The sequence below is a fragment of the Globicephala melas genome, chromosome 5 (genome assembly GCF_963455315.2).
Source record: "Globicephala melas chromosome 5, mGloMel1.2, whole genome shotgun sequence".
Classification (NCBI taxonomy): Eukaryota; Metazoa; Chordata; class Mammalia; order Artiodactyla; family Delphinidae; genus Globicephala; species Globicephala melas.
In genome coordinates this window covers 99,689,758-99,742,417 of record NC_083318.1, presented here as the reverse complement: position 1 = coordinate 99,742,417, position 52,660 = coordinate 99,689,758, and the positions used below count along the sequence as shown (strand labels likewise).

General features: G+C 39.8%; 1 protein-coding gene across 1 annotated transcript; it reads left to right on the top strand.

The window, feature by feature from the left end:
- The first annotated feature begins 12,189 nt into the window (after nt 1-12,189).
- On the top strand, nt 12,190-48,480 carry PLAC8 (placenta associated 8). Its single transcript, XM_030878045.3, has 5 exons — nt 12,190-12,361; nt 24,623-24,764; nt 26,958-27,082; nt 32,208-32,322; nt 48,156-48,480. The coding sequence occupies exons 2-4, from the start codon at nt 24,653-24,655 to the stop codon at nt 32,310-32,312; spliced, it is 342 nt and encodes a 113-aa protein (XP_030733905.1). The 5' UTR covers nt 12,190-12,361; nt 24,623-24,652; the 3' UTR covers nt 32,313-32,322; nt 48,156-48,480.
- Nucleotides 48,481-52,660: the final 4,180 nt, after the last annotated feature.

Sequence of the window (52,660 nt, the reverse complement as noted above, 5' to 3'; positions counted from 1 at the left end):
TTTTAAAAAAAGAAATAAGCTTGCAAAATTCCACCTGCAACTCTTTTTCTGCTGTGGACTCTTCACCGTGGTGCGGTTACCTCCACACCTGTCCATCCCCACAGGTGAGATCCTGTGGAGGGGATGCCGTTCTCGATACTGCTCCATCCCTTTATTCTCTTCTACCATCACAGACCCAGCGTTATGTGTCTATTATGCTTTTCTAAAACATCGGTAGCTACTACAAGGAATTACAATGGACAAGAAGAAAAAAAGAAATGATTAAAATGTGTATATAAAACCTATAAAACAAAGCATATAAAATACTTTGAAAGAAGACATATAGGTTGTGCATATTTAGGTTTACTTTGTATGTTAGATTTTGTTGGAAACAAAAGTCTTCAAGATAAATTGATAAATTAAAACCAAAAACAAGGCCAAGAGGAGTGTACAGTTATTGTATACAATAAAAAAACAATATCTAGATGGACATCCTTGTAGTACATCTACTATCCCTGTAGGATACAAAAGAAACTGGTGAGTGAACATCTTCATACAAGGGGACAGTGTAACTGGGGGACCAGAGAGGAAAGGAGACTTACTTTTCACGATGCACTCTTTTATAGTTTTGAATTTTGTACCATTTACCTATATTATCCTTTCCAAGTAAATGACACGATATTTAGAAAGAAAAATAATGAAAGCAGTCAGTAAATAATAGTAGAAGAGAAACAATTCACTTAATCAGTAGAACCAAACAAACAAGGCTTTGTCAGTGAGAAAACAGTGCCTGGGTCAACAAGACGCAGAGGAAATACTGGACAGTTTCACTTTCTTGAGATGAGAGGCAAGATGGAAGGCCTGGGGTTGGGGGCAGGGAATTTAGGAGGAATCTGCAGAGGTCATACAATGAAACTACATGAGGGAGGTGGTCTAGTGAGGGGATGTATTAACAGAAAGGAATACACAGTATGGAGAACTGACTGGCATGATCAAGGTCTGGGAAAGCTTCTCAAGGAAACTGACAATTGAGATCTAGAAGATGATCAGGAATCAACTAGCCAAGAGGGACAGGAAAGGCAGTGCAGGTAGTGAGTGAAAAGAGCAGGTGCAAAGGCACTGTGCGGGGAGAGCACAGACTCAATTCACCCCAAGTGCCCACACACATGGCTACCCACTGCCACCAGTTTTTCCTGATTTAGCAGTCAAGATGTTCAACCCTCCCTCTCTCCAAGAGAAACCCTCCTCCATAGAGCTAAACCGTGGTGGGGAGGTTTAGTGCCCGTCTGTGTATCAGGGGGAAGACATTTGATATAAATTGCATAGAGCCTGGGATTTCCTCTGTTTGTTCACTGGTATATCTAGTATTATTACCTCCATTAGAAACTAAAGCACAGATAAGGGAATCCCCTTGTCTGTCCAAGATTACACAGTTAGTGAGTACAGGGTATTTTTGGGTGTTCATTCAGGTATGCAGGTATGGTTTCATCCAGGCTCTGGCTCCAATTCCCTTGGCTCTACTCAATCCTCCCCCATTGGTATTCTCTCTGCACCTCAGAAAAATTGATGGAGAAGCTTTGTGCTAAACAGCCAACAAACGAGCATTTAAATAATATCCCTGGAGACTTATAGTTAAAACCAAGAGACTGGGGACTTCCCCAGTGAAGCAGGGGATAAGACTCCACGTTCCCAATGCAGGGAGACCAGTTTCAATCCCTGGTCAGGGAACTACATCCCACATGCTGCAACTAAGAGTTCACATGCCACAACTAAGGAGCCCACGTGCCGCAACTAAGGAGCCCACCTGCCACAACTAAGACCTGGGGCAACCAAATAAATAAATATTAAAAAAAAGGAAAAAGAAACATTAGTTAATTAATTTTAAAAAAACAAAACCAAGAGACTGGGAAGAGGGTCATCAGCAGAAAGGAGAGAGTTCAGTGAATTTCTAGATGTAAACTAGGTGGAGAAATGGTAGTTGAAGAAAAACTAGAGGAAGTTATATTCTAGAATACTTATAGAGGAGGCCAAAAAGTAGTGGGGGAAAAAAAAGTAGTGGGAGATGCTCTTTGCTATAAAGTCCTGGAGACTGTTTCAGAAATACTGAAAACAATGGAAGGTCCAATAAGACATGCACTGGCATCAGAAGCAAGAGCTGAATGAAATAACATGAGATTTTCCTAGCACTGAAGGATAAGAGTTTTTGCAGTGAAAGGACCCACAAAGGAGCCAGCACAATGAAAAGGGGACAATCTACAACTAGATATCTTATTGTAAAAGTTCAGAAACACAAGCATAAAAAAGAAAATTCTAAAAGCTTCCAAAAACATATTGCTTACAAAGGAATAAGAATTAGATTGACTTCTCCTCAGTCACATCAGATAGTAGAAGACCATGGAGCAATGCTTTCAAAATTCCAAAGGAAATTTGTAGACAAGAGTGCACATAACATACAAAAACGGCTTCAAAATAATAATAAATGAACATCCATGAACCCTCCACTCCACTGAAGATACTTAATATCACCAGTACCTGTTATATACTTGAGGTCCACACCCTGATCCTGCTCTTTCCCCACCTTGACTTCCATTATAGTTTCACCACATATGCATGTCTTGATGACCAATATAATTTTGGTTTGGAAATATGTATTGTAAAACATATATTCATTATGTGAAATTCTATAAATATCTTCCTACCCTGTGTATTCTTCTGACTTGCTTTTTTCCATGCGTTTTTGAGCTCACCCATGTGGGGAGAGACCACAGAGGTTCATGCACTTTCACTGCATTATAATATTACTTGTCTCATAGTAATACAGTGACACTAGCTTGCTTTTGGCTAGTTGCCTGGTAGACTTTTATCTATCCCTTGACTTTTAAAGTTTCTGTATATTATGTTCCTGCAAATCTTGATTAGAATGTGTGGCTAGATCTATTTCTTTATTTTAAAAATCTGATCTGAGAACTTTGTGTTTTAACTGAGGTATTTAAAGTGAGTACTACATCTGGGGGGGAAAATCTGCCATCTTATTTTCTGCTTTCTATTTCTCTTTTTCTAGCTCTCTCTTTTCCCTCTTCTTTCTTGCCTTCTTTTGGCTTGAGTCTCCCCTTCCACCTCATTCCTCCTTCCCATAGGGGAATTTATTTTAAACATAGAATTATAAGTCTAGTTGAACTATAAAGTGTGAGGGAAGAGTAAAAAATTTTTTCAGACGTGGAAAGACTCAAAAAATGCACTTTCCATACTTCCTGTCTTAGGAAGTCACATTCAATGCAAGTGAGCTAAATGAGAGAGTGAACCATGAAAAAGGATGACTTAGAATCTGAAAAATCCTGGGGACAAATAAAGAAAAGATTCAGGTGGATAGAAACCCAGCAGGTTTAGAGAACAACTAGCCCAAACTGGGCAAGTAGATAGAGGTTTTTAGGAAGGAGCAATCCAGGGAAAACAGAATTCCCAAGATTTGAAACTGGCATCGAGAAGATGATTAAAGCATGTAATAAGTGAATAGAAACTTCAGAGAAAAAAAAAAAAAAAACCTGACTCTTCAGTTAACTAACTCTGTGACCTTCTGCTTGTTGCTTTTCTGCCTGGCAGTTTCATCACTCATAAAATAAGGTTAATAAGAGTCCTTCCTCATAGGGCTGTCATGAGGACAAGTTAATAACTGCAGAGTGATTAGAAAAGTGCCCAGCAACTAGTAAGGGTGTATCAAATGGATAAAGAAAAATGAAGTTTGGCTCTGCCTTTAAAAATAGTCACAGAACCACAACGCCATGAGACTAGATATCAATTACAGGAAAAGATCTGTAAAAAATACAAACACATGGAGGCTAAACAATACACTACTTAATAATGAAGTGATCACTGAAGAAATCAAAGAGGAAATCAAAAAATACCTAGAAACAAATGACAATGGAGACACAACGACCCAAAACTTGTGGGATGCAGCAAAAGCAGTTCTAAGGGGAAGTTTATAGCAATACAAGCCCACCTTAAGAAGCATAGAATAAACAACCTAACCTTGCACCTCAAGCAATCAGAGAAAGAAGAACAAAAAAACCCCAAAGCTAGCAGAAGGAAAGAAATCATAAAAATCAGATCAGAAATAAATGAAAAAGAAATGAAGGAAACAATAGCAAAGATCAATAAAACTAAAAGCTGGTTCTTTGAGAAGATAAACAAAATAGATAAACCATTAGCCAGACTCATCAAGAAAAAAAGGGAGAAGACTCAAATCAATAGAATTAGAAATGAAAAAGGAGAGGTAACAACTGACACTGCAGAAATAAAAGAGATCATGAGAGATTACTACAAGCAACTCTATGCCAATAAAATGGACAACCTGGAAGAAATGGACAAATTCTTAGAAATGCACAACCTGCCAAGACTGAATCAGGAAGAAATAGAAAATATGAACAGACCAATCACAAGCACTGAAATTGAAACTGTGATTAAAAATCTTCCAACAAACAAAAGCCCAGGACCAGATGGCTTCACAGGCGAATTCTATCAAACATTTAGAGAAGAGCTAACACCTATCCTTCTCAAACTCTTCCAAAATATAGCAGAGGGAGGAACACTCCCAAACTCCTTCTACGAGGCCACCATCACCCTGATACCAAAACCAGACAAGGATGTCACAAAGAAAGAAAACTACAGGCCAATATCACTGATGAACATAGATGCAAAAATCCTCAATAAAATACTAGCAAGCAGAATCCAACAGCACATTAAACGGATCATACACCATGATCAAGTGGGGTTTATTCCAGGAATGCAAGGATTCTTCAATATATGCAAATCTATCAATGTGATAAACCATATTAACAAATTGAAGGAGAAAAACCATATGATAATCTCAATAGATGCAGAGAAAGCTTTTGACAAAATTCAACACCCATTTATGATAAAAACCCTGCAGAAAGTAGGCATAGAGGGAACTTTCCTCAACATAATAAAGGCCATATATGACAAGCCCACAGCAAACATCATCCTCAATGGTGAAAAACTGAAAGCATTTCCATTAAGATCAGGAACAAGACAAGGTTGCCCACTCTCACCACTCTTATTCAACATAGTTTTGGAAGTTTTAGCCACAGCAATCAGAGAAGAAAAGGAAATAAAAGGAATCCAAATCGGAAAAGAAGAAGTAAAGCTGTCACTGTTTGCAGATGACATGATATTATACATAGAAAATCCTAAAGATGCTACCAGAAAACTACTAGAGCTAATCAATGAATTTGGTAAAGTGGCAGGATACAAAATTAATGCACAGAAATCTCTGGCATTCCTATATACTAATGATGAAAAATATGAAAGTGAAATCAAGAAAACACTCCCATTTACCACTGCAACAAAAAGAATAAAATATCTAGGAATAAACCTACCTAAGGAGACAAAAGACCTGTATGCAGAAAATTATAAGACACTGATGAAAGAAATTAAAGATGATACAAATAGATGGAGAGATATACCATGTTCTTGGATTGGAAGAATCAACATTGTGAAAATGACTCTACTACCCAAAGCAATCTATAGATTCAATGCAATCCCTATCAAACTACCACTGGCATTTTTCACAGAACTAGAACAAAAAATTTCACAATTTGTATGGAAACACAAAAGACCCCGAATAGCCAAAGCGATCTTGAGAACAAAAAAAGGAACTGGAGGAATCAGGCTCCCTGACTTCAGACTATACTACAAAGCTACAGTAATCAAGACGGTATGGTACTGGTACAAAAACAGAAAGATAGATCAATGGAACAGGATAGAAAGCCCAGAGATAAACCCACGCACATATGGTCACCTTATCTTTGATAAAGGTGGCAGAAATGTACAGTGGAGAAAGGACAGCCTCTTCAAGAAGTGGTGCTGGGAAAACTGGACAAGTACATGTAAAAGTATGAGATTAGATCACTCCCTAACACCATACACAAAAATAAGCTCAAAATGGATTAAAGACCTAAATATAAGGCCAGAAACTATCAAACTCTTAGAGGAAAACATAGGCAGAACACTCTATGACATAAATCACAGCAAGATCCTTTCTGACCCACCCCCTAGAGTAATGGAAATAAAAACAAGAACAAACAAATGGGACCTAACGAAACTTCAAAGCTTTTGCACAGCAAAGGAAACCATAAACAAGACCAAAAGACAACCCTCAGAATGGGAGAAAATATTTGCAAATGAAGCAACCGACAAAGGATTAATCTCCAAAATTTACAAGCAGCTCATGCAGCTCAATAACAAAAAAACAAACAACCCAATCCAAAAATGGGCAGAAGACCTAAATAGACATTTCTCCAAAGAAGATATACAGACTGCCAACAAACACATGAAAGAATGCTCAACATCACTAATCATTAGAGAAATGCAAATCAAAACTACAATGAGATATCATCTCACACCAGTCAGAATGGCCATCATCAAAAAATCTAGAAACAATAAATGCTGGAGAGGGTGTGGAGAAAAGGGAACACTCTTGCACTGCTGGTGGGAATGTGAATTGGTTCAGCCACTATGGAGAACAGTATGGAGGTTCCTTAAAAAGCTACAAATAGAACTACCATATGACCCAGCAATCCCACTACTGGGCATATACCCTGAGAAAACCAAAATTCAAAAAGAGTCATGTACCAAAATGTTCATTGCAGCTCTATTTACAATAGCCCGGAGATGGAAACAACCTAAGTGCCCATCATCGGATGAATGGATAAAGAAGATGTGGCACGTATATACAATGGAATATTACTCAGCCATAAAAAGAAACGAAATTGAGCTATTTGTAATGAGGTGGATAGACCTAGAGTCTGTCATACAGAGTGAAGTAAGTCAGAAAGAAAAAGACAAATACCGTATGCTAACACATATATATGGAATTTAAGAAAAAAAAAATGTCATGAAGAACCTAGGGATAAGGCAGGAATAAAGAGACGCAGACCTCCTAGAGAACGGACTTGAGGTTATGGGGAGGGGGAAGGGTGAGCTGTGACAGGGCGAGAGAGAGTCATGGACATATACACACTAACAAATGTAGTAAGGTAGATAGCTAGTGGGAAGCAGCCGCATGGCACAGGGATATTGGCTCGGTGCTTTGTGACAGCCTGGAGGGGTGGGATAGGGAGGGTGGGAGGGAGGGAGACGCAAGAGGGAAGAGATATGGGAACATATGTATATGTATAACTGATTCACTTTGTTATAAAGCAGAAACTAACACACCATTGTAAAGCAATTATACCCCAATAAAGATGTTAAAAAAAAAAATAGTCACAGAGCCACAATAATATTCATATTGATTTTTTAAACAACTAATTAGATTCAACGATTGGGCAATGTACACGTTTCTTAATTATGGGTACAGAACAGGATGTGAGTTTTATCAATTTCAAAAACACAAAAGTAAAAACAGAGAGGTCATCTGAGTGCAGTGGGATGCCAGTGAAACCAGAGACACACAACTCAGTTCCTGGGTTCCTACTGAGTCATCACACAGGGACCAAAGGACACACTGGGTCAATTGTGCCCTCCTCTTCAGCATGCTTCTCCCAAGTGCCAGGCAAGCCTGTGATAAAAGAAATTTTCACATATTGAGATATACGGAAGTCATTCTGGCTTATGCATGAGTTAACTTGAATTTTATGCTAACTAAAATAGCCTGTTTATGGCCTATCAAACATACATTGTACATCTGCTTTAATTAGTATAGAAAAGGGCACACTGACCAGTAGTAAAGAATGTCCAAGTGAAAAATAAAGATTAAATGCCTCTCTTCCTGGAACACTAACCGTGGTACTCCTTTGATGATAAGACTCCCTTTCCAGGGGCCAAGGCCATGCTGACTTGTGCTGATCTATGTGTTTTGTTTTGTTGTTTTTATATGTGCTGATCTATGTGTGTTTTTTTTGTTTGCTTGTTTTTGAAACCTTGAAGATATGTATCCCTAACTTGTTTAATGTTCTTTGTTCTGACAAGATATAAAACTGTGCTGGAAACCATGCTTCTCCGGAGCAGCTTCTCAGAGTAATCCGGGAAGCTGGCTTCCAGGCTAATCCTTAGTTTGGCTCAAATAAAACTCTTTTGTTATCAGAGATTATTTATTAATTATTTTCATTAACACTGTGCTACCACAGGTTGAATCTTTGCAGTTTCCACTCCAGCCTGTCAAGATGAGTCCCATCATTTTATATGATTTTGTCTATCCTGAGGCACACACCCACTCCCTATTTCAGACAAGGACAGTCTGCAATAAAGAAGAACAAAGATGAGACAGAAAGAGATAGCAACCCTATTCAAGTCCCTGGTTCCAGTCATTTTGAAGAGCTCTTTATATCCCTGCCCTCAGGCTCTTGCTTTCTTATTTTTATGTTTCGTTTGGGAAAAAGGGGCAGGTAAGTGGGTTCTGTTACTTGTAGCCTATACACAGCCTCTCCCTAATGGAAGTTACTACATTTCATGAAGAAAGCTGGGCCTGTCTACAAGTCTGTAGCCACTGAGTATGCAGACAGGGTCACTCCAAGAAATGGAGAATCTTCCATCTAGCTGCAGGAGGACAGGAATTTAATCTGCAGTTAGGATTCCCACAATAATATATAGGGAAACAAATGTCATAACTTCTTCCATAGCACCTCCTCATTATCATAAAACTGTGTTCTCAGTTGCAACCTTCTGGAAAGGTATTTCCACCAGATATAAACTGACGAGTTGCTGGCATGAGCTGGGGCTGAATGCGCATCTAAGCACAGAAATAGATTTCCATATATACTGGTTTTGTAATATTGATCTTCTCCTTTACCAAGCGTGTTGTAAATCATCTGGTCTTTATTGGTTCATTATCCTTCCCCAGGAGACAATGTTTGGTTAGAGAAATAACTACGTGAGCTGGACCCCTTCTCTGTGCTGCACTTACTGCATGAGCCAGCTCCTCCCCATTTAGAGGTAACAGACTCTTAGTCTTCTCTCCACAGGAAGGTTAAAGACTTGTATACTTTAACTAAAAAACAAGAGCTCATAAACCAAAATGATCTTTGGCATCCGTCCTGTTTCGTACAGGATATGACTTCTTCTGCAGAGCTGCCAAGATTTCTAACAACTTTTATAACAATGGGCCCAGAGGACAAGCAAAGGAAATCAAGATTCATTTACACGTGACCTGATAAAAGCCTGAGACATAGAAATGTTTTGCCCTCATGTGCATCTGGAAATGCTCAATTTTCTATGAAAATTTTTATATCATGGCCAGTTTTCTGGCTAGAAGAATATTAATTATAATTTCACAAGAAACTGGCCCTCTATTCGATATGATAGCTCCAGTTATTCCAGATGCTGATTAGAGAATGGCATTGAACACAGAGCTTAGCTCCAGCTGTTTCCTTTTTAAGAATAAAAAGGATTTCTAACTCACGGCTTTTTAAAATTTGACATATGATTCACATACCATAAAATTCACCCTTTTAAAGCACAATTCAGTGGGTTTTGGTATATTCACAAAGGTGTGCAAAGCTGGGGCTGTGGGTTGGGTCTCAGTTCCTCTCCACATAAGTACAAAATAGATAAAGGAAGATAAACCAGAAACTAAAAAGACAGGGGATGGATAGGAAAGGGGGGTGAGGGGATGGTAACAGGACAGCAGAGATGAAGAGGGAGTGACCTTTTTCTGAATAGATCTTACATTACCACACCAAAGGGGACAGGAAAGAAAAGAAGTAACCTAAGTAACTTTGGAAAACAGTGTTTTGACTTGATCCTGTAAAGCTAAAAAAGCAAAAAGAACTGTACACAACACTGTAATCTAGTTGGTAAATTGGTTTCTTACAGAGGTGTCGGTTAGCAATTCTGAAAGCACCATGTGTACATAAAAGGGTTGGATTGAACAAATAAGTAAATATATTGTAGATAATGAAAGCTAAGTTTTTTACTGTCTGAAAAAGAACTTAAAATAAGGCAAGGAGGAAAGCTAGAATTAAACCTCATGGAATTGGATTAGAATTAGAGGTATCAGTGTGAAGTCACAGTTTTGATTGATAATGATGGGCATATGTATGCATATCCATATATGTACATGTACACACATTCATTCATGTGTATGAGTAAATATACATATATCCCCTCTCTTTACTGAAGGAGCCTAAAAGCAATGAGAACCCAACAGCAATGAGCCCGCCTAGCACCCAGATCTTTTCTAAATGCTGTTCTCCAATGAAAAGACCCAGGGCTCCTTGGAGAAGAGGTTAATTCCACATAGGTACTCTTCAAACATGTCAAAGTCATGAAAAGCAAGAAAAACCTGGGGCACTTCTCCAGTTAGGAGGAGACTAAAGAGAGAGATGACAACTAAATGCAGGGTGGAATCCTGGATTGGATCCTTGAACAGAGAATGGAAAAACTATTAAGATTCAAATAGTTTTGTCTGTGGTTGAGTTAATGCTCTTGTACCAATGTTAATTTTCAATTTTTGATCATCTTACTATATGAGATGTTAATTTTAAAGGAAGCTAGGTGAAGGGCATATGAGAACTCTTCTATTTTTGCAACTTTTCTGTTAAGTCAAAAATTGTTTCAAAATTTTAAAAAAGGTTTACTTCACATAGAATTCACTGTCGTTGAGTGTTCTTCTCCCACTGCCCCCAGTGTAGCTCAAAGGGGTAGACTATGTAGTTAAGCTCTTTTATCCCTTACTCTGGGTAGCATAGCAGGCTAAACACAGACTTGACATGATTTGACCCTTTCTTTCCTGTATTCTTTCAGGCCTGGGACCAGGGTGAGGTAAACAAAATGCCTATGAGCACAGAATTTAAGAAGACACTCACTCTTAGTGAAATTGCTGGGCCAAAGGATAAATCTATTTTTTGATTCTGCTATGTATGTATAGCCAATACTGACTGCCAAAAAGAGAGTACCATTTTATAATGCCACCAAAAATCAATGAGTCTATCATCCATTTTGCAAAACCTTGTCAATACTGGATGTCACCTGGGTGGGAGGTGTGCGGGGGGATCATTGTTTCAGATTATAGTTGGTATCTCAACAGTCTTTCAGTGATATCAGCTAACATACATTGAACATTAAAATGGACTAAGCCTGACTTCCCTGGCGGTCCAGTGGCTAAGGCTCCACGCTTCCACTGCAGGGGGCTCGGGTTCGATCTCTGGTCAGGGAATAAGATCCCACATGCAGTGCGGCGTGACTAAAAAAAAATTTTTTTTAATTTAAAAATAATAATAAAATAAAACAGACTAAGCCTTATCAATGACACCCAATGACTTTGGTAGGTAAACCTTATTTTTCTAATTTTAGAGGTAAGGAAACCGAAGTTTAGACTTTTTAGTTGACTTTCCAAGTCCACACAGATAAGAGGTTGAACAACGAGGATTTTATCCCCTGTCAGCTCAGCTACAAACAATGGCACTTTTTACTACATCACGCCCAATCTCTTTATACCGTTTCTTTTACATTTGAATTTCTTCCTTTTGAAATACCTGTTCAAAACATTTTGATTTCTGATTCCGTAATTTGAGCCTTTCAGGCATGAAAGTGGCCAGCCTTCTCACTCCCTCTGAGGTTGTGAGGAACAGCGGATGTTTCCCACTAGAGCGAGGCTAGCGTCAGACTATAGAGTGAGAACATGAGGCAGGATGTGGTGCAGACCTCAACAGACACAGATTACAGTCCTTTTTCAGCCAGTTCCTAGCTGCCAACTTCTAGCCACTTAGCATTGCTGTGACTCAGTTTCCTTGCCAGTTAAATGGGGATGATAATACCCCACAGACTTGTGAGGAGAATTCAATAAATTAATACATGAAAAGCATTTAGTACAGTGCCTAACACTTAGTAGGCATTTATTTAACCAATGTCAGGGAGAACAAAGGAGTCCAAAGAGGCAGAAGAAAAAAAGAAAAGTTTCTGATTAGGTATGGAATTCCAGATAGCCTGTTTTCTCCTTAACCCTACCTACAAGCTCCCCAATTTAAAAATGGCAATAAATACACACTAAATCTTATTTATTGTATTAAAGGGAAAAAGTAAAATTTAAAAATTGGTAAGCTCTGCCAGACATGTAAAACCAGTCAAATTATATAATGAATCAAATCTTCCCCCCGCCCAAAAAAAAAGATACATGAGTGTACTTAACACAATGTAGGAGAAGGAACGCAATTCTGCAGGCAAGAAATGCTTTCACTTTCAAAGTAACAGAAACATACCTTGAACACTCCTCTGGAGTGTTCTGCACTGGCCAATGAAAAATCACTGATTATGTACTTTGTACTGCATACTGCGATGGAAACATACTTCTCTCTTTTCTGTATCTTTCACTTCTAGTGAGATTCTCTCTCAAGCCACAAGATACAGCCTGCCCAGAACCTATTTCTTAACTGTAAGTACTTTGAAATGAAGCACTTCTTTAAAAGCTTATCTAGCCCTGGGGGGGAAAAAAAAAGTTTTCTTTAATAGTATTTGATTTTCTTGTTATTATTTCTAACATGCAATATTTCGAGGTCCAGCCGAAAGACCAATGTTCTCTTATCTAATTGCTTTAAATTTAGTTAAGTTAGTCAAATTCAACATGTACCAGGCATGTGTGAGATGCCATGCTTTTCATAAGGTAGTCTTGAATCCTCATCAACTATTGCTTTCAGCAGGATACATATATTAGGCATTGTGTTTATAACTTTATCATTAATTTCACTCTTTATTTCATACATAGGCATGTTTACTCGTGCTAGTCTAATTTCTTTTGAAACTATTTTGCTTGATTTTTTTTCCATTAGAAAAAGAAGACGGAATTTTATAGATTTAGCTAATGAATCATGAGAATCCTTGAATTTTTGGTATGACAGTAAGAAAAACACACTAGAAGCCTTCAAACTTAAATTCTGGTGCTTTATTTATATGTATAAAGAAAGAGACCCTTCTCATCTCACATTTGTTAACTTCTGAGATGAGAAATTAGGAAATAGAAATGTTTCAATCAAAGCAAAAAAAATTAAAATTTAACATTGATAAACACTAGAAAGAAAAGGAAAATCTAAGTGATATATTGATTAATATTAACGTAATTAATGTAGTAGATTAATACTAATTAATATTAATAAGATAGGGGCTGTCCTTCTCAAGAGTGAGGTTTTCCAGGGCAGGGAGACAGGTATAAGATTAGTTGTAACTAAAACTAATGGATGAAATTAGGGTGTTTAAAATGTGGGCCAAATCCTGCAAGGTTTCTGGGCATTGAGGTCATTCCATGAAAGGGGTCTTCTAAAGAAAGGGGTCTCAGTCTCTCTTCAAATCTTGTCCACCAAGATTCCCATTTCAATTCCTCCTGCCTCCATTTTTCCTTTTTCCGGAGTGGCCCCCACCAACTTTTTTTGTCACCTGTCTGCTCTGTGGCATCAAAGACAACATGAAACGAAACAGCTGTGTGGTCCCTCAGTGATGGGCAGAGCTACCGGCTGTGGAGAGGAAACTACAGACTCTCCTGAACCCCTACCATATCTAACACAAGCGCTACACACGTTGGGTGTCCAGTAATGTTTGCTAATGTGGGCTGGATCTGCAGTTATTCTTAACAGAAGAGAAATAAAAATGCCCAGGGCCGTGGGTTACCAAGTGTCCTCTGTAAGGGCACTGATGCTGGAATCTCCTGAGACGCCAGGCCTCTGCATGGGCAGGCAGCCCAGGGGTGAGTGGGGCTAGTTCAGCCTGTGCTTCTCGGGAAAGCTGGAAGCCCTGGCATGGCTACATCTGCCTGGAGAAAGGGATGGTATTTTTCTAATTCTCACCAAGCTGTGTCTATGCAGAGGGGCCACATTTCTCTACATGACAGCACCCTATGCCATAGGGGCAGCAGCCCTGAGGGTGCTCGGTACAGATTCCTGGACCCCAGCCCATCCCACCTAAATCACAGTCTCGAAGGATAGTGCCCAGGAATCTATATCGTAAACAAACTCTCCAAGTGGTTTTTACGCACAGTAAGCATTGAAAAGACGACTGAACGGAGGAGACAAGCTTGTAGACAAGGTCCCAGAAATTCTTGGAAACATTACTGTGCACTAAAATGATTTCAGGGAAGTTGTCTTTTGTTATCTTCCCCTTAACTCCTGCTGTCGATCTTTTACCTTGAATGGTTAAGGTTAAAGACTATTGGGTATTTAATGGCTGAAGCAAAGAGATTTGCAACCGTTTAGGATACTTTGAGTTCGTTTTTATTTTATATTTTATTGTAACCTAAAGGATGCCTAGAATTGTGAAATGATATTTAAACCACAGAGCTGCACAGGAGTAAGTGTGCTTGTTTTCTCTTCCGTTTGATAGCTACGAGGGAGCTCTTTCTGGAGTAAGAAATCTCATGTGAGAAGTTACAAAACCTCTTTCAGAATAAGCCACATTGGTCAAAAAGAAGTCTGGGGCGCTGGTTCCTAGTGCTGTTGTTCTGGGCTGGGCCGGATAGAGTAGCCTTCCCCCCTGCTGTAGGTAACCTTCACTAGAGGTGAACCTTGAAACCTCCTGGGGCCCCCAATCTCTGCTCAGTTCTAGGTGCTAAAGTCCACAGAAACACCTGGGGTGCCCCAGTTTTCCGTATTCAAAAGAGGAAGTCAAAAGTAGTGAAAGAAACAGAAACAGAGAGCTTTTAACTTTGGGGCTAAAGACTGTTGAGGCCACTACACTGAGAAAGTAAACTGTGGTACAAACTAACCGGCAGTCAGCACATGGATATTTCCCACGAAGCTGCTGGCTACAAAATGTGCAGATTATCATTGACTGAACTTCAAAGGCACTCAGAGAATGCTCCAGTCTCTGCTTTAAGGGCTAACAGCAGCCAATCTGAATACACAGATATATAAAGTATGTACAGAGTGAGGAGAGTTAGGAAAAGGAAAGGATGGTTAGATAATTGCAGGCAAGTTTTTATTTTGAAACCTTCAGATCATTCTATTCAAAATCACAGCATAGACTTCTTTAAAAAATAAGCAAGTTAAATGAACATGTTTTTCCTGAGAGAGATCATGGGAAGGGTATAAATTCATTAATTCAGCAATTGGTTACTGAATGCCAACTTGTGCCAGGCACTGGCCAGGGGCTAAGGAGAAAAAAATTCAGACAGCTATAGGATAATCAGCACAACCCTTTACTTTCTTTTTTTTTGTTGTTTTTTGTCACTGCATTTGCTTTTTGTTTCCAAAATGGGTATTTCTTGTGTTGATTATAAAAGGAATAAATGCTAATTGTAAAAAATTTTTTCAGACAATGCTCAAAATTATAAAGATAAAAATATCTACCAGCCAATCACCTAGTGATAACCACCAAACATTTTGTATAGCCTTTCCTGTTTTTTTCTGATATTTGATTATTAAAAAGAAATACAAAAGAAAGTTTGAATTTCCTTTTTTTTTTTTTTTTTTTTTTTGAGGTACCCGGGCCTCTCACTGTTGTGGCCTCTCCCGTTGCGGAGCATAGGCTCCGGACGCGCAGGCTCAGCGGCCATGGCTCACGGGCCCAGCCGCTCCGCGGCATGTGGGATCTTCCCGGACCGGGGCACAAACCAGTGTCGCCTGCATTAGCAGGCGGACTCTCAACCACTGCCCCACCAGGGAAGCCCTGAATTTCCTTTTTTTAAAGCATTTCCTGCAACACCTCTTCTTCCCAGGCCCCAAATATGGGAAGCTATCACCCAAAACTATGGTTTCTGTCATGTGAGTACTGGGGTTTGGGATATAGGATGTCTGGCAGTCTAAAGGAGTTCTAGGGAGAACTGCCACTGCGTTTTCAGGGCTGAGCACTAGCCTGTGTCTGATGTGCACCGGCTCCAGCGGGCATCACGCACTAAGACCGCGGTAGCGGGCGTGTTAATGGGCACCTACTGTGTGCCAGGGCCTGAGCTAAGCTTTTGCGTTACATCAGAGAACACAGTCCCCAAAAATTCCCTGCCCTTGTAGAGTTTACGTTCAGGACTGGAAGCTTTCCCCCAAACCAAGGTGATTATTGTAAAAAGGGTGAGCAACAGAAATGACACAATTGCAATTTCTTTATCTCCTTTTTCATGAATCCACAGAACGAGTTTGTTTAGAAAGCTGTGGATGCTTCTTACTAAAATGAAAAACAGGCATGCGCACTAGAAGTAGAATCTGGGGACCACCTAAGAGGTGTTAAAATCATTGGGGCCAGGGGCAGGGGGTTGCTGATGATAGTTTCCTTCTGTATTACTTCCTGATCAGAAGTGAGCTGATCAGCCCATTCACCTGATGAAAACTTTAAAAAATGTATTACAAATGCCTGGTGAGACTGAGCGGCCGCGGCTGGCGGAGCGGCAGGGTGCCGGGCAGCGGCACCCCGACCCTGTCCCAGACCCCGGGCTCCCTCGCGCCTGCCCGGCCAATCTCGGCTCCCACCAAGTCCGGCAGGTCCAGCCGCGTACGGCGACAGGTCCAGCCGCGTACTGCGTCCGCGAGACGCAGCCGCCTGGAGCTGGCCTCGCCCCGACTGCGGCCGACCCTGCCCTCGGGCTCCGCGCTGCCTGCCCAGAGGGATTCGGGGGCAAAAAGTCGGGTCCCAGCAGAGGAGACGGCCGGGTACACAACTCACGTACTGGGAGGCGGAACGTGGGTGCCTGGCGGAGAACACCTTCTGCGCCGCAGCGCTGCGCGCAGTCACCATCCTGAGGGGCTTTTGAAATTTCAAAATTGAAAAATTTTGAAATTTTTTCAAAATTAGATTATGGTGGTGGTTATGCAAGTATGAATATACTAAAATCACTGAACTGTATCCATTTTAAACAATTGAATTTTATAGTATGTAAAATATTTCTCAATAAGATATTTTTTTAAATAACAGGGACTTTCCTGGCAGTCCAGCAGTTAGGACTGCACGTTTCCATTGCAGAGGGTGCGGGTTCAATCCCTGGTCAGGGAACTAAGGTCCCACATGCATACGGCACAGACTAAAAAATACAAAAATAAAAAAGTAATACGCAGAGTCCCCATATACCCCTCATTGGCTTTCCTTGTTAATGTTTTACATAACAATCGTACAAATACAGAAACCAGGAAATTAATATTGGCAAACTGCTATCACCTAATTAATCTACAGATCTTATCCAAATGTTACCAATTGTCCCACTATTGCCCTAAGGAAGAGAAAAGCAGCTCTTGCCATTGTGGAGCTGGCCCAGTGCTGTGAGCTAGGCTTTGGTGTTGCAGCAAGCTGGCCTGGCACTTACACCAGGTCTTTTTTTATTTTTGAGATATAATTGACATATAACATTATATTAGTTTCAGGTGTACAACATAATGATTTGATATTTGTATATACTGTGAAATGATCACCACAGTAAATCTAGTTAACATGCATCACCACACAGTTACAAAATTTTTTCCTGAGATGAGAACTTTTAAGATTTATTCTTTTAGCAACTTTTAAATATACAATACATTGTTATTAACTATAGTCACCATGCTGTACATTACAGCCCCAGGACTTATTTATTTTACAACTGCAAGTTTGTACCTTTAGACCACCTTCACCCATTTCTCCCACGCCCTATCCCTCACCTCTAACAACCACAAATCTGTTCTCTGTATCCATGAGTTTGGTTTGTTTGCTTGTTTTAGATTCCACGTATAAGTGAGATCATCTTGTATTTGTCTTTCTGTGTCTGACTTATTTCACTTAGCGTAATGCCTTTAAGGTCCATCCATATTGTCCTTCCCACTGGGTCTTGATGTTCCCCTCTAGCACATGAACAATTTCACAGAGCATCAACATCAGATAAGACCATGATGGATCAAATAAAAACACTAACACTCTGTAATCATATTTGAACACAGATGAATTTTAAACATTATCAAGCCACAAAATACCAGACATTTCCCTTTCCTGACTAATATGAGTGATTGCTATTTCTTTACCTGTTGCAGGGTTAGGCTTGCTCTAGTCACCTTCATTCCCATAGATAAGATTTATTAATATACCCAGTCATAGCATTGTCTCCACTTTCTGGAGCACATCAGTATGTCCCATTACTGATAATATCAACTTTGGTCACTTGACTAAGATAGTGTCTGTCAGATATAACCACTAGAGAGTTGCTGTTTTACTCTTTGTAATTAATAAGTAGCCTGTGGGGAGATACTTTGAGATGTGTAAATATGTTGTTTCTCATCATACTTTCAAAGTCTAATTTTAGCATCCATCTGTGAGTCTTTCCTATAACAATTATTACTGTAGTGTTTGCCAAATGGTGATCTTGTATTTCCATCACTCCCTCTATATTCATTAATGGGAATTCTCCCTCATTTTATTTATTATTATTATTATTATTCTGGCCGTGCCGTGTAGCCTGCAGGATCTTAGTTCCCTGAGCAGGGATCAAACCTTGCCTCCTGCAGTGGAAACTTGGAGTCTTAACCTCTGGGGACCACCAGGGAATTCCCCCCTTCTCCCTCAGAGTAAATAAAATTTACTCTTTTATTTATATCAGTAGAGAGTTACGGATAGTTTAGTCTATGAATTATAATCAGATATTAACATTATTTCGTTACACAAATTGTCCCAGATTTAGCCATTGGAAGAGCCATCAAGTTGGCTCTGAGGTCCTATCTCTAATCCATATTTGCACTCTTTTTTACTTTTTGGTACACAAGGTGTTCCAGGCTTATCTTGTACTTCCCTTTCCCAGCCCTGGAATCATCCATTTCTCTAATGAACTCAGGCTCTTTTTAAAATTGGAAAATGGTATTTAGAAACCAAGATTTGGGCACAAGGTGTGTTCATTGATAGTGGGTTGTTGTTCCTTCTAGGTCCTCTCAATGGAGAGGGCTAGGAAATATTTATGTATTCATACACATTTCTATATCTCTCTGTGTGTATGGGTGTGTGTGTGTGTACTGTAAAGTTGTTGTTTGTTGCCTCAGTGGCTTTCTAAGTGCCTGTTTTGAACTTTTACCAAGTTATTGCCCACTTCTAAGTACCCATCCCCAGTACATGCGTTCATAAGCCTTATAATGACTTCCCCATCTTACCCTTTTCCTACTTTCCACATTGACCAAGTTACATTTAAATTACCCAGTGAGAATGCTTCCTGCATGCCACAAGCTACCCCACTCATGACCCTCAATAAAGGCATTCGCCCATGAGTCCTGGCTCTGCTCTCTCGACGCCTGCTGTTACCAAACTTCAGGCTTTTAAGGGACTTTGCATGGCCCTTTGGGCATGTCATGCCTCCCCCTTTAGGACCTGTGAGTAGAATAAATTCTTTAATTTCATATGCTTGTCTGAATGGGATTTCCGTAGCTGTGTTGGAGTGACCCTTAAAGACCCCACAAAGGAGTCTTACCCCCTCATTTACAACTGTGTGTGTGTGTAAATAACCATGAGTTCATACCAATGATTCCAACTCAATAGGACTCATACTAGCTGTCCTCCTTTCCTTATTTGTAATTTCTTTCTCTGACAGGGAAAAATCTCAATCTCATTATCCACAGTATATTATTCAAGCCATAGATAGATAGATAGATAGATAGATAGATAGATAGATAGATAGATAGATAGATTTCGGAATTGCTAATTCATACCTCTGTGAAAAACAAGTTTAGTAACTAGAGTATAATATTTGTCAGGTTTTTTTTATAGCTTTATGTTATATAGTCAAAATACTTTCCAAGTTTATTTAGGTTACCTTTTTCTTCCTCAGTGTGGTTATAATATTAATTGTAATACAGTCAGGTCTATTTGTTACTGTTTATATTGCATTTTGGGATCCTGCCACATTCTCTTTGATTTTGACTATCCATTTATGCGTTGACTTGATATGTGAAATATTAGCATGGTTGGAAGAGTCAGAGCCATATGAAAAGGTACACTTAGAGAAGTGTTGCCCCCAGCCCTGCTACTCCATTTCCATTCTCTCATTCTTTCCACCTCATTTACCCTGAACATAACAAGTTTCATTTGTGTCTGGTTTATTCTTCCTGTATTATTTATTGCACAATTGAACAGATACATGTGTGTTTTCTTATTTCCCTTTATCTCTTACATGAAGGATATCATACCGAAAACATTCTTTTGTGCATTTTTTTCCCACTTATATATATCTTGGAAGTTACTTCATGTCAGTTTATAGAGCTCGTCCTCCTTCTTTTTTTGATAGCTGCATAACACTCCACTGTGTGGGTGTACCATAGTTTATTCAACCTGTCTCCCATATAGTGCTTACAATTATTTTGCAAAAACAAACAATGCTGCTAGGAATAACCTCATGCATATGTGTTTTTGCATTTTTGGAGGTATATCTTCAGGATGAATTTCTAGATATGGGATTACTTGGGCAAATGGTAAGCGTAAGTGTAGTTTTGTTAAGTATTGCTAAAGTTCCTTCCAGAATGGTTGCACCAGTTTGCATTCTCACCAGAAATATATGAGTACCTGTTCCTCCACAGCCTTACCAAAAGAATGTGTTGCATACTCTTTAATTTTTGCCACCTGACAAGTGTTTAATTTGCATTTCTTTAATATTGAGTGAGTTTGAACATCTTTTTTAATATACTTAAGGTCATTTTCATGTCTTCTTTTGTGAATTATCTGTTCCTGCCTTGTCATTTTATCAACCTTGGGGCTTTTAAATTTCTCTCATTTTAAAGATTTTTTTTTAATACTTAATGTCAGATTTTGTCCTCTCTTTGTGTACCTATAATCATTTTATTAAAACTTAGAAAAATATATGTTTGCAGACCACACTCACTAATGGGAAGGGAAATACCTAGAGCTGTTTTCTGATGGTGATAAAGTTCAACAGACAGAAACCTTTAAAAAAACGTTTTAAAGCTTCTTCCTTCTTTCTAAAAAAATAAAAATAAACTCGTTTAATAGTCATCCAAAAACACTGTGTCCTTCACATGAGGCTGTTTGCTAGGACTCAGGGGACCATTTATAATGATTGACCTGGTTAATTTACAATTAGCTATGATGAAGCCTGGGCAGATTTAGACATGTTTGAACCATTGTTGATACGCTTTCAATTGTGTGGAAAAACATCCAAGATGTTGCCTTGTTTCATATACTGCTCTCCCTTTTTGTCCATGGGAACTACCAAACGAGCCAGGCATTACTGGGCAATGCAATCTAGAAAGAAACCCAGTTAATTCAAGAAATAGAAAAAGTGTAAAGTAATATGGAACAATGGAGGTAATTTGCTTGTTTTTGACACTGCCCTATGAGGGAAATAATACAAGAAAGCATTAGTATAATCACATTGCCTGAGTATCTCAAAGCACTGTATTTTCAATTTTAGTGTTTTTCTTCTGTCCTGAATTCTGAAGTGGAAATGTATTACATCTCAGTGTCTAGCACACTGTGAGTAAATCAAACATATAATAAGTACTTAATTCAAGAAGACAAGGAAAAGTACCTTCTATTAGACTACATTGAAGTTGGTGCTAAAGGAATAAATATGAAAAGAGAGTTCCAGTTCTCAAGGAGATCACAACAAACCAATGAAAATGCTACCCTGTAATAAGTGCTGTGATGGAGCAGGGCTCTAAAGCTAAGGGGCAAAGGGAGGGACAGGGACTGTGGAGTGAGCCAGAGAAGGATTTGAATTTCATAATTTACTTAAACTCTCTGAGCCTCCATTTCCTCATCAACTCAATAAATATAATAATTCCTACTTGGCAGGGCTGTTGCAACATTAAGTGGACAGTGTGAGTCTAGCACAGTGCCTGATATAGGGTAGAATTTCAATGAATATTAGCTGATATTATTGCCAACAGATATTTGTGGAAATCATCAAAAGAAATTTCCTTGCTGCATTTTTGTACATTTTAGCCGTACTCCCTGATACTAGTCTGATTTTTTTTTATTGTTCATTAAATTCATCCCTAGACTTTATCTCATAGAAGGTACTCATAGAAGGTAATTTTCATTGTCTTCTTGAATTAAGTACTTATTATATGCTTGATTCACTCACAGTGTGCTAGACACTGAGATGTAATACAGTTCCACTTCAGAATACAGGACAAAAGAAAATACTCTCAATAAGCACAGAAGGTGGATAGGTCAGAAACCATTTCCATTTTTAAAGATTAGTAAGAGGAAATTTAAATGATTAGTTAAATAACTAGGCTGATCAATGACTAGTCCAAGATCACACAGTTTAGGAAACCAGAATTTGAGCAAAGATATTCTCACTTCAAATCAAATCAATGTTGCATGACCCCACACTGCCTCTCATGATGGAGAGAAATTAGGACTAACCTAACAAAATGTACTTCATAATAAACGTTGCTGGGGCACACCATCAGGGCTTGCCCTAACACGTACCAAGGGTCTGTCAGCACTGACAGTCTGCACTGTCAGAGGGATACAGGCTCCAGGTAAATTTGAAGTGAAGGACCAACTTGGATGAAGGAAGATTAGAGAGGACTACTGTGATGTTGTGGTTTTTAATAAGAAATACATATTTGGTCTTCATTCCCGTTCATGGCACAGAGCTCCTAAAATCTTTGGAATTTCTTACATGGTAAGAGCAATAAAGGTGTCTTGTTATTCATAACAAGCCCCTCTCAACTACAGAGGAATTTATGCTAATGAAGTGACTTTTTTGAAAGCCCTTGAGGGTGCTGGTTGCCAGAGAAACCAATCTTTGTTTAGAGGGTTGGAATTTTTTGCGAAGCTCTCAGACTTCCAGGGGAGGGGAGAGGGGTTTGGAGACTGAATTCAATCACCAATGGCCAATGATTTAATGAATCATGCCTGTGTAATCAAGGCTCCATAAGAACCCAAAAGGACAGGTTCAGAGAGCTTTGGGGTTGGTGTACTGGGAAGGTGGCCCACCCCAAACTCCACAGGCTCTGAACCTCACCCTCTGTATCTTTTCATCTGGTTGTTCATTCTTATCCTTTAATAGCCTTTGTAATATATCAATAATCTAGTAAGTAATCTATTTTCCTGAGTTCTGTGAGCCAATCCAGCAAATTTATCAAACCTGAGGAAGGGGTCATGGGAACCTCTGATCTAGTTGGTCAGAAGCACAGGTGACAACCTGGTCTTACAATTGGCATCTGAAGTAGGGGAGGGAGGGCAGTCTTGTGGGACTGAGCCCTTAACACGTGGAATCTGACACTGTCTCCTATAGACAGTGTCAGAATTGAGCCAAATTGTAGGACACTGTATGGGCAGGCTCCTCAAGATGTCTGTTCTCTTGTTCTCTGTACATTCTCTGCTTACCAGTCCCTGCTTAACCTACATTCTATTCAGATGACTGACCTTCCCTAATCAGCAAATACCTACGTACTTGCCCCCTGCCCCAGCTAGTGATTGTTCTAAGCTTTAGATCAGAATATCTCCCCTGTGATAGCTTATCAAAGGGGTGGTGAGAGGCTGTGCTCCTCTGCTTGTTTCCCTGGTAACCAGTGAGCCAACCTGATGTCAATCCTCCCTAAAACTGGTAACCTCCCTCTCCCCCCCTTCCCTTCCCTGGGAGCGAAGACTGGTGGGCTGTCACTCCAGGACCTTGCTTCAGAAATGTAAGATCCCCCTATCCATTAAACCATTGATGTTTCTGTCACTGACTCTGGGCTCTTTCTTCGGTCTCCGGACAAGTACAGGGCTCGCAGGCCTGCAGGGTGCAATCCAATGGACCCCCATCTGGTGTTGCAGAATTGCTTGGTGTGGAAAAAAGCTACCACACATTTGGTGATCACAGGTGACAGTGTTCTGTGAGTAGACAGAAAACAGGGGAGTTTTTCCTTTACAACTGCTCATCAGAAACAAGTCCACAGCAAAAGGGAACATAAAAGAGGGGCAAGAGGAGAAAGGTTGCAAGTACACAAAAGCTTAGGATGGTGCAATTTTACAGAAGTCCGTTTCCGTAATTCACTACTCCTTCTGTCAACTGAAAAAAAATGCACAACGTGAGTGTTGTGAGTTAAGTTTTATTTGGAGCCAAATGAGGACTATAGCCTAGGAGAACAGCCTCACAGATAGCTCTGAGGACCTGCTGCAAAGAGGTCGGAGGGGAGGTGAGTATGCACGCGATTTTGGTGAAGGGGGCACGTGCGTCAAGCACACATTTTGGCAGAAGGTTGCTGCTGGTCACGGGGAGCAGACGCCTCCGTTAATGATTTTAGTGCTTTTCTAGATATGAGAAGATGTAAGAAATGGGGCTCATAAAATCTTCTCCTAAAAAATATCTAACTCTCTGAAGGCCTGTTCTGCCAGTGTTTCCCAGAACACACAGTGCCTCATTCCTGATCACCGTGCTGAACTCCTTTCAGGGTGTGTTGAAGGTCAGCGACTGCAGTGGCGGGTGACTTCGTTCTTGTAGAACCAAACAGCGTGCAACAATTTTTAGTTGGCATGGTCATTATCACGGGTTTTCTAATTTGTCTCCCTGTCTTGTGTGGAGACCAGGCACCTGTTTAAAACAGTTCTTACAACCCTGTTACGTTCCCTAACACCAAGAGAAGAATCTGTACGTTTTACCAGTTCAGTGAATCCTTTCCCCCAGGGGCCTCTGCAGAAATTCTGGTCTTCAAAGATCAACAAGTCACTTGGTCTAAATTGCCTCACTTGCCCGTGAAGCAGAGTACCTCAAAACAGGCTTCCAAGAGCAACCTCCAGGCTACTTACACCAAGTTTTTCCTTTCAGACCACTGCCACGTAAGACCCTGCATCGAAAATGCAAGCTCCATCTCCAGTGGTCATTGTAACTCAGCCTGGAGCTGGTCCGGTTCCTCAAACCTCTAACTGGCAGACGGGCATGTGTGACTGCTTCAGCGATTGCGGCGTCTGTAAGTGCTGGGGAAAGTGCGCCCGTATCTGATGCGGAGGTGAATTACCAAAGACCAAATCCTTCCCTCACTCCTCCCTTATTGTGTAGTAAACGTTCCCCACTGATGCCAAAGTACCCTGTGTGTCAGGCAATGCTTTGTTAACAGAAAAAACCTGTACGGACTGTAAATTAATTGTTCTCCACCCTTCGAAGAATAGTCTTACTCCTAAAATAAGTTCTGGAGTTAAGATAATAGGCAAAAAGCTGATAACTCTAACAGTGAACAGACTTGGCCTAATGACTATAAATAGACCATACATCATATTAAAAGAGACATTTCAAGTTTTACTTGATTAAAAAAAAGACTGCTCTTGTTACACATAAATTAAACTCATTATTTTATAGTTACACTGTGCCCAGTAAACAAGGGATAATTTTCATCCATGGTTTCAGCATGAGCTCAGAGAAAAATTATTTTATTTGTACATTTAGCTTTGTTATACACCTAAGAATAAAGAATTCTAAAGGCAATTAACTTCTCATTGGGTAAAATATCTCTGACCCTCCTTGTTTTTTGTTTTGTTTCTTTTATGAGAGCTCTCTAAGTAAACTTGGGAGAGAGGAAGTTTGAGAGAAGATGGGGGTGTCAGAAAGGTCAAATGCTTAGTTCTCAACACCAAGCAGGAAACAAACAAACCTGCCTATATAACAAATTTTGCTCTGAGGTTTTTGGTTTTGTTTTCCTGCCTCCTTGAAGTCTACACAGTGTTCTGAGACAGGAAAGGAAAATTTGTTAACCTCTAACTTATCACTGGAATTGAAATTTGAAATCGAGTTAATAATTACATTGAAAAGCCTAAAGGGGGGCTTCCCTGGTGACGCAGTGGTTAAGGACCCGCCTGCTAATGCAAGGGACACGGGTTCAAACCCTGGTCCGGGAAGATCCCGCATGTTGCAGAGCAACTAAGCCCATGCGCCACAACTACTGAGGCTGTACTCTAGAGACTGCAAGCCACAACTGCTGAAGCCTGTGCGCCTAGAGCCTGTGCTCCGCAACAAGAGAAGCCACCGCAATGAGAAGCCCGCGCACCGTAATGAACAGTAACCACTGCCTTCTGCAAGTAGAGAAAGCCCGAGCGCAGCAACGCAGACCAAACGCAGCCAAAAATAAAGATAAATAAAATTTTTTTAAAGTAGATTGTAAAATAATATTTAAAGTAATATTAGATATTAAAAATAATATTTTTTAAAAAAGCACAGAGGGAAAGAATTACCTAGGAAATGGAACAGTTGGGTTTATTGATTTGCTGTCATTGTCCTACTGGATGACCTGGGGTGATGACTTACACTTCTCGGGACATTAGTTCAACATCTGCATATCATAGTGATAATGAAACCACAATAATAAAACCTTCTAAAGATGAACATTCTAATCCCCTAACCCCTAGTATTGTTACTCAAATAAGTGAATTACAAGTCCTAATATGAGCTTAATATCTTCATACAGAATTTCTTAATTGTAGATCTGACCAAATCATTCTCCCTTCTTAAAATATTTCAGAGGTTCCTCATGACTACCATGACCCATTCTGAGCACTCGTACTTCCTCTTTATCCAGTCTCCAACTCGCCATGGGTCCAGCTTCATCCCCGTCCCATCCCTGGCTCCAGCCATGTTGAATGAAAACCAGCCATTGCCTAGACATACCATGTTATCTAAAGAGGGTCTTTTCCCTTTCCTCTACCTACAAAATTCCTAATCATCCTTCAATATTCAGATCAAGCAACATTTCCTTCCCAGAGCACTGGAGGCCCCATTTGTGTGAGTGACTCCTTGGCATCCTGAGTAGGTTTCTGTTGGAGAATTTTTCATATGATCTAACTTCCCTTCTAGACTTCAGACAGAGGCATTGTCAGTACTGAGGATAATCTCTGGAACATGGCTAGGTTTCAGTGAATCATTCAATACATGGATGAAGGCAGTACTACAAAAAGAATACAGACTTTCCAAGGTGTGGTTATTCCAGAAATGATTGGGTGGAGAGAAGGGAGAAGCTGATGCGTTGCTGAGCAAAAGCAGTGAAGATGGACTTGGCAGCAGGATGTGTGACAAAGGCCCCAGGATTTGGACCGCCATTCATGAAAGCACACTAATTTTCAGCTGTGGTGGGGGCAGAGTGGAGTAATTTGTACCTCTGATTTCATGTGTCCAGGTCTCTGTGGCATATTTTGCTTCACGTGTCTTGCATGTCAAGTTGCATCTGATATGAATGAATGCTGTCTGTGTGGAACAAGTGTTGCAATGAGGACCCTCTACAGGACTCGATACGGCATCCCGGTGAGTCTCTTATGACACTGTATCATTCAAGTATGCGCCCATGTTCAAAATAATTGTCATAAACATGGAGACAATTTGATGGTACCCATCATCATACGAATTTGATTAGTAGGAGTTTCCTAGCATCTGCAACCTTGTATTCCATTACTGTAGCAATAGATCCTCTGGTTATGGGACCTCCTTCTATGTTTCTGTGAAAACCTTAGAAAATAAACAACTCTTGTATTTGCAATGTATGTCATACAGTGGAAGAGGAATGTTCAGAGCCTACTATGTCCCAGGTATATTACATATGTTACATCATTTAATCCTTACACCAACCCCGTAAAGTAAGTAGGCTCACCAGGCAGAATTCCTTCTTACTCAGGGGAAGTTGTTCTTTCTCTATTAAGGCCTTCAACTAATTAGATGAGACCCACCCACATTATGGAGGGTTACTCTAAGTCTACTGATTTAAATGTTAATCTCATCTGAAATATTATCTTCACAGAAACATCTAGAATAGTGTTTGATCTAATATCTGGGTACTATGACCTGGCCAAGTTGACACATAAAATTAACCATCACAGGAAACAAATATCAATAAATAGACAGAGGGCTTCCCTGGTGGCGCAGTGGTTGAGAGTCCACCTGCCGATGCAGGGGACACGGGTTCATGTCCCGGTCTGGGAAGATCCCACATGCCACAGAGCAGGCTGGGCCCAGTGGGCCATGGCCGCTGGGCCTGTGCGTCTGGAGCCTGTCCTCCGCAATGGGAGAGGCCACAACAGTGGGAGGCCCGTGTACAGCAAAAATAAATAAATAAATAGGCAAAATATTTTAGGAACTTATCTTATTCCATTGAAATTATTTTATTTTTTATTTGAAAATATTTCTTACTTTTTTAATTATACAAGATAATACATATATAGGTAATTTTATGACAAATCCAAACACAGAGGTATATAAAATAAAAAGTGAAAATCTCTACTCAGTGATAAATTCTATTAGTAACTTGGTGGTCTCCTTCCTCAGGTTTCTTTTTCCTATGCCTATAAGGCATATACATATAGATTAGATGTAGCTATAGCTATAGATCTAGACATATGGGGTTTGGGATATGCAGGGCTAATTTATTGCTTTTTTTTTTTAATGAGTTCATACTATATTGTAACCTGTTTTTTCCACTTAATATATGGTAGACACCTTTTATGTCTGTAATACAGATTCTTTTTAATATCTGCATAGTATTCCATCATAGAGATAACATACTTAATCACTTCCTTATTGATGAAAGGTTAAGTGATATTGCAGTTTAAATAGTTGTACGTATATGATTTTGTACATGCACTGGTATTTTTGTAGGATAGTGTACTAGATTAGATTGACAGATCACAGGATATGCACATTCAAAATTTGAAAAATACTGTTAAGTATCCCTTCAAAAAGATTATATCAATTTATAATTTATTAATATTATACGTGTGCCAATATAATATTTTTTCATGTTGCCTGTCAGAGAGGAAATGATATTTCCTTGTCGTTTTAAATTTTTATTAGATAGATCAAGCAACTTTTTGAAAATTTATTGTCCTTTTTCATTTCTTCTATAAATTATCTGTACATATACTTTGTTCATTGTTTTATTGAGTTGTTTTTCTTTTCTAATTGATTTGTAGGAGCTCTTTATTTATTACGCTATGACTATTTAACATGAAAGTTATCAACTTTTTTAAAGGCTTAGTACATAATCAATTTTTTTAAATGCTCATTAGGAGTTTGAAAAATTAACAACAGTCTAAAACTAAAACTTTAGTTGGTTTTGACAAAATTTGGAAGATTGGAAGGAAGAGGAAGAAACTAAGATATTCTAAAGGCTTTGTCTGGCATTGATAGATAAATACACATTTTTTTATAAAAAGAACATTACTGAGGTATAACTGACTTACAATAAACTGCATATATTTAAAATGAACAATTTGATAAGTTTAGACATATGTATATACCTGTGAAACCTCACAGTCAAAATAGTGAACATATTCATCACCCCCAAAACTTACTCACATCCCTTTGTAATCTTTCCTTCTTTCCCCTCCCCTCTTCCCCAAGTAACCACCAATATGCTTTCTGTCACTATAGATTAGTTTTCATTTTCTACCATTTTATATAATAGAACTATACAGTGTGTAGCTTCTTTCACTCAGTATAATTATTCTGGGATTCTTCAAATCGTTGTGTTGTGTAAACTTAAATGTGTTAAGAGGGTAGATCTCATGTTAAGTATATATTTTTAACCCAAACAATAAAATTAGAAAAAAAAAGAAAACATTTGAATGGCAAATAAGAACATAAGAAGATGTTCAATATCATCAGTCATTAGAGAAATGCACATTAAAACCACAATGAGATACCACTACACACCTATTGGGATAGCTAAAATTAATCAGCCTAAACCACACCAAGTGTGAGCAGATATGGAGGAACTGAAACTCTCATGCACTGCTGATTGGAATGTAAAATACAGTTTCTTAAAAAGTTAAATATACACCTACTTTTTAGCCCAGCCATTCTGCTCCTAGATATTTACCCTACAAAAATATATATCCATACCAAGACTTGTACACAAATGTTCAGAGCAGTTTTGCTTGTAATAGCCAAAAACTAAAAACCACCCAAATGTCCCCCAGCAGGTGAATGGATAAACAAATTGTGATCTATCCATTATATGGATACTACTTAGCAATAAAAAGGAATGAACTATTGATACCCACTACAACGTTGATGAATCTCAAGATAAATATAATGTTAATAGCCAGGACATGGAAGCAACTTAAATGTCCATCAACCGATGAATGGATAAAGAAGATGTGGCACATATATACAATGGAATATTACTCAGCCATAAAAAGAAGCAAAATTGAGTTATTTGTAGTGAGATGGATGGACCTAGAGTCTGTCATACAGTGAAGTAAGTCAGAAACAGAAAAACACATACTGTATGCTAATATATATATATGGAATCTTAAAAAAAAAGAAAAGAAATTGTTCTGAAGAACCTAGGGGCAGGACAGGAATAAAGACACAGATGTAGAGAATGGACTTGACATGGGGAGGAGGAAGGGTAAGCTGGGACAAAGTGAGAGAGTGACATGGACTTATATACACTACCAAATGTAAAATAGCTAGTGGGAAGCAGCCACAGAGCACAGGGAGATCAGTGGGGTGCTTTGCGACCACCTAGAGGGTTGGGATAGGGAGGGAGGGAGGGAGATGCAAGAGGGAGGAGATACGGGAACATATGTATATGTATAGCTGATTCACTTTGTTATAAAGCAGAAACTAACGCAACATTGTAAAGCAATTATACTCCAATAAAGATGTCAAAAAAATTTTTTAATATATAATGTTAAGTTGTGGGTAAAAATTTAAGGGTCATTGCTAATAAAAATTAGTTGTGGAACATCTAAAACTACTAAAGGGAACAAAAGGAACCAGGAAAGTTCTATTCAGCCAAAAATGAAAAGAAGGAAAAAAATACCATTTGATGAATACCAAACGTAAAATAATTTGGCTATCTCATGGGTGGGAGTGATTTAGATTTATCAGCTGTGCTAAAATGTCTTTACCTTTTATTATTTCTTTTAGTGTGTTTGTGGTGAGTTTTTGAGAGTCTGACCTCTTATGTGATAGGTGAATAGCTGCCCCACTTATCTCACCCCTCTTCTCTTCTGGGGCCCCAAAGCCCACATTAGGGTCATCTGTTAAACTGCTCTGCAGGCTGTGTTCCAGGCAAGGCCACAGCTGGCAGCTCTGGGCTGGCCCAGCTGCTCAAGCTGGCATCAGTTAACCACTCATCTTTCATTCCCCAGCCCATTCTTCCTCCTTTCTGAACTGAGAGTTTTTGGTTTGGGGTTTATCAAATACCGTGCCTCTGACTATGTTAGGTTTCATGTTCCTTAGCTCTGTTTTACTTTCTCCATCAATGTAATCCCATCTGCTTCATTTTTTTTTCCAAAAATTGCTCATGATTTCTGGCTCACTAAATCCCCCCATCCCTGTTTTCTAGTACAGCTTTCATTTCAGTTAACAAAGCTCTGCAAGCACATAGTTTTTAAAATTATCTAATTTATAAGGTTTGTTAAGGAAAATAGTACTCCCCAAACTTCTCTCCCCTACTTCCTCTTTCCAAAGGCTGATCTTTGGGTGTTTACCTCCGTATCTCCAAATAGTAGACTTGTATTGCTACTTTTTGACTTTGCAGTTTGGGGCATTGTCTCTGGACTTCTTACTGTGGAAGATGAGAATTTAGTTCTGTTTTATCCCCCTTCCCCACCATGGACATGCACCCTACCCCTACCTCACTCCTTCCAATATAGTTATATATAATTTTGGTTAAATCCGTATTTAGTATTTATATTATGATAGCTCTGCTTGCTCTTCAGAGTTGAGTTGAATCGTGTAATGAATTATGATTGCCTTTTCTACTAAACTTTGTTTTTCCTACTATTAATAATGCTTGGCTTTTTCATTAGGAGTTTTTCATTTACTTAAGAGTAGTGCAGTCCCAAACTCTTTCCCAGTTTTCTAAATCTCTTCCCCAAACATTCAATACATCAGACATTCTATCATTTTCGTCTCCTTGATGAAATCACTCCCTGACCCGCTACCCTTTGAACTAGATGCTTTTCACTCCTGGTGCTCTGCTTTTGCCCTGAGATCTCCTTCGCCATGACTGGAGATTCCATTAACCGCTCCCCCATGTTAGTCTCTGGTTTCTTATACCTTTCTTGGTTTGCTCCTTCACTTTGGTGGAGACATCCTCTAGTAGCTTCCTGAGAAAGAGAGAGGGTAGAGGAGAAAAGAGATTTTACTTCATGAAACTCCTTATTTTACCCTCATATTGATAGTTTGGTTAGATATCTTCTATTTTCAATATCACAAATTATAGGAAAACATTTGATTTCATAAAAAGAGACAGGAGCTATATAGAGAAATCAACTAACATTTTCCTAAATGTATCCATCCAAACTCCAAATTCAAAGGATGAATGCCTTCTGCTTCTCTTCAAAATGTCTTGAAAATCCACAAGTCTTAATTCCCAAATAGGTGGATTTTACATTTCTGTTTCTTTTATATTTTCAAACAGGGATCCATTTGTGATGACTATATCGTGACCCTTTGCTGTCCTCTGTGTTCTCTTTGCCAAATCAAGAGAGACATCAACAGAAGGAGAGCCATGCATACTTTCTAAAAAAACAATGGTAAGTCCCAGAATCTGTGAATGTTGAGAAATATAATCAAGGGCTTTGTAAACTCAGCATTATTTTGAATAATAATTCAATAATAACAATTATTTAAGTCTCTCAAATGTTATCTTAATATAAAGATTGACTTTGATTTCTTCAAATGAAGAAAGCTTGTTTGGGCTGCCATAACAAAGTAACATAGCTTAAACAGGTTAAACAACAGGAATTTATTTCTCATAGTTCGGAATGCTGGGAAGTCCAAGATCAAGTATGAGCCAGTTCGGTTCCTTGGTGAGGATGCCCTTCCTAGCTTGCAGTTGGCCACCTTTTTGCTGTGTCCTCAAATATTGGAGACAGAGAGAGAGTTTTTGGCCTTTCTTCTTATGAGGACAGTATTCCCATCATGGGGCCCTCACCTTCATGATCTCATCTAAACCTAATTACTTCCCAAAGGCTTCACCTCCTAATACCATCACACTGGGGGTTAGGGTTTCAACATATGAGTTTTGTGGCTGGGGGGACACAAACATTCAGTTCAAAAAAATAACTCTATATTTTGAAACTATATTTTAGCAAATAAAGGGATGGTGACTTCTCTAGACTTCTCAGAATTCTGATGGTCTATTAATGAAGCACCACTTGCAAAATACAAGAGTGTGGTGAGATACAAAAGAAGTGGAAAGCACTTTCCCTGCTAATACAAACAAATTGATGAAAGAAACTGGTAAATAATTATAAAGTAGTAGAGCAAATGAAAATTATGCTATGTAATATTTGGATTAATTGTGGCATAATGCATCTATAAATAATGAGGTGAGGTTAAACAGGAAAGAGAAGGTGAACTTTGAAATAGGTGGAATAGAATACAGAATATTTGGAAATGTTCTGTAGAATGTCATCATCTGAAATTCAGTCAAGTCATTTCCAACTCATTTTTCCAAGATTCTCAGAATTAGCTATTGAGGATATAGTAAAGTAGAAATCAACATGATTTTGTCAGTATTCTATAGAACGTATCTTGAGTATGGGAAGAAAACATTAATTTTCCCATTCTTTGCAAAAATCCCACTTCCTTTCTCAAGTGAATGAGAACTTTGTGTAAGTTAACAAACATAACTCTTGGAAGATATGTTTTCAAATATTCATGCATTTAGCAAATAATGCCTCACGTACCTAATACCATGCAGGACACTGTTAGGGACTGTGGGGAATGAAGGGAAATAAGCTGGTCCTCTTCCCCTTAGAGACTTTATACTCAAAAAGAAGGCATTAGAAAATCCCTCAAATAAAATGCAAACTTTGAATAATGCCTTTAGATGAAGTGCTATTTTATGCTCAGAGGAAGGAAAGATGATATCCTGTGAGAAGTGTAAGTGAAAGTTTCTTGAAAGAAGTGGTTTTAATTCTAAAGAAGAAGTGAGCATCAGGGTCACAAGAGGAAATAGATGGCACTCAAACTGTGATAATACAAGGATTTAATGAAGACCATTTACAAAGGTGTGGGTGGGAGGTACAGGGAAATGACAGGGGATTGTGCAACAACAGCTGAACTGTTACCATCCCTAGGCCTCGGGAGGATGGGAGGGAGCAGTTACCTGCATCCCAAAGGAGAAAGCTGTGTAACGGCTGCCCTGAGAGGACCTGAGCAGCCTGGGGTAACCCCTCAGGAAGGAAACAAGGGGAAAACTACCCTGACCTCATTTTCTGATGTCCTTCTGGGCTTGCCATTGGTTGAACACACCAGGAAGGCAGAGAGAAGAACAGTATTGCTGGGGACCACAGGTCAGCCTCCCAGACCACAGGGCAGGACAGACAATGGTAGAAATGGATTGGATGGGGAAAAGGGAAGATTTTTGACACAAGATGAATAGAAATGGGTGTTGCTTCCCATCAGCAACATTAGTGAAACTATAGAGGCAAAAAACAGAAAAAACATCTTTATGAGCTTAGGTTCGACTTGGCAGGGACATATGGTATAAGTAGGAAAATAATGAGAAATGAAAGATTTTAAAAACTGATTTGGGACCTTGGCATGCAATGTAGTGAATACTGGGCTAATGATTTGGCCTTTTATTTGGTAAGCACTAAGGAGTTATTGCAGGCTATAAAGGAGTAACATATGTAGACTTATACTTTAGAAAAATTAACCCGGTAATGGCAAGTGGCACAGACTGGACAGGATGAGGTCAAAAGCAAAGATTTGGCCTTACACCATTTCAACACTTTACCTAAATAAGCACATGAGACTGTTTGGAAAAAATATCTACCCACACATATACAATAATAAATCCTGGCATTTGAGCTTTTTTTTAACCTCAAGGAAATTATCTCACTGAAATTTTGAGCTGGTTTGACATAAAATATCTTGGTGGTCCCGACTCCTGCTCATCAGCTTGGACCCTACATTATTCATTGACAATAACACTTTAGATATACAAATATCTGAAATGGGAGAATAAAGAGATAAAGATAAAAGAATAATGTGATTTACGTTAAAAACAGATTGAGACAAAGGGATACAAGAACGAACTGAAAAAGTTCCCAGTAGCCAAAACTGGAACAACTTGAGCAACAAAATAAGGTAGTATTGGATTATAACCCAAAGTATAAAATAAGTATCTGAGTATCAGTCCATACTGATATGTATGTAATGGCAATCTTATTCATTACTGTGACCAACCTATATGTAAGAATAAGTTTTCTTCAAAAATACACTAATGCAGGGACTTCCCTGGGGTTCAGTGATTAGGACTCTGTGCTTCCAATGCAGGGGGCACAGGTTCAATCACTGGCTGGGGAACTAAGATCCCACATGCCATGCAGTGCTAAACAAACAAACAGATCAGTGCGGGAGACCTTCAAGATGGAGAGGAGGAGTAAGACGCGGAGATCACCTTCCTCCCCACAAATACATCAGAAATATATCTACACGTGGAACAACTATAGAACACCACTGAATGCTGGTAGAAGACCTCAGACCTCCCAAAAGGCAAGAAAGTCCCCACGTACCTGGGTAGGGCAAAAGAAAAAAGAAAAAACAGAGACAAAAGGATAGGGACGGGACCTGCACCAGTGGGAGGGAGCCGTGAAGGAGGCAAGGTTTCCACACGCTAGAAGCCCCTTCGCGAGCAGAGACTGAGAGGGGCGGAGGTGGGAAGCTTCGGAGCCGTGGAGGAGAGCACAGCAACAGGGGTGCTGAGGGCAAAGCGGAGAGATTCCTGCACAGAGGATCGGGGCCGACCAGCACTCACCAGCCCGAGAGGCTTGTCTGCTCACCTGCTGGGGCGGGGTGAGGGGGTGCTGGGAGCTGAGTCTCGGGCTTCGGTCACAGCGCAGGGAGAGGACTGGGGTTGGCGGCGTGAACACGGCCTGCAGGGTGTTAGTGCACCATGGCTAGCTGGGAGGGAGTCCGAAAAAAGTCTGGACCTGCCAGAGAGGCAAGAGACCTTTGTTTTGGGGTGTGCATGGAGTGGGGATTCCTTCCCAGTGTGCCCACAGAAGGCAGAACACTGCCTAAGCGAGCTCCAGAGATGGGCGTGAGCCACGGCTATCAGCTCGGACCACAGAACGGGACTGAACTGCTAACACTGCTGCCGCTGCCACCAAGAATCCTGTGTGCCAGCACAGGTCACTATCCACACACTCCCTGGGAGCTTGTGCAGCCCGACACTGCCAGGGTCCCGGGATCCAAGGACAACTTCCCCGGGAGAATACACAGCATGCCTCAGGCTGGTGCAATGTCACGCTGGCCTCTGCCGCCTCAGGCTCGCCCCACATCCCAATAATGACTACCGTACCCCTCCCTCCCCCTGGCCTTAGAGAGCAAGAGAGCCCTAATCAGCCGCTGCTTTAACCCCCAGCTCTCTGGGCAGGGAACAGACTCCTGAGGGTGGCCTACTCACAGAGTTGGGGCCAAAACCAAAGCTGAACCCCAGAAGCTGTGTGAAAGAATAAGAGAAAGGGAAATTTCTCTGTGCAGCCTCAGGAGAAGCAGATTAAATCCCCACAATCAACCTGATAAACCCTACATCTGAAGGATACCTAAATGGATAACGAATGTTCCCAAAATTGAGGCAGTGGACTTTGGGAGCAACTGTACACTTGCGGTTTGCTTTCTGCATTATTTTTTTTCTGGTTTTATGTTTATCTTAGTTTAGTATTTAGTGCTTATTATCATTGGTGAATTTGTTTACTGGGGTTTGGTTGCTCTCTTCCATATATATATATATATATATACATATATATTTTTTTCCCTTTTCTCTTTTTTGTGAGTGTGTATGTGTATGCCACTTTGTGTGATTTTGTCTGTATAGGTTTGCTTTTACCATTTATCCTAGGGCTCTGTCTGTTCGTTTTTTGTTTTTGTTTTTTTCTCTCTTCCTTTTCTTCTGAGCTGTATGGCTGGCAGGGTCTTGGTGCTCTGGCCGGGTCTCAGGCCTGAGCCTCCGAGGTGGGAGGGCCAAGTCCAGGACATTGGACCACCAGAGACCTCCCGGCCCCACATAATATCAATTGGTTAGAGCTCTCCGAGATCTTCATCTCAACACTAAGACACAGCTCCACCCAATGGCCAGCAAGCTCCAGTGCTGAACACACCATGCCAAACAACTAGCAAGATGGGAACACAACCCTACCCATCAACAGAGAAGCTGCGTAAAGTCATACTAATTTCACAGACACTCCAAAACACACCACCAGACACGGCCCTGCCTGCCAAAAGGACAAGATATAGCTCCAACCGGCGGAACACAGATACCAGTCCCCTCCACCAGGAAGCCTAAATAAGCCACTAAACAAACGTCACCCACTGGGGGCAGACACCAAAAACAATGGGAACTACGAACCTGCAGCCTGCGAAAAGGAGACCCCAAACACAGTAGGTTAAACAAATAGGAAAACAGAGAAATATGCAGCTGATGAAGGAACAAGGTAAAAACCCACCAGACCAAACAAATGAAGAGGAAATAGGCAGTCTACCTGAAAAAGAATTCAGAGTAATGATAGTAAAGTTGATCCAAAATGTTGGAAATAGAATGGAGAAAATCAAAGAAATGTTTAACAAGGACCTAGAAGAACTAAAGAGCAAACAAACAATGATGAACAACACAATAAATGAAATTAAAAATTCTCTAGAAGGAATCAATAGCAGAATAACTGAGGCAGAAGAACGGATAAGTGACCTGGAAGATAAAATAGTGGAAATAACTGCCACAGAGCAGAATAAAGAAAAAAGAATGAAAAGAATTGAGGACAGTCTCAGAGAACTCTGGGACAACATTAAATGCACCAACATTCAAATTATAGGGGTTCCAGAAGAAGAAGAGAAAAAGAAAGGGACTGAGAAAATATTTGAAGAGATTATAGTTGAAAACTTCCCTCATACGGGAAAGGAAGTAGTCAAGTCCAGGAAGCACAGAGAGTCCCATACAGGATAACTCCAAGGAGAAACACACCAAGACACATATTAATCAAACTATCAAAAATTAAATACAAAGGAAAAATATTAAAATTAGCAAGGGAAAACCAACAAATAACATACGAGGGAAACCCCATAAGGTTAACAGCTGATCTTTCAACAGAAACTCTGCAAGCCAGAAGGGAGTGGCAGGACATATTTAAAGTGATGAAAGAGAAAAACCTACAACAAAGATTGCTCTACCCAGCAAGGATCTCATTCAGATTCAATGGAGAAATCAAAACCTTTACAGACAAGCAAAAGTTAAGAGAATTCAGCACCACCAAACCAGCTTTACAACAAATGCTAAAGGTACTTCTCTAGGCAGGAAACACAAGAGAAGGAAAAGACCTACAATAACAAACCCAAAACAATTAAGAAAATGGTAATAGGAACATACGTATCGATAATTACCTTAAATGTAAATGGATTCAGTGCTCCAAACAAAAGACACAGACTGGCTGAATGGACGCAAAAACAAGACCCATATATATGCTGTCTACAAGAGACCACTTCAGACCTAGGGACACATACAGACTGAAAGTGAGGGGATGGAAAAAGATATTCAACGCAAACTGAAATCAAAAGAAAGCTGGAGTAGCAATTCTCATATCAGACAAAATAGACTTTAAAATAAAGACTATTACAAGAGACAAAGAAGGACACTACATAATGACCAAGGATCAATCCAAGAAGAAGATATAACAATTGTAAATATTTATGCACCCAATATAGGAGCACCTCAATACATAAGACAAATGCTAACAGCCATAAAAGGGGAAATTGAGGGCTTCCCTGGTGGCGCAGTGGTTGAGAGTCCACCTGCCAATGCAGGGGACATGGGTTCGTGCCCTGGTCCGGGAAGATCCCACATGCTGCGGAGCGGCTGGGCCCATGAGCCATGGCTACTGAGCCTGCACGTCCGGAGCCTGTGCTCTGCAACGGGAGAGGCCACAACAGTGAGAGGCCCGTGTACCACAAAAAAAAAAAAAAAAGGGGAAATTGACAGTAACACAATAATAGTAGGGGACTTTAACACCCCACTTTCACCAATGAACAGATCATCCAAAATGAAAATAAATAAACACAAGCTTTAAAAGACACATTAGACCAAATATACTTAATTGATATTTATAGGACATTCCATGAAAAAACAACAGAATACACTTTCTTCTCGAGTGTCCATGGAACATTTTCCAGGATTGATCATATCTTGGGTCACAAATAAAGCCTTGGTAAATTTAAGAAAATTGAAATCATATCAATTATCTTTTATGACCACAATGTTATGAGACTAGATATCAAATTAGAGGAAAAAAATCTGTAAAAACTACAAACACATGGAGGCTCAACAGTACACTACTAAATAACCAAGAGATCACTGAAGAAATCAAAGAGGAAATCAAAAAATACCTAGAAACAAATGACAATGAAAATACAACACAAAACCTATGGGATGCAGCAAAAGCAGTTCTAAGAGGGAAGTTTATAGCAATACAATCCTACCGCAAAAAACAAGAAAAATCTCAAATAAACAACCTAACCTTACACCTAAAGCAATTAGAGAAAGAAGAACAAAAAACCCCCAAAGTTAGCAGAAGGAAAGAAATCATAAAGATCAGATCAGAAATAATTGAAAAAGAAATGAAGGAAAGATAGCAAAGATCAATAAAACTAAAAGCTGGTTCTTTGAAAAGATAAACAAAATTGATAAACCATTAGCCAGTCTCATTAAGAAAAAAAGGGAGAAGACTCAAATCAATAGAATTAGAAACGAAAAAGGAGAGGTAACAACTGACACTGCATAAATACAAAGGACCATGAGAGACTACTACAAGCAACTATATGCCAATAAAATGGACAACCTGGAAGAAATGGACAAATTCTCAGAAAAGTACAACCTTCCAAGATGAACCAAGAAGAAACAGAAAATATGAACAGACCAATCACAAGTAATGAAATTGAAACTGTGATAAAAAAAATCTTCCAACAAACAAAAGTCCAGGACCAGATGGCTTCACAGGCGAATTCTATCAAACATTTAGAGGAGAGCTGACACCTATCCTTCTCAAATTCTTCCAAAATATAGCAGAGGAAGGAACACTCTCAATCGCGTTCTGCAAGGCCACCATCACTCTGATACCAAAACCAGACAAAGATGTCACACATAAAAAGAAAACTACGGGGACTTCCGGGAAGATGGCGGAAGAGTAAGACACGGAGATCACCTTCCTCCCCACAGATACACCAGAAATACATCTACGCGTGGAACAACTCCTACGGAGCACCTACTGAATGCTGGCAGAAGACCTCAGACCTCCCAAAAGGCAAGGAACCCCCCCACGTACCTGGTTAGGGCAAAAGAAAAAAAGAAACAGAGACAAAAGGATAGGGACGGGTCCTGCACCAGCGGGAGAGAACTGTGAAGGAGGAAAAGTGTCCACACACTAGGAAGCCCCTTCGCGGGCGGAGACTTCGGGTGGCGGAGTGGGGGAGCTTCGGAGGTGGAGACTGCGGGTGGCGGAGACTGCGGGTGGCGGAGAGGGGGAGCTTGGGAGCCGCGGAGGAGAGCACAGCAACAGGGGTGCGGAGGGCAAAGTGGAGAGATTCCAGCGCAGAGGATCGGGCCGACCGGCACTCACCAGCTGAGAGGCTTGTCTGCTCGCCCGCTGGGGCGGGCGGGGCTGGGAGCTGAGGCTCAGGCTTCGGTCGGAGCGCCAGGAGAGGACTGAGGTTGGCGGCGTGAACACAGCCTGCAGGGCGTTAGTGCACCGCGGCTAGCCGGGAGGGAGTCCGGGGAAAAGTCTGCACCTGCCGAAGAGGCAAGAGACTTTTTCTTCCCTCTTTGTTTCCTGGTGCACGAGGAGAGGGGATTAAGAACGCTGCTTAAAGGAGCTCCAGAGACGGGCGCGAGCCGCGGCTAAAAGTGCGGAGCCAAGAGACAGACATGAGACGCTAAGGCCGCTGCTGCCGCCACCAAGAAACCTGTGTGCGAACACAGGTCACTATACACACCGCCTTCCGGGGAGCCTGTGCAGCCCGCCACTGTTAGAGTCCCGGGATCCAGGGACAACTCCCCCGGGAGAACGCACGGCGCGCCTCAGGCTAGCAACGTCATGCCGGCCTCTGCCGCCGCAGGCCCGCCCCACACTCCGTGACCCTCCCTACACCCCCGGCCTGAGTGAGCCAGAGCCTCCGAATCAGCGGCTCCTTTAACCCCGTCCTGTCTGAGCAAAGAACAGACGCCCTCCCGCGACCTACACGCACAGGCGGGGCCAAATCCAAAGCTGAGCCCCTGGGAGCTGTGAGAACAAAGAAGAGAAAGGAAAATCTCTCCCAGCAGCCTCAGAAGCAGCGGATTAAAGCTCCACAATCAACTTGATGTGCCCTGCATCTGTGGAATACGTGAATAGACAACGAATCATCCCAAATTAAGGAGCCCTGTGGATGAAAGGCTCTTGGTGCTGCAGCCAGGAGTCAGTGCTGTGCCTCTGAGGTGGGAGAGCCAACTTCAGGACACTGGTCCACAAGAGACCTCCCAGCTCCACATAATATCAAATGGAGAAAATCTCCCAGAGATCTCCATCTCAACACCAGCACCCAGCTTCACTCAACGATCAGCAAGCTACAGTGCTGGACATCCTATGCCAAACAACTAGCAACACAGGAACACAACCCCACCCATTAGCAGAGAGGCTGCCCAAAATCATAATAAGTCTACAGACACCCCAAAACACACCACCAGACGTGGACCTGCCCACCAGAAAGACAAGATCCAGCCTCATCCACCAGAACACAGGCACTAGTACCCTCCACCAGGAAGCCTACACAACCCACTGAACCAACCTTAGCCACTGGGGACAGACACAAAAAACAACAGGAACTACGAACCTGCAGCCTGCAAAAAGGAGACCCCAAACACAGTAAGATAAGCAAAATGAAAAGACAGAAAAACACACAGCAGATGAAGGAGCAAGATAAAAACCCACCAGACCTAACAAATGAAGAGGAAATAGGCAGTCTACCTGAAAAAGAATTCAGAATAATGATAGTAAAGATGATCCAAAATCTTGGAAATAGAATAGACAAAATGCAAGAATCAGTTAACAAGGACCTAGAAGAACTAAAGATGAAACAAACAATGATGAACAACACAATAAATGAAATGAAAAATACTCTAGATGGGATCAATAGCAGAATAACTGAGGCAGAAGAACGGTAAAGTGACCTGGAAGATAAAATAGTGGAAATAACTACTGCAGAGCAGAATAAAGAAAAAAGAATGAAAAGAACTGAGGACAGTCTCAGAGACCTCTGGGACAACATTAAACGCACCAACATTTGAATTATAGGGGTTCCAGAAGAAGAAGAGAAAAAGAAAGGGACTGAGAAAATATTTGAAGAGATTATAGTTGAAAACTTTCCTAATATGGGAAAGGAAATAGTTAATCAAGTCCAGGAAGCACAGAGAGTCCCATACAGGATAAATCCAAGGAGAAATACACCAAGACACATATTAATCAAACTGTCAAAAATTAAATACAAAGAAAACATATTAAAAGCAGCAAGGGAAAAACAACAAATAACACACAAGGGAATCCCCATAAGGTTAACAGCTGATCTTTCAGCAGAAACTCTGCAAGCCAGAAGGGAGTGGCAGGACATATTGAAAGTGTTGAAGGAGAAAAACCTGCAACCAAGATTACTCTACCCAGCAAGGATCTCATTCAGATTTGATGGAGAAATTAAAACCTTTACAGACAAGCAAAAGCTGAGAGAGTTCAGCACCACCAAACCAGCTCTACAACAACTGCTAAAGGAACTTCTCTAGGCAAGAAACACAAAAGAAGGAAAAGACCTACAATATCGAACCCAAAACAATTAAGAAAATAGGAATGGGAACACACATATCGATAATTACCTTAAATGTAAATGGACTAAATGCTCCCATCAAAAGACACAGATTGGCCGAATGGATACAAAAACAAGACGCATATATTTGCTGTCTACAAGAGACCCACTTCAGGCCTAGAGACACATACAGACTGAAAGTAAGGGGATGGAAAAAGGTATTTCATGCAAATGGAAACCAAAAGAAAGCTGGAGTAGCAATTCTCATATCAGACAAAATAGACTTTAAAGCAAAGACTATTAGAAGAGACAAAGAAGGACACTACATAATGATCAAGGGATCGATCCAAGAAGAAGATATAACAATTGTAAATATTTATGCACCCAACATAGGAGCACCTCAATACATAAGGCAAATACTGACAGCCATAAAAGGGGAAATCGACAGTAACACATTCATAGTAGGGGACTTTAACACCCCACTTTCACCAATGGACAGATCATCCAAAATGAAAATAAATAAGGAAACACAAGCTTTAAATGATACATTAACCAAATGGACTTAATTGATATTTATAGGACATTCCATCCAAAAACAACAGAATACACATTTTTCTCAAGTGCTCATGGAACATTCTCCAGGATAGATCATATCTTGGGTCACAAATCAAGCCTTGGTAAATTTAGGAAAATTGAAATTGTATCAAGTATCTTTTCTGACCACAACGCCATGAGACTAGGTATCAATTACAGGAAAAGATCTGTAAAAACTACAAACACATGGAGGCTAAACAATACACTACTTAATAATGAAGTGATCACTGAAGAAATCAAAGAGGAAATCAAAAAATACCTAGAAACAAATGACAATGGAGACACGACGACTCAAAATCTATGGGATGCAGCAAAAGCAGTTCTAAGAGGGAAGTCTATAACAATACAATCCTACCTTAAGAAACAGGAAACATCTCGAATAAACAACCTAACCTTGCACCTAAAGCAATTAGAGAAAGAACAAAAAACCCCAAAGTTAGCAGAAGGAAAGAAATCATAAAAATCAGATCAGAAATAAATGAAAAAGAAATGAAGGAAATGATAGCAAAGATCAATAAAACTAAAAGCTGGTTCTTTGAAAGGATAAACAAAATTGATAAACCACTAGCCAGACTCATCAAGAAAAAAAGGGAGAAGATTCAAATCAATAGAATTAGAAAGGAAAAAGGAGAAGTAACAACTGACACTGCAGAAATACAAAAGATCATGAGAGATTACTACAAGCAACTCTATGCCAATAAAATGGACAACCTGGAAGAAATGGAAAAATTCTTAGAAAGGCACAACCTGCCAAGACTGAATCAGGAAGAAATAGAAAATATGAACAGACCAATCACAAGCACTGAAATTGAAACTGTGATTAAAAATCTTCCAACAAGCAAAAGCCCAGGACCATATGGCTTCACAGGCGAATTCTATCAAACATTTAGAGAAGAGCTATCACCTATCCTTCTCAAACTCTTCCAAAATATAGCAAAGGGAGGAACACTCCCAAACTCCTTCTACGAGGCCACCATCACCCTGATACCAAAACCAGACAAGGATGTCACAAAGAAAGAAAACTACAGGCCAATATCACTGATGAACATAGATGCAAAAATCCTCAATAAAATACTAGCAAGCAGAATCCAACAGCACATTAAACGGATCATACACCATGATCAAGTGGGGTTTATTCCAGGAATGCAAGGATTCTTCAATATATGCAAATGAATCAACGTGATACACCATATTAACAAATTGAAGGAGAAAAACCATATGATCATCTCAATAGATGCAGAGAAAGCTTTTGACAAAATTCAACACCCATTTATGATAAAAACCCTCCAGAAAGTAGGCATAGAGGGAACTTTCCTCAACATAATAAAGGCCATATATGACAAACCCACAGCCAACATCGTCCTCAATGGTGAAAAACTGAAAGCATTTCCACTAATATCAGGAACAAGACAAGGTTGCCCACTCTCACCAGTCTTATTCAACACAGTTTTGGAAGCCACAGCAATCAGAGAAGAAAAGGAAATAAAAGGAATCCAAATCGGAAAAGAAGAAGTAAAGCTGTCACTGTTTGCAGATGACATGATACTATACATAGAGAATCCTAAAGATGCTACCAGAAAACTACTAGAGCTAATCAATGAATTTGGTAAAGTAGCAGGATACAAAATTAATGTACAGAAATCTCTGGCATTCCTATACATTAATGATGAAAAAACTGAAAGAGAAATTAAGGAAGCAATCCCATTTATCACTGCAACAAAAAGAATAAAATACCTAGGAATAAACCTTCCTAAGGACACAAAAGAACCGTATGCAGAAAACTATAAGACACTGATGAAAGAAATTAAAGACGATACAGACAGATGGAGAGATAAACCATGTACTTGGAGGGGAAGAATCAACATTGTTAAAATTATTTATTACCCAAAGCAATCTACAGATTCAGTGCAATCTCTGTCAAGCTACCAATGGCATTTTTTTTTTTTTTTTTGCGGTACACGGGCCTCTCACTGTTGTGGCCTCTCCCGTTGCGGAGCACAGGCTCCGGACGCGCCGGCTCAGCGGCCATGACTCACAGGCCCAGCCGCTCCGCGGCATGTGGGATCTTCCCGGACCAGGGGCACGAACCCGCGTCCCCTGCATCGGCAGGCGGACTCTGAACCACTGCACCACCAGGGAAGCCCTACCAATGGCATTTATCATAGAACTAGAACAAAAATTTTTACAATTTGCTTGGAAACACAAAAGACCCTGAACAGCCAAAGCAATATTGAGAAAGAAAAACGGAGCTGGAGGAATCAGGCTCCCTGACTTCGGACTATACTACAAAGCTACAGTAATCAAGATAGTATGGTACTGGCACAAAAACAGAAATATCGATCAATGGAATGGAATAGAAAGCACACAGTTAAACCCAGACACATACGGTCACCTTATCTTAGACAAAGGAGGCAAGAATATACAATGGAGAAAAGACAGCCTCTTCAATAAGTGGTTCTGGGAAAACTGGATAGCTACATGTAAAAGAATGAAATTAGAACACTCCCTAACACTGTATACAAAAATAAACTCAAAATGGATTAAAGACCTAAATGTAAGGCCAGACACTATTAAACTCTTAGAGGAAAACATAGGCAGGACACTCTATGACATAAATCACAGCAAGATCCTTTTTGACCCACCTCCTAGAGAAATGGAAATAAAAACAAAAATAAACAAATGGGACCTAATGAAACTTAAAACCTTTTGCACAGCAAAGGAAACCATAAACAAGACGAAAAGACAGCATTCAGAATGGGAGAAAATATTTGCAAATGAAGCAACAGACAAAGCATTAATCTCCAAAATATACAAGCAGCTCAATATCAAAAAAAAAATAACCCAATCCAAAAATGGGCAGAAGGCTTAAATAGACCTTTCTCCAAAGAAGATATACAGATTGCCAACAAACACAGGAAAGGATGCTCAATATCACTAATCATTAGAGAAATGCAAATCAAAACCACAATGAGGTATCACCTCACACTGGTCAGAATGGCCATCATCAAAAAATCTACAAACAATAAATGTTGGCGAGGGTGTGGAGAAATGGGAACCCTCTTGCACTGTTGGTGGAATGTAAATTGATACAGCCACTATGGAGAACATTATGGAGGTTCCAAAAAACTAAAAATAGAACTACCGTACAACCCAGCAATCCCACTACTGGGCATATACCCTGAGAAAACCATAATTCAAAAAGAGGCATGGGGCTTCCCTGGTGGTGCAGTGGTTAAGAATCCGCCTGCCAATGCAGAAGACACAGGTTTGAGCCTTGGTCCGGGAAGATCACACATGTCTCAGAGCAGCAAAGCCCATGTGCCACAACTACTGAGCCTGCGTTCTAGAGCCCGTGAGCCACAACGACTGAAGCCTGTGCGCCTAGAGTCCATGCTCCATAACAAGAGGAGCCACCACAGTGAGAAGCATGCACACTGCAACAAAGAGTAGCCCCTGCTCGCTGCATTTAGTGAGAGCCCATGCACAGCAGCAAAGACCCAATGCAGCCTATAAATTAATTAATTAATTAATTAATTAAAAGAGTCATGTACCACAGTGTTCACTGCAACACTATTTGTAATAGCCAGGACATGGGAGCAACCTAAATGTCCATCAAGAGATGAATGGATAAAGAAGATGTGGCACATGTATACAATGGAATATTACTTGGCCATAAAAAGAAACGAACTTGAGTTATTTATAGTGAGGTGGATGGACCTAGAGTCTGTCATACAGAGTGAATTAAGTCAGAAAGAGAAAGACAAATACCATATGCTAACACATATATATGAAATCTGACAGAAAAAAAAATGTTCTGATGAACCTAGGTACAGGACAGGAATAAAGATGCAGAGGTAGAGAATGGACTTGAGGACACGGGGAGGGGGAAGGGTAAGCTGGGACAAAGTGAAAGAGTGGCATGGACATATATACACTACCAAATGTAAAATAGATAGCTAGTGGGAAGCAGCTGCATAGCACAGGGAGATCAGCTCGGTGTTTTTTGACCACCTAGAGGGGTGGGATAGGGAGGGTGGGAGGGAGGCTCAAGAGGGATGGGATATGCGGATATATGTATACATATAGCTGATTCACTTTGTTATATAGCAGAAACTAACACAACATTGTAAAGCAATTATATGCCAGTAAAAATGTTAAAAACAAACAAGGAAGGGAGAATAGACAAATCTCCCAGAAATACAGAATTTTAAATAATTTATGTAGGTACACCTCCCCCAAGGAGATAGAGCATAATTCCCCACCCCTTAAGTGTGGGTTTGCATAGCAACTTTCTTTCAAAATGTATAGTATGAAAAGGAGGGAAAAAACTAACTTCACAGTGGAAAAACCTGACAAAACTACCTCAGCCAGTTAATATCAAAGTTAATATCATCAGTGGTGTCCTGTTGATAGCACGTACCCCTAAAATGATGTGATGAGATTGGCACCTTACCTCTAGGGTTTTCCTCTCAAAACCCCACAACTCCAGTCTAACCATGAGAAAAACATTAGACAAACAAAAATTGAGACCCATTGTACAAAATACAAAAATTGAGGCAGATTCTCCTCAAAAGTGTCAAGATCATCAAAAACAAGGAATGTTTGAGAAACTATTGCAGTTTAGAGGAGCCTAAGGAAACATGATGACTAAAGGTAATACACCAGCTAGATGGGATCCTGGAACAGCAAAGGAACATTAGGTAAAAACTGAGGAATCTAAATAAAGGATAGGATTTGATTAATAATCTATCAACATTGGTTCGTGGTCACAAACCTAACACAGTAAGATGTTAACCAATAAGGGAACTGGTGCAAGTTATATGGGAACTCTCTGTACTATCTTTGCAACTTTTCTGTAAATCTAAAATGATTCTAAAATTAGACCTTTATTAAAATTTAAAAAGTAGATTGAGAAAATTTAACCCTATTTTTTGTCTGTCCCTTATAGGTGAAGAGCTCTTTTTTTTCTTTCCTTTCTCCTGTGGTCTCTCTCCTGACCTCGTGAAGAGCTCTTACTGAAGCAACTAAAACCAGCTCTACACCTCTTCAGCTTGAGTGCTTCTCCACTTTTTGCAATTGAAATATGATTGGTATGTTTAATCACAATCAATGGGGTAAAAAAAAATTGAACTTTGATTTATTTTAAAGGAGTGTTGTCCCTTAGTTTTTCTAAATGGTCCAGCTTAGTTTCTCCTTGCTATTAAATTTTCTGGCTTATAAATTTTGTATTACATTTAAAATATAAACCAAATAAAAGATTTTACTAACATGAATCTTTATGCGTCTTTGCTCTCAATAAAATGTCCTTACGTCATTAGTCAATTTCAGGGGTCAATCTCATAATTTGGTTCTCGTAGTTTGGTTTCCTAACAGGAGATTTCGGTCCACAGCTACTCAGCTCTCTTTCCTCTAAGAAGTTTAAGAGATAGAGAAAACGGCTACAGACAACTATTCTAAGACACTTATGGTACATTTAGCCAACACTTTTGCTCCTTTTCACGTAATCTATAAGCATTATCAATGCTCACAAAGCAACAATGCGCTATGCTCTGCTTCCCAACTGCATACCTGATGGTTTCATTGTTGTGTTATTGATTTTCTTTCTCTTTTGGATATGAAGTATCAGAGCAAGTAATAAAAATTCAATTCAATATGATTCAATTTTGGTTAAATATTGATGCATAAATGTATGAAGAAACTATTTTTTTCACATTTCTCAACCTGTTTGATCCTCTGCAACATTTTCCCTGATGAAAATCTCACTTCCTAATTTCCTTTCGTTCTCCTCCTACACTTCTGAGTCCATTTCATTTGTTGGGGTGGGGGGTTGAGGGAGGCAAAACTATCTTCTATAATTAGATATTTCACTATAAGTATATTGTGAAATTTCAATGAGATAAAATGTAAAAGCACCTGGAACTTAAGACGCATTCAACAAACTTGAGTGTTTTGCCCTTCTTTACTTGCCTTATAGATGTAGGTACTTTGCAATGTTCTTTCCTGGGTCCACTCCTTTTACAACTCATGTTCTTCTTAGAGTCCTCTAGTCCCGTGTCTTCAAACGCCCCTATACACCAAGGAAGACTGTATTCCTAGTTTCTCCCTTACTATTGATCTTCAGAATGTCTCTTCAGCTGCCTACTAAACAAGTCCATATGGATGTGCCCTACCCCTTCTCTACACAACAGGTCAAAAGATATTACCACTCAGTTGTTTAAGGTGAGAAATCTAGATACCAGTGAAACCTGAACTGTCTCAGCATACCATTCTCCCTTCTCACATCTAATCCAACACCAACTTCTGTCACTTAAACTCCACTTAATACCCCCAATGGATGATCTATTTTGTTTGTTGCTGTATCTGTGGTGCCTAGAAGAATGCCTGACACCTAGTAGATACATACTGAAATCATTTATTGAATGAATTAATCTGTCCTCTCTTCTTTGTCTGCACTGCCATGGATGTATTCCAAGCCCTAATTATGTCTTTGGAGACTCACATTCATAGCTCCTGAATTAGTGTCTCTGCCTCTAGTAACTCCAGCTCCCATTGCCTTCTCTCCAGTCCATCCTATACACAGCTTGCCATGAGTAAACTGTAAACATCCTAAAAAAATTTGCCTGGTGCTTCACAATATAACCTTAATCTACCTCGTTAGCCTATTCTCCCACTATTTTTTCACTCTACAAATTCCCTATTTTCCCTACTTTGAACACACATACTTTTTTCAAATTTCAAATTCCAGCTCTTCATTGTTATATATATAGGAAAGAAACTGACTTTTGTATATTAACCTTGTATCCAGCAACTTTGCTATAACTGCTTATTAGTTGCTGGAAATTTTTTTTTGTTTTTGATTCCTTGGGATTTTCTACATAATCATGTCAACTTTGAATATAGTTTTATTTCTTCCTTCCCAGTCTGTATTTAAAGTTTAATTTCCTTTTCTGGAGTTATTGCATTACCTAGGACTTCCAGTACAAAGTTTAATAGGAGTGGTGAGGGAATTCCCAGTGGTTAGGACTCCACACTTTCACTGCCAAGGGTGTGGGTTGGGGAATTAAGATCTGAAAAGTCATGAGGTAAGGCCAAAAAAAAAAAAGTGTGGTGAGAGCAAACAACTTCACTTTGTTCCTGATCTTAGGGGGAAAGAATCTAGCAATCTAGTTTCTCACCATTATGATGTTAGCTATAGGTTTTTTGTACACGTTCCTTATTAAATTGAGGAAGTTCCCCCTGTATTCCTAGTTTGCTGAAAGTTTTTATCATGAGTAGGTGTTGGATTTTGTAAAATGATTTTTCTGTACCTATTGATGTGATCAAATGATTTTTCTTCTTTAGCTTTTAGATGTGATGGATTACATTAACTGATTTTTGGATGTTGAGCCAATTTACACACCTGGAATAAATCCCACTTGGTCATGGTGTATACTTCTTTCTCTGTACTGCTGGACTTGATTCGCCAATATTTTGTTAAGAATTTTTGCATCTATGTTCATGATAGATATTGGACTGCAGTTTTCCTTTCTTGTAATGTCTTTATCTGCTTTTGGTGGAAGGGTGATGCTTGCCTCATAGAATGGATTAAGAAATGTTCTCTGCTTCTATTTTCTGAAAGAGATTATAGAGAGTTGGTGTGATTTCTTCCTTATATGTTTCATAGAATTCACCAGTAAACCCATCTGGGCCTGGTGCTTTCTGTCATGGAAGGTTATTAATTATTGATTAAAAATTTTTAATAGATATAGGCCTATTTAGATTATTTCTTCTTGTGAGGTTTTTGGTAATTATGTCTCTCAAAGAAATTGGTCCATTTCATCTAGGTTATCAAATCTGTCAGCACAGAGTTGTTCATATTATTCCTTAAATATCCTTCTATTCTTCATAGGATCTGTAGTGATGGCCCCCTTCATTCCTGATATTAGTAATTTGCCTTCTCTTTTTATCTTAGTCTGGCTAGAGTTACCAATTCTATTGATCTTGTCAAAGAACCAGACTGGTTTCATTGATTTTCTTTATCAACTTCCTGTTTTCAAGTTTCACTGATTTACACTCTATTATAATTTTTATTATTTCTTCCCTTCTTCTTACTTTGGATTTAATTTGCTTTTTTTCTAGTTTCCTAATGTGGAAGCTTAAATTATTGACCTTGGATCTTTATTCTTTCCTAAGATATGCACTGCTTTCACTGCAACCCACAAATTTTGATAAGTTGTATTTTCATTTTCATTTAGTTCAAAATATTTTTAAATTTCTCTGAGATTTCTTTCTTTTCTTTTCTTTTTTTTTTTTTTTTTTGCGGTACACACAGGCCTCTCACTGTTGTGGCCTCTCCCGTTGCGGAGCACAGGCTCCGGACGCGCAGGCCCAGCGGCCATGGCTCATGGACCTAGCCACTCCACGGCATCTTGCCAGACCGGGGCATGAACCCGTGTCCCCTGCATCGGCAGGCGGACTCTCAAACACTGCACCACCAGGGAAGCCCGAGATTTCTTCTTTAATCCATATGTTATTTAGAAGTATTTTGTTTATTTTTTATTTATTGGCTGTGTCAGGTCTTAGTTGCAGCATGTGGGATATTTGTTGCGGTATGGAGGATCTTTCGTTGCGGCACGAGGGCTCTTCACTGTGGCTCACAGGCATCTCTCAAGTTGTGGCACACAGGCTCCAGGGTTTGTGGGCTCTGTAGTTTGTGGCATGCGGACTCTCTAGTTGAGGCACATGGGCTTAGCTGCCCCACAGCATGTGGGATCTTAGTTCCCTGACCAAGGATCAAACCCACGTCCCCTGCATTGGAAGGCAGATTCTTTACCACTGGACCACCAGGGAAGTCCTGAAGCATGTTGTTTAATCTCCAAGTTTTGAGGGAATTTCCAGGTATCTTTCTGTTATTGATTTTCAGTTTCATTTCACTGTGGTCTAAAAGCATACATTTTAGGATATCTATTTTTTTTTTTAACTTGTTAAGGTGTGTTTTATGGCCCAAGATGTGGTCTACCTTCATGAATGTTCTATGTGAGCTTGAGTGTACTCTGCTGTTGTTGGATGAAGTGGTTTAGAAATAACAATTAGATCCAATTGATTGATGGTGCTGTTGAGTTCAACTATGTCCTTACTACTTTTCTGCCTGCTGAATCTGTCCATTGCTGATAGACGGGTATTGAAGTCTCCAAATATAGTAGTGGCCTCGCCTACTTCTTCTTGCAGTTCTATCAGTTTTGGCCACATGTATTTTGACACTCTATTGTTGATGCTCTGATTTTAACTGAGCAGTTTATGATTACATTTTCTCCATCCTCTTAGTATCAACTATATTTTTAAAAATTTTACAGTTCCGAAACTTCAATTTGTCTGCTTACATTACCCATCTGTCCTTGCATGTTGTCTACTTTTTCCATGAGAGCCGTTAGCAAATTAAACATAGCTGTTTTAAATTTCTATTCTGTTCTGAGA

Bases quoted from the DNA above. Each gene is read 5' to 3' on its own strand.
- PLAC8 (XM_030878045.3), top strand. From the start codon at position 24,653: ATGCAAGCTCCATCTCCAGTGGTCATTGTAACTCAGCCTGGAGCTGGT. The intron at 24,765-26,957 runs GTAAGTGCTGGG...TCATGTGTCCAG, and splicing joins CTTCAGCGATTGCGGCGTCT to GTCTCTGTGGCATATTTTGC. The intron at 27,083-32,207 runs GTGAGTCTCTTA...ATTTTCAAACAG, and splicing joins GGACTCGATACGGCATCCCG to GGATCCATTTGTGATGACTA.